General features: G+C 37.9%; 1 protein-coding gene and 1 pseudogene across 2 annotated transcripts; both read left to right on the top strand.

The window, feature by feature from the left end:
- The first annotated feature begins 36,009 nt into the window (after window positions 1–36,009).
- On the top strand, window positions 36,010–40,120 carry LOC143533361 (cellulose synthase-like protein H1). The gene is made up of 8 exons (XM_077028180.1): window positions 36,010–36,410; window positions 36,574–36,904; window positions 36,980–37,105; window positions 37,963–38,064; window positions 38,209–38,418; window positions 38,598–38,709; window positions 38,807–38,994; window positions 39,195–40,120. The coding sequence occupies exons 1-8, from the start codon at window positions 36,136–36,138 to the stop codon at window positions 40,113–40,115; spliced, it is 2,265 nt and encodes a 754-aa protein (XP_076884295.1). The 5' UTR covers window positions 36,010–36,135; the 3' UTR covers window positions 40,116–40,120.
- A 2,324-nt stretch (window positions 40,121–42,444) lies between these two features.
- On the top strand, window positions 42,445–69,587 carry LOC143533363 (cellulose synthase-like protein H1; annotated as a pseudogene). Its single transcript, XR_013135337.1, has 8 exons — window positions 42,445–42,774; window positions 42,961–43,291; window positions 43,375–43,500; window positions 45,040–45,144; window positions 67,446–67,655; window positions 67,767–67,878; window positions 67,977–68,164; window positions 68,762–69,587. The product of XR_013135337.1 is annotated as a cellulose synthase-like protein H1 (transcript).
- Window positions 69,588–72,089: the final 2,502 nt, after the last annotated feature.

Genomic DNA, 72,089 nt, shown 5'->3' with positions numbered 1-72,089 from the left:
TTTACTTAATTGTTTCAATAATTATTTGCACATATGGTACATATAGTTTACTTAAATGCTTGAATCATAAGTATTACATATAGAACATACGTATATTGTATATTGTATTGTGATTGTATATCAATAATAATATGCAGTACAATAGTTTATATACTGGAATAAGATACATTGAGATCCCTCTAATATGAATAGTTGTAAACCTAGCATAATATGTCTAATATTCCCCCGCAAGCTGAGGACGGGAAACGACTTGCAGCTTGGACCGTAAAAATAAGAAACGATCTGTTGGTAACGGCTTGGTAAAAATGTCTGCAATCTGATCATGTGTAGATATAAACTGTACTCGTAATCGCCCCTGAGCAACCTTTTCATGGACAAAGTGAAAATCAACTTCAACATGCTTGGTCCGGGCATGAAATACTGGGTTGGCAGAGAGATAGGTCACTCCTAAATTGTCACACCAAAGTGTAGGAGCAGTTTTCTTGACAATGCCGAGTTCATATAATAAAGTTTCAAGCCACTTGAGTACAACAACCGTGTCAGCCAAAGCTTTGTATTCAGATTCTGTAGAGGATCGTGAGACCGTGCGTTGTTTGCGAGCTGTCCACGAAACAAGATTACAACCCAGGTAAATGGCAAACCCCCCTGTCGAACGACGATCATCAGGACATCCCGCCCAATCGGCGTCAGAAAAGTCCTTAAGATTGTTCCAGTGAGCATCAGTAAAAGCATGAAGAGTGGATCCAGATGCTTGTTTAATTAATAACCCGTAACCTGAGGTACCAAGTAAATAACGCAAGATGCGTTTGACTGCTGACCAATGTGGTTCGGTGGGAGCATGCATGAATTGACAGACCCGATTAACTGCAAATGTGATGTCTGGGCGAGACTAGGTAACATACTGCAATGCACCAACGAGCTGTCTGTATTTGACAGGATCAGAAAATAGTGGACCATCCTGTAATGACAAAGGGGTAGTGGTACTCATAGGAGATTGAACAGGTTTGGCATTGGAGAGACCAGCACGTTGGAGAAGTTCCAGAATGTACTTCTGTTGAGAAAGGATAATGTCATTTCCTTGTCGCACGATTTCGACACCCAAGAAATAATCAAGATCGCCTAGATCTTTAAGTGCAAATTCAACACTAAGTTGAGCCACGACTTTGTTGATGGCGGCTGAGTTGTTTCCTGTGACAATGATGTCATCTACATACACTAAAAAATAAAGTAAGATACCACGAGAGTTGTAGATAAATAGAGACGGATCTGTTTTTGAGCCTTTGAACCCAAGTCGTTGTAGAGCGTTAGACAAGCGAGTGAACCATGCCCGAGGGGCTTGTTTGAGACCATACAACGACTTACGTAGTTTGCAAACATAATGTGACTTGGTGGGGTCAACAAAGCCTTGTGATTGACAAAGACAAATTGTTTCTTTGAGATCCCCAGAAAAGCATTTTTAACGTCCAGCTGGCGGAGGGACCACTTGTGTGTAACAACAAGAGATAATACAACCCGAATAGTTGTATACTTTATAACAGGGCTGAAAGTTTCGTGAAAGTCAATACCTGGTTGTTGAGTAAAGCCTTTTGCAACAAGTTTGGCTTTGTAACGACTTGGAGCCCCTGTTTTGTCACGTTTGATCCTGTAAATCCACTTGCAATCAATAACATTAGTACCAGAAACATGAGGAACAAGAGACCATGTACCATTCTGAACTAGTGCAGAGTATTCCTCAGCCATGGCATGACGCCATTCAGCAAATCTGTTAGCAACGGTAAAAGATGTGGGTTCGGTGTTAGGAGGGGTTGTGACGGGTGTGGTTGGTGTCGGTTTATTGGGTTTGCTTACGGTCTTAGGTAGGCATTGATTGTGTGTGGTGTGAAAAGCAGATGGATCAAAAGGGACACGTTGTTTCGGGTTAGGACGAAGATTGGCTGGACGAGGACGGTAGGTAGGAGGAGGCGGAGGTGGCAGGTTTGTTGGAGCAGGTGTAGATGTAGGTGTGGTTGTTGGAGCAGGAGTTGTGGCCGAGCTGGGAGTGATGGGGGTATCGGTCGGCTGGGTGGGTGTGGGTGTGGTTGTGTTGGCATTAGGAACGGGTGAGGGTTGGTCTGGTTGTGTCAGGTTTGGTGGTAGGAATGGCATAAAGGTGGCGTATGGTTCTGGCTGGGGTGGGCTTGGTGTGGTAGGTTTAGGTTGGAATGGAAACACATGTTCAATAAATCGCACATGACGAGCAATGTAGAGGCGCTCATGTGTCGGGTCAAAACAGCGGCAACCATGATGCACGGGACTATACCCGAGAAAGATGCAAGGTGTGGATCGGAAATCCATTTTGTGTGGATTATAGGGTCGGAGGTAGGGAAAACATTGACACCCGAAGACTCGTAAGAAGGAGTAATCTGGTTGATGTTTGTGAATGATTTCAAATGGTGAGACTGTGGAGTTGGAACGAGAAGGCATGCGATTAATTAGATATACCGCTGTGTCAAATGCAAAATGCCAGAATCGTTGTGGGACAGATCTATAAAGGGTCAGCCTCGAAAATTTAAATACCTTAGTCGAGTTAAAATAAAAACGACATGTTCTTTTTAATCTTGTTGCTCTCACCATGTCACAAATTTTCTTTGAAACCATCTTTCAGCCCAAATAATCAAATATTGATTACCTTGGGCCTGCCCAAAGATCAAAATATAATTCAGCCCTCGTTATTTTCTTTTTATTCCAACCGAGCTTTTTCACCAAATGGTGAGTTAAATTAAGCCTACCTTTAATAAGCCCAATTGCTTTCAACTTTTGTTTCTCACACACAGCCCACTAACGAGCAATTTTATCCCAAGACTTAATATTTGTATATTCATCCCAATACTTTCCGTATATGTTCTTAACATGTTTTCAATTTTACGTAAAAAATTCACACTCCTATTAGGGGTGCTCATTGTTTGGATTCAAACCGGTTATACCAAAGAACCAAACTTAAATTATTAAAAAATGAACCGTGCTATATATTAAGCTCTCTATTCAGTTTTAAACTGATAAGGAATTTAGTTTTCAGTTCAGTATTTTGTTTAAAAAACCGTTTCAAACCGGATAATTATATGGTCATTTAAGTTTTGTCATTTGAATTCACTTCAAACCACAATTTAGAAGTAGAAGTAGTTTGAAGTAGTTTAATTTTCCTTTAAAAAATAAGAAAAATGAAAACCCCTAACAACAAAGTTTATATTGTTCATTTTTATATTAAATTAAAAAAAATCATTAAATAGAACTAGGATCCATACATGTTTTATTTAAGTAACTTATAAAATTATTAAAACCATAGAATAGTTTAACAATATTTGAAAACATAACTGTTTGTTATAAGATAATGGAATGAGCTATAGAACGGAATAAGCGAATGAATAGAATGAACGGGGTAATAGAATGATTCATTACCATTCCGTTGACATGTTTGATTACCATGTAGGAATGAAATGAATTATTAGTCTTTGATTTTTTGGTAAGCTATAAAAAACTGGAATACAATAAAAATGGTAGTGAGCGGCGGTGGGATGGTGGTGGTGGCCGCCAAGCAGTAACGGTGGTGGTGGGTGGTGGCGGTAAGCGACGGGTGGCAGGCGGTGATGGTCGGTTGGTGGCGGTAGTAGTGGGCGGCGCATGTAACATCCCCAAAATTTCGAATCCAAATTTGAAAATTTAGGAAAGTTGAGGGACCAAAAATAATATATAGACAAGTCATGAGAAAATATTAAATAAGGAAATATAAGAAAAATAAGGAAATAAAAATATTTCCTAAGTTAAGTTTTCTCACACAAAGAAAATAATAAAAGGAAACTCCATCGCACATGGAAGCGCTTTACTTAGGTATAAATAAGAAATATGAAATCTATCCCACATGAAAGGTGGTAAAGAAATTGAAGCTCTTTATAAGAGATAGAATTTTCATAGTTACATTCTTTTATGCTAAGCATGCACCAAGTGGTCCTAGCGGAGGGTGCGAAGCACCCGACGCGCACGGGCTTGGGCGAGGACGAGGATGAGGGCGAAGGCGACGGTTAGGCCTGTAAACGAACCGAACGTTCGGTGAACTGTTCGTGAACCGTTCGGCGGGAAGTTCGTTTATTTAATAAATGAACAAACATGAACACAAAATTTGTGTTCATTTAATTAAATGAACGAACATGAACAAATGTTCCGTTCGTTCATTTATGTTCATGAACGTTTGTTTATGTATTAATAGAAAATAATTAAATATTATCTGGATATGTCATTTGCTTAAAGGTTTTATATATGTTAATTTGTGTTCCTTTATGTGTTTTCAGATTTAAGTTTGTTTATGTTTGTTTGTGTTCATTCACATTGGTTCATATATGTTTATTTATGTTCGTTTATCTTTGTTTAGTTATGTTTGTTTAGATTTTAAACAAACGAACATAAACGAACACAAATGTCCATTTTTAAATAAACACACATGAAAATAAATATTTGTTCAATTAATTATAAAGTTAAATGAACGAACACGAATATGCCCTTGTTCGTGTTCATTCGATTCATTTACGGGCTTTCAATATTCACATTGATGAATACATCGGTCTTATTCTCTAGCCTCTATCGATTTTATTTGTGTACGTTTGTGTTCGTGAACCGTTCGTGAACACATTAATTTTCTTAATGAACGAACACGGACATAAAATCTCGTTCGGTAAGTGTTCGTGAACACAATATTTTCTTAACGAACGAACATGAACAAAGCCTTGTTCGTGTTCGATCGGTTCGTTTACAGCCCTAGCGACGGCGAAGGGCGTTGGGCGCAATGTGGCGCACTTCGCACGCTCGCATCGCCGCGAGCCGCTTTGAGAGCCGCCTTAGTATTTTTGGACAACAAGAGTTAGACCCAGACATGACAAGCTACTAAAGTTAAGGGACTAAAAAATGAAAAATGATATTCAGGGACCAATCGCGATACGCGATGAGTCCAAGAACACGGCCATCGCGTATCGCGATGGTCCGTGATGACTCAGGGACACGTGGCAGACGTGTCAGTGTAAGGCCCCATTACCGGTGCCTCACATTTAGACGTTGGATTTACTCATAAACACAGTTCTAAATATCAGAGTTAATTAAAACTGTGCGTGGAATATAAAACTTTCAATAACATAACAATAATAAACCATAACTTGTCTTAAAACATTCTTGTCTTTCAAATTTAAACGATAAGTATAAAACATCATCAGTCTTCAGATGCCAGACTCTTATTCTTCTGCCATGTGTCACCGCTCAAGCCAGCTGTCTCATTCTACTTACCTGCGTACATACTAAAAGTCAGCTACGCTGAGTGAATTCTAGTTAATCATATATCATATAATACATACTCTTACCTTCAATCATGCATCCGAAGATATATAATGATTACTTTACTAACTTGCTTTCATTACATAATTTGATACATACGTTCATACTTTATTACTTTCATACTATATAATTACTGTTCATTCTATCTCAGATATTATTAGGGTCTGATCCCTCTTTCCTTTGTCTATCTCAGATATACTATCGTTAATCATTATTACATACATATACTATCGTTAATCATTATTACATATTCATATGTTGTACATATATATATATATATCATAGACATTCATCTTTCACATACATACCTCCCTGTCAATACGTGCAATATCCGAAGATCGTTCACGTACCGACAAGCTTTTTGTTCACATACATAACATAATACCTATCACATAAATCATACATGGCATACACTTACCATTTAAGGTAAGTGTATTAACTATCACATCGAATATGCACACAGCCCTGAAAACATAACAAGGAAATGGGGCTAGAAACTCACCTGGATCCTGTTACGCTCGCCGTTAATGATTATCCCCTTCTTTAACTGAGCCCAGCCTTACCGTTAAATATATATTTGTTAATTAACTGTATAATTTAGTTAACCATCGCATTTTCTAAGTTGGGCTCGTTTGTTTAACTTATATAGATGGACCAACTAGTTAGTTCAGACCACTTTTCATTTTGACTTCTGGGCCTAGTTGAGCCAGGCCCACAGACCACAATGTACCATTAACTGGCTGAGAACTCTGAGGCAGAGAACCCAGCCGAGATCTCGTGACCGAAAACACTTGGGACCGAAATCCCTCCGTTGACCGAGAACCATTGTCTGACCGAGAACCCATTGTGACCGAGAGCTCATGTCACCGAGAACTCTTACTGACCGAATACCATCAAGTTTGACCGAGAACTCAACAGAGAGCATTAGGACCAAGAACTCTTAACAGAGAACCCAAGTCTGATGCTTTCGACCTGTTTGTCCATCTTTTCATTTCTATCTTATATCAAAAGGGTATTTCATTAATTATACATATATTATGGTATTCTTTTTAACCCTTAATGTTTCCTTAACCACGTTCGGCCAAATCATGACCCGTGTAACCATAAAGCTTGGACCTTTATGGTTTAAAACGTTCTAAGGCTAGATCTAGGTTTTATTTCATGAATCGTTCATAACCATAAGTTCGTTAAGTCCATTTTTTAGTCATCAAGTTTGCAACTTTATGTTATAGCTATACTCGATTTACTATCCTACTAAGTTTCATGCAAAAACCGACTTCGTTTACCCGTCCTTTTTACAAACCGAACACTAATCGTTTTACCCGAAACGAACCAACTAACCCGTTTATTATCAAGTTCATTACTTTATCAATAATCATGACCTGATCTATCATCCTACAAATTTTCATGTAAATCCATTCATGAAAAGTAAGCCTTTTTAACAAAAACATACCTTTGAGGTTTTTGTATGAAATCACTCGAGATGCTCAAAACCATATCAAACGAACTCCGATTTGAGTGATTCAAGAGGCCACGGAACCGTCTCATCCCGATCTACAAACCCATCAGCTCAACTTCGCCGGAAACAGCCGCTACAATCGCCGGAATAGCGGAACAGGGCCGAAAATCTTCATTTTGAGCTGCTACGGTTTTGCTAATAAAAACCGTACTTCCCGACCTCTGATCGAAGATCTAATCGGTGGGAATCTTCATTTTTATACTGTGAACACTCATTAAAATTTGAGACCGATCCGACGGCTAGATCTCCGGGAATATTTGTGTCTTTGTGGGTGGTTTTCTCAAAAACGGGAATTGGGTTAAGTGTGTGTTTTGATGGTGTAGGCTATGGTGTAGAGATGTATGAAAATGGAAATGATTAGGGTTTTAAGGGGTATTTATATTCTCTTAAGCCCTTGGACCTTAGGCCCATCTTTCCTTTTTGGTCCATAATTAATTACATCTATTTAGCCTACTTATCCTTCCATATTTATTATTTTTTTATTTTTATATTAACTCAAGTAAACTTTTTCCATCTTAAATAAATAATAAATTAATTATTTATTCTTAGAGATTTCGGGATGTTACAGTCAGGCCACGTGGCAACACGTGGCAGATGTGTCAGGCCACGTGGCGACACATGGCATGATCTCAGGAAAGGGGGCGTCGCGATACGCGACGCAGGTAAAGAAAAGGCCCATTGCGTATCGTGATGGGACTAGAAATCAGCTATAAAAGGGTGAGGATCACGGCTCATTTCTCACACACACAACCACTCTCTCTCTCTAAGTTATTTTCTCTCTCTCTCTACATCGTTTTGCATGCCACCAACCCGACAATCATCACCTCATAATTCGTGCCGAATACTCGACATTTCCTCGAAGTGCGTGCCACCCAGAAGTAACCCGACATTCCTCCTCGAAGTACGTGAACGACCCGGAAACACGTGAACATCGCCTCGATTTGCGTGCCAAGGAAGGTTGATCAAGAACGCCTCGATAAACGTGCATAGAATAGAAGTGCTGCCCGTATAAACTTAGGAATATCTAACTCCGAATACCCGTGCAAGGTAGGGGTTCTGCCTAAGTTATTATTTTATTATTATAAATGGCTTAAGACCATAGTCGGGGGTATAGCCCGAACCTTGATTATAATTAAGAATAGTATAACTTTTCTTAAACAAATGTTATAGTCAAAATATAGTTTCTTTTTTATTAAGAAACGTAAGCATATACATATAAAGGGTATAATTAAAGTAGTATTTCTTTATTATTAAGAAATATAATATTAATATAAAAAGAATATAGTTAAACTAATGTTTCTTCTTGAAGAAGAAACATAGCATATAATTGGTAAATAAAGAAATGGACTAAAGGTACAAATGTTTTATATAAACATATAATTTTATCAAGGTTAAAGCTATACAAAACGGACTAAAGGTCTGTAGCTAGATCGGTGATATAGTTATTTATACAAAAGGTTATTCTCGTACTATAGGTCCGAGGTAACAAAACAAGAAGCAGAATCAGAAAACATGAATCAGTATCAGAAACTGATTATAAACAGAAAAGGTGAATACGCCCTAAACTTTTACAAATTCTTTTTGAGTCAGATTGTTTGCATAGATTTACGAATCTTTAAAACTTTGTGTTATAATAATAAGAAACAGACACTCTGATTAAGAGTATACATGTGTCTGGACCCATTCATACATAGTGACTCAGAGTTCCCCGAGGCCATGCATATCATCAACATGCCTCTAAAAGTCTACGGAACTGTTCAGAGAAATGATATTGTGTATATAATTAATTGTACAAGGTACTTAGGGTAATTTGATTCCAATGTAGTTGAGTGCCTAATGAGTAGTCACAAAGGTATTATTGTTGATTTCACAAAGTTATTGAAAAGATTTTTACAAAGAGTCAGCATCATTCACCAGCTGTGTGCTGACGTATTTTCTAATCATTTTACAGGAAAATAGAAAGGTTAGGACAGACAAGCAAGACAGGATAGAAGATTGGAGAATTAGTCATTAGATGTTATCTGATGGCTCAGACATTTTATATTAAAATATTGTAAAGAATTATCTTTTCTAAAGAAAGGTATTTGAAATATCAAACGGTATTTAAACCGAGTTTTCAATTATAATAATATTTTATTCAAGACTTTCCCTGAAAAGAACTTGTTTTCTCTAACATGCTCTGTAAATATTAAAAAGATATTTTAATCCAACATTTTACAAATGAATATTTTATATTAAAAGACTTCCGCAACTCTGATATATTTACAAAACATGTACCAACTATTGGTCACACGTCTAGGCCCTAAGTCGAGGTGTGACATGTAGGTAGTGGAGGGTGGTTGGTACTGGTGGCGGCAGAGGTGGGTGATGGTGGTGGCGGGCGGAGGAGGCGGGATGGTGGTGGTTGGATACGGACGCGAGGGGTGGTGGTGGCGGGCGGCAGAAGCGATGGTGGTGATAGGGCAATGGGTAGTGGTGGTGGGAGGGTGGTGGAGGTGATATAGTGTGAAAGATGAATGAAATGAAAAAAAAAACATGGGGGTGGATGAAATGAATTTGGGGTGTTTTAGGGGGAATGTAATGAACATGGTAATGGTAATTGGTGATTCCATTCTATTGGCCAACAAAGCACATCTTTTTTCATTCCATTGTAATGGTCCATTTCATTCGGCCTCTCATTCATGTATACCAAACACTATCTAAATGTCAAGTAACTTTAGAAGAAAAATTTTATGAGTGATTTTAATAAGAACTTGATTATTGTTTCAAGTATTTTAAAAGAAATTAAATCATGTGTATGAATTACCTAGATCTAGCAATTAGAAATAACATGGCGGTATGACTAATTAGAGGTCAATTTAATCAAGAACAACACCACATATTATAATTACCATAAATCCTCTATTTATATACGAAATAATTAACCAAAATCTAATCCTATTATAACTAAAATGAAAATTGAACACAAATTGTAGGGATGAGCGTGGGACATGTGTTGTATCCGTACCTGTGCCCGATTGTACTCGTACAAATAATCAATAAAAACACGTATGAATACTCGTACCAAATTTTTCAGTATGATATTGAATATTTCGGTACAATGCCCGTTTTTTGTACCACTTTCCTTTTTTATTTCCAAATTTTCGACGATCTTGAAACCAGTACTGGTACGAATAACAAACAACCTGAATTAATCAGTGTATCGGTACTTTCACAAGTACGCGACGGGTACCAAATTAGTACATGTACCAAATTGGTCGTCGATTTAATGATAAGATAGTATTGAATGAACCCTAATTCGGTCGCCGACTTTAAATGATTTGTTTGTTGGTTCGAGTCGTGAATGTTATATTATTTAATTTTGAAGAAACATGTGATACTTGTTCAATAATAACATGGTTGGAGAATATATTTTACATATTAAATATGAAGAACCCAATCAAACCTTTATATACTCCAAACAGGTATAGAATATCAAATGTACATGTACCGTTTACTACCTGTATCCGATTGTACATGTACAAAAATTCAATAAAAATGAGTACCGATACTTGTACCGAATAAGCTAAATCGATACGGGTACATGTACATGTACGAGTACGAGACGGGTATTTGGGACAAAATGCTTATCCCTAACAAATTGTACAACAAAAAAACTAGCGGAAAACTAACAAAACCTCCCAAAACAAACAACCAATGAAACAAAAATGAGATAGACTAAACGCCATAATAAACCACTATGAAACTAAACTAGGAATACCCGAAAAAACCATCAAAACAAAGTGACATTGTTAACCAAAACTCAATATAGGGATCTAAACCCCTTCATCTTCTATAACCTTACAAATAATAAACCAATTCTAATTCAAACTCAGATAAACTATTTAAATAAAGTAAAGTTTCCACTTTAACCCCCTTCAAATTTGTTTTAAGTATGTTTCAGGATTAACTTCCAATCATGTATATTAAAATATAAAGTTTGAAGTTCAAGTTAAAATATATATCAGGTTTATTATATTTGTTAGGTTCACAAATTACTTAATTTTATACAAAATAATCCAAGTTACTAGTTTATATAAGTTCTTCTAGGAACTAATAAATTAAAATTTTAAATAAAATAACCTTTTTTTAACAACAAAATAAGAGTTACTATAGTAATAGGATATACATGTGTTTGACATGATTGGACTTTGATGGGCCGTCAAACCGTCGGTACCTCGCTTTCGTCCAAACTCGCGACCAAACAATCAAACCTGACCAGAAGTAGGCCATGATTTTTTTTATCTTCACCTTAATTAAATTTAATTGTGTGGCCATAAAAAAAACCGTGATTATGATTCATCACGAGATTTGCTACTTCTATAGTTCTATACGATTCGTTTGTCGTGTTGTGGAGATATTATTTTGGATTTAATAAAATAATATGGCTTCTAGAATGATGCTCTTCCTAGTTTGTGTTCAACACTTCAACGTACTGTTTTTTAATATGATCTAGGTTTTTTTTTTTGGTCTTAAGATACTAATATTTTGAGGTATTTGACTGAATCATCTCCGGAGCTTATCGAACTAGTGATATAGATGCCTGGCAACATCTTATAATTAATTGTGTCACAAGTATATGTTGAATATACTTGTTAATGCGTACAACGAGTAAATGATTGTCAAAGAATTATGGAAGTTACTGAATTAAGTGTAAAATGAAAGATGTCGAGATCAAGTAATCTATGACTGCTCGTTTCTTAGACAATAAGATGATTGATACAAAGATCGTGATCAGCTATCTTAAATGCTCAACGATATTAAAAATATTTTAATGTTGATATAACTAGCTAATAGTATGTTTGCCAATTGCTCAAATGCAAATGAACCAATGTGCATGCTCAATTCTTTCAAAATCTTGTATGTGATTAACGACGACTCCATGAAGACGGAAATAATTAAAAAAAAAAAAAACTTTATGGTCAATACGTGGATTGACTAGAAATCGTCCATCATATCTGCTTCAGTTATATGCAAATGAGAAAAGAAGAACCACGACCGCGATATCGACCCTTGCAATTCAAAATTGTGAGATCTGCAACACAACAAATCCACAATCAATATTACGGTTAATCAGTAGGGACAGTGGCGGACCCAAGATTTTTTGCCAATGGGGTTCCAATTTTTCCGGTTTAAAAATTTTTGGGTCGGTGGTTATTCGAGTCAGGTCGAGACGAGGAACATAATAAAACACGAAAATATGGTGTCATTGGAAACGAGTAAGTATAAAGAATATAGATTAGAAACTAGATAGAAAATACACTTTTAATTCATTTGTATTCATACCAGAAAACATAAGCGTAAGCTATATATATATGGTCTTACATGAATAACCAAGACATGAAAAACTAACTCTTACACAGGTAAATGATTAATTATAATACACATACACACGATAAATAATTTAAGTATATCTAAAACTCATGTTGTCATTATATATGTTGCATGGTGATAATGGTTACATGGGATAAACTAAAGTGATAATGGTTATATGGGATAAACTAAAGAAAAAACACAAATACCCTAACTAAATAACTAATATTGACTAGAATATTAAAAAAACAACAAAAACTGGGTATGGTGAGGCTTGAACCTGCAACCTCTCAAAGAAAAAACATGGGACTTTCCACTAGACTAGTTCAGCCGTAATAGTACGGGTTCCAAGTATTAATTTTTATGGGGTCCTTACAAATTTAATATATCGTATCTAAGTAATTTTTAAAAAATATTGGTGTCCTGGGACCCTGATGGAAACTATGTGAGTCCGCCCCTGAGTAGGGAAATTTGAACTTTTAAATAGGAGGAACCAAAAATATTAGAAATTAATACTAGGTTTCTTGCACATACAAAAATCAATATTTTTGAAATTTGAACTTTTAAATTGGAGGAACCAAAAACATTAGAAATTAATGCTAGGTTTCTTGCACATAAAAAAATCAATATTTTTTACCAAATAAATATCATAAATCCTAAAACATAAACTAGTTCTTTTAATTGGTTTGGTTTGAGCTATCAAAAATCATATTTTACCACTTCTAAGCCAAAAATATTATTGAAAAATACATGAACTATATTTATCGAAAAAATTGGGCTACAATTAAAAGTATTGGCTGAAAAACACGGGGGCTGAAAACTCTCCTCGCCCTTGTTAAGTTCCGCACTTGACAAAATTTTTAAAGAACTTAATAAGTAAAAGAAATGGGTTTTAATTTGTATATAAAAATGAATATAAAGTTGAGAAAATATATATAACACCTTACTAAAAGTAAAACGTGTTTGGATGCATATATTGAGCAATTATTTTTTAACATGACAGAGTGTCTCTTTATTGACCAACTTGAGCATAGAGGTGCATAAAAAACCCGAATTTGGGACTCGACTCAAAAAAAATACCCGAAACAGGTTTTTTTATATTCGGGTTTTTAATATCCGAATTCGTACCCGACCCTACCCGTAGGGTACAAATAGAGTATGCATTTTAGTACCAAAACCCGTACTCGAACCAAACCCTATTTGTACCCGGTAATACACGAAAACCCGAACCGGTTCAATACCCAGAACCGGGTTTTCCCAATACCCGAAATTACCTTAAATAACTGGAAAATACCTGAAAAATACCCTAAAAAGTGCAACCCCTAAAAATTCCAATCTATACCCGAAAAATACCAGAAAGAAGCCCGAAAATATTGTTTTTTCAATACCCAGAAATAAGGCATTCAAATACCCGGTATTAGAATACCTGGTTCTATACCCGACCCGAAACCGATACATAGGGTACGGTTTTTAGAGGTAATACTCAGACCCGAACCCGACCCGGGTATTGAATACCCGATCATACCCGAACCTGGATTTTTCTAATACCCGATTTGTTCACCTCTACTTAAGCATGCCAATTTGGTTGTTAAGAGTACGTGTAATGGGGCGATAAATGGGTATTTTTTTTGCGATTTCCGGTTACAACAATGACACCCCCACCCCCGATAAGTGGGTGGTTTGGGGTGGGTGGGGGCATACATTTGTCGCCGGAGTTTGTTTGGAAATATTATTGTTTTATTATTATGTGTGATATATATATATATATATATACATATGAAAATTGAGAATTTTGATAACCATTTTGGAGCATAAAAAAAAAACTTTCAAGACAACATAATATATATATATATATAGGGGATGTTTCAAGAGAGAAATGATATTATTGCAAGAAATGTAAGAAATGAATATGGACCACTAGTTTTGTTTTAAGTTTAAAATGCTTACAACTAAATAAAGAAACTATTAATTATTCTATTTCTTCAATTAATATAACTAATAAACCATAATACTTATTTATTTAATTAACATAATTAATTAAATTATTATAATTAGAAAATATTAAGAACTCATTTATTTTTATAACTTACTTTTTGTTTCTTGAATTTTTATCGTACACAAGTATAATTTATTCATACATTAAAATTTCTTTCTATTCAAAACTAATTTCTTTCAACTCAATATATTAATATTCATCAACACATACTTACATTATGATGAATAATACCAAAAAAACAATTTTACATGTGTTTGCATTAGATATCAACAAAAAACATACAACCTACACAAAAGCGTATAATCTACACTTGTTCCAAGAATACGACAACATATAACCTACACACGAAAAACATTTAACCTACACACAAAATTCATCATCAATAAAATACACACGCACACAAAAACATATAACTTACACACAAAAAATATATAACCTACACACGAAAATTTTATCTTACACAAATACAATTTATTCATACATTAATTTCTTTTAAAAACCAATTTCTTCAAATTCAACATATCAATATCCATCAACACGTAGTTACACTGTGATGAATAATACAAAAAACTATCTTACATATGGTTGCATTAAATTTCAATAAAAAATATACAACCTACACAAAAACATATAACCTACACTTGTTCTAAGAATAAGAAAACATATAGCTTACATACGAAAAACATATGACCTACGCATGTGTAGGGTATGTGTATCTTTGTGTAGTTTGTATAATTGTTGATGTCGAATTACATATGTAAGTTATATGCTTTTTGTATGTTGTACGTTTTATATTGCTCAAAACAAGTGTATGTTATATAACTTTGTGTAGGGTGTATATTTATTGAATTTAAACACGTTGATATATGCTAATATATTGAGTGAAAATTATTTTTTTAATAATTAAAAATATAGTATTATATGAATAAATTGTATTTATGTTGAATAAAATGAAGAATGTGCAAATAAAAAATAAAACTAAAGTAGTGTTTTTATCTTTTTAATTATTATAGTTAAATTAGTTAGATATATTAATTAGAGATATTTATTATGGTTATATTAGTTGTATTAATTGGAAAGAGAGAGAGTGCATTTATTGTTGAATTTACATCTTTTTTATTTATTTTAAATAATTAAAACTTAAAATAATACTAGTGGCTCATATTAATTTCTCTCATTTCTTACAATAATTTGATTTCTTTCTTGAACTTATACCAAAACAAATGTGAATATAAAAAAGGTAAAAAAAACAAATGTTTATATAGCATCTCGGTTTCATTAAACTAAATTCTCGGTTTTGCTAAATTATACATATGTATAATATTTATAAACATGTATATACATATATGTATATATACATTATTTTTATACACATATGTACAATTAAGATAACTGATTTAATGTACATATGTGTATATCATGTAACTGTAGATTAAATGATATACATATATGTATAATTCAGCAAAACCGATTTTTTAATGAATTCGGGATGCTAGATAAACATTTTGGTTTTTTACTTTTCAAAAACTTTTGTCTTATATATATTTTTTGAAATTTTTTTGAGGGGTCTTTTCTGTGATCCAAAATAGTTCTCAAAGTTCTTAACTTTAAAAAGTGTTCTTAGGATCCTCACCACACACACACACACATAGGGGAAAAAAGTATAAATAAAATTAACGTGCCAATTATGAAATCAAGTAGAATAATTATATATACAAGTAGGTTATTGCGTAATTACATTATAGAGTAATTTGTAATTACTCTATGGTGTAATTACATAAGTACTCTATTTATTATATAATTACTTTTCTTGATTATCACAATTAGCACGTTAATTTCATTTGTTTTTTATCCAAACCCTATATGGATCTTGCGAGAAGTGATATTACAGCGAGAAGTGAATGTGTAACTCCATTAATCACTATTTTTTCACTCCCTTGCTTATGATGTTACCTACATGTATGTAGGTTGGTTGTATTTATGTCTTAATACACATTCAAACCTACCTATACACATATAAATGTACCGAGCCACATTGAAACCTACGTACCTACACACATACAAACATACACATATACAAACATACGTACCTACACACGTATATACATATACACGTACATACACACCTACACAACACACCTATACATAAGAAACAGAGTTAAATTATGGATTAATGGAGTTACACCTTCACTTCTCGCTGTAAAAAAATTTCTGAAATGATCCAATACCTATATATATATATAGGGGAGGGTTATTTTGAGAACCATTGTGAGTTTTAAGAACTTTAAGAACTCAATTTTGAACCACACATTTAATTAAATGATATGAAATATGTAATTGAGATTAAATTTAATTAAAAAACGAAGCAGGAGGGAGAATAAATATTTTTGATAATTACACAAGTTTAAACGTTAGTTACACATGTGTAAAAAGTTGATTCGGTGTGTAAAAAATACCGTAATTTTTTGTACATCACTTACACTTACGTATTACACATGTGTAAAAAAAAATTCGAATTTTTTTTTGTTACGTTGAGTTCTTTCGAGTTCTTAAAACTCAAAGTGGTTCTCAAAAGAAATCAATCCTATATATATATATATAGGGGATGGATCTTGTGAGAAGTGATATTACAACGAGAAGTGAATGTGTAACTCCATTAATCCCTAATTTCACCCCCTTTCTTATGATGTTACCTACATGTATGTAGGTTGGTTGTATTTATGTCTTAGCTACACACATTCAAACCTACTTACACACATACAAACGTACAAAGCCACATTCAAACCTACACACATACAAACATATACAAAAATACGTACATACACACCTACACAATAAGAAAGAGAGTGAAATTAGGGATTAACGGAGTTACACCTTCACTTCTTGCACTTCTCGCTGTAAAAAAACTTCTGAAATGATCCATTGCCTATATATATATATATAATCAATTCTCCATTGGTATCAAATGGTTATCCATTAAGAGGATGAAATCTTAGTTAACATAGACCCCTCTTGCAAGAACGGACTAACAGGGTCAGCTACCCAGCCAACCTTCATAATTATATACTATTACTGTATAAGTAGAGCTTGTTGTGAAAGACTTTTTACTGAATAATTCATGGGTAGAGTCGAAGAATGTGAATTATATAAGTTAGCAATAACATTGTTTATATATATATATATATAGGGTGAGGTTATAATAAGAAGTGTAAGAAATAATATGGTACGTTAAATATGTTAATCTGATGGTGCATATGGAAAGTGTGTTTATTGTGTGGTGTGTTTTATTTTAGTTGCAGTGTGTTTATTGTGCGGTGTGTTTTATTAGATCTAATCACTACTAGAAAAAAGGCTTTTAATGACTCGCATTGCGAGTCATAAATGGGTACAGATGACTTGCAAATGCGAGTCATTGATAGCCCAGTCATAAATCAATTATGACTCACACTCGCAAGTCATAACTTATGACTCACATTTTATGACTCGCCTTTATGACTCACATTTTATGACTCTTATTTATGACTGTAATTTATGACATGCAAAGTTGCGAGTCATGGTATTATTATTTTTTTTTAAAAAAATATCTACTATTATATTATTATTATTATTATGCATTCTAGTATTTTAACTAATGACACAATTATACAAAATAAACATTTCATTTCATTTCTTAATTAAGCATCCTACATCAAAATATTACAAAAAATATTTTTTTAGTTAATACAAGAAATCATTCTTGAAAAACAAACTGAACCGCATAGCTTGCCCATTCTTCACGAACCGCGTCAAGATCCGCATCCGTTTATACCACTTTGCCTCCACCAACCTAAGAAGAAAAAAAAGACGTTACAAACTTGGTCGGGTCAAAACATATTCGATCAAAACAAACCAATAAAAGAGTAAATTACACTTACATTGTTATTGACGAGTACGTCAAGTCCGTCACGAACTATCTCCTTCATGAAGTTTAAGATATAATATCCGCACTCTATACTTCCCGGTTGAATTGGACACTACAAAATAACATATTCAAAGTTACAAATTATGATTGAATGATAATACAAGATCAGAACAGCCCGTAGATCATAATAACGCTCAGATCAGAACAGCACGCGAGCCCGGATCAGATCAACACGTGCGCAGTCAGTTCAAATATGCGCGCGCGTGCAGATTAGTATGCGTGCAGTTCAGATAAGATATGATAATAACGCGTGCAGTTCAATTTCCATTTAAAGAAATTAAGTACTCACCTTGTTGTTGACCCAGATGACTTTGATACACATTGTTGTAGCTTATCCTGTAATTGGGAATCATGTTTCCAAACTATACTTATTAGAAATCAATAGATAAAAATATACAATCAATAAAAAAACTTACAATTCTATCAACAATCACTTGGACATTAGAGTTGAAACCTCCTATTTTTAGTTCTCTTGATTTCTTCCACAACAATGACCTATCAATCTCCTCTTTATCCATTCTGGTTTCTTGCATCTACACAACGGTGAATCGAGTCAGCGCGCGCGTGCAGTTCGGGCCAACGCGCGCGCGCAGAGTCTGGGTCAGCGCGCGCGCGCAGTCTGGGTCAGCTAGAAAAACTGGTAAAACTGTTAGTAGTGAATAACTGAATACTGTTGGTGTGTAAAGTTTTGTATGTAACAATGCATTGTAATTTGTATGGTAGAAACAAAATGTAATATTGATGGTTGATGCTTTTTAATAGTAATGCATGAAGTTACATAAATATGTTTTGGAATATAAATATGTTTGTGGTTAATAACTATTAACTAGGGTGGTTGTGGCTCATCATGTGTTTTTTCTCACTAATCAATTTAAGTCAATTAGTGGCATAGATGAATAAAAGATTGGTTAATGAATCGAAAACTGGTTTCTAAACTGAACCAAAATCGTTAAAAAAATGGTTTGTAAGAAATAGTTTGTAAAGAAATCGAACAGTGGGTTTTATAATAGTTTAAGAGCCTCACTTGTTGAAACCGGTTTGGAAACGCTAAAATCGAACCAATTAAAAATTGGTTTTAAACCGTAACCAGCTTCAAACTGAACCGATCTATAGCAACAATGCGGGATTGGGTCTTGATAAGTTTGATGTACTCTAGCATCAATGTTTTGAAATCCGGACCTGATGGTCCGACCAGTCATACCGGGAACAACTAGACATTCAGTGTATAAAAATTTGCAGAACTCGCTTACAAATTACAATGTTTTTCAGTTGATTTTGTGGAACTCTATTTTATTTCTGTAATGTTTTATAAAAAATTGAAAATTTGTTAAATCACATATACTGTATATATTTGTTATTCCGAGTCTTGTACCAAATTTATGAATTATATTACAAATATTCATGTGCCCCTAAATCTACACTTACTATTTAGCATGGAACTTGAATCCACGCCACTTAAAAAGTACGACTTTACCAGCTAATATAAAGACCTTAACAATCACAGTAAGCACATAGAAAAACATATAAAATTTACACTTTTGAGATGTTTACAAATACATGGAAGTTATTGTAAGTTGTAACAAGCTTGCTTATGCCATTCCTACAAGTGTCTAGATCTTCAATCAGAGTCCAAATCAGCGCCCACGCGCAGTCCGAGTCAGCGCGCGCGCGCGCGCAGAGTTTGAATCAGCGCCCGCGAGCAGTTCGAGTCAGTGCGCGCGCATAGTTTGAATCAGCGCGCGCGCAGTCTGGGTCAGCGCGCGCGCAGTCTGGGTCAGCGCGTGCAGTCCGAAAATGGTCAGCGCGCGCGCCGTTCGGTTCAGAGCGCGCGCAGTCCGGGTCAGCGTGCGTGCAGTCCGAATCAGCGCGCGTGTAAATTGGTCAGCACGTGCACATGCAAATCAGATCAAGTAAAAGATTTGATTATTTTAATACATACAATTTATCAGACGAGATCCATGATTTATCGATCTATCAGACGAGATCCATGATTTATCGATCTCCATTTGATAATCTATCAGACGAGATCCATGATTTATCAATCTCCATTTGTTTCTACTTTGACACCATGACAGAAAATAAAATCAAAATTTATACTTGAATGAAATTTTTTACACAATCACTATTGTGTCAATAGAGTTAATGTTAACAATATATCTATAATCACAACATTTAATGTATAGTTCGGGTTCGGCTCGTTTACACACATACAAACCTATAAACAATTAAATATACATTGTGTTTAAAAAACTAACATGTAAAATCCACCTAAAATCACAATAATTAGCACACATACAAACAAATCTGTTCATATTAAATGCAAATATACATACACACATACAAATAACTTTTAATTACCAGTTCATATTAAGCCGAAATCAGCACAAATGATGAAACAATAAACAAAAAGTATTAGAAATTTAGCATAGGAGGTGCGTAAACGAAATCAGTATTATACTTATACACTTGTATAATTACACAGTTCATATTAAGCATAGGCCAGTGTGTAAACAAATAGTATTAGAAGTTTATACCTGTTTAGCAATTCCCAAAAAGTTTGGTGGAGAGGAGGTACGGCGCCGGAGGAAGTGCAGTGCCGGAGGACGTGCAGCGGAGAGGAGGTGTGGCGCCGAGGAAGTGCAGCGGTGGAGATGGTCTGGTGGTGTCACACCCCCATCTTAGCCCAGGAGTATGATCCATAGTTGGTACCACATTTGTAAATAAATCAGAGTTGCGGGTTAATGCGGAAGACTTTAATAAACATGTGGATTTAAAGTTAAAATATTTACATTACAAAAGACGAGACAAAAAGTCTCGTTTAGATTTACTTGTTTATAAGTTTAACCAAAAGTATCATATTTTAATGTTTAAACAAAATATCCGAGCCATCGGATTCTTGAGCTCTTCGTCCTTCAAGCTCTAATATTGGTTACCTGCAAAATATTAGAAAATACGTCAGCAACGCATGCTGGTGAATATGCTGACGCAAAAATATTTTCTTTACTTAGTTACCTCTCGAGACCACGTAAGCCTCGGCCCATCTTGGTTTAGGAATAATTAAGTTAAAACAATATCATTATAAACTCGAGTCTCTACACTAGGTCACACCAGCAAAACACCGCAGCGTTTCGACGTACTTAGGTACCATAAATATACATAAGGTCACCTCACTCGAACATACTTTGGTTCGGCCCATCGTGGTTGGAGGTCGTGACCAGGCGTGGTGCGATGTGCCCACCGCATACCACATATGTAAGGATCCATACAAACGTATACTACAGCCTGAGGGCCAGGCTCATACTCTTATTTACAATGTTTTTAGAGACACGTAGCCTCATGTAAAGTTTTACACATAACACATTTGATTTGTTTAAAAACAAGTTTGTAAAAGTGGGGCGTATTCACCTTTAAAATGGGATCGGTTTCCAACACCGTCCTTGAGTCTTTCCTTTGCTATCTCGCACCTATAGTACGAGTATAACTTTTGTTAGTCGGATACACGATCCGGCTTAAGACCTTTAGTCTTATTTATCTCGATGAACCTCTAGTTCCAAAATCTCATTTTACTTAAAAACCTTTAGTTTTAATAGTAATTTATAAACCTTTAGTTTATTTTTAAAACCCTACGTTTCTTCTTTCTTAAGAAACGTATTCTTTTCTTTATTATTCAAGAATACTCATTATTCTTAAATAATATATTTTATAACAAAGATTAATCATATACATATATATACTCACATATATGTTTTCATTTTTCTTTTCTTTATTTTCTTTGTTATAGGTTTATTTATTTATCGAGAATAACTTCGACCTGGGGTATTAAGCCTTTATAATATTTTATTATTATTTAAGTCGGGCATTATGCCTACCTTCTTTGGCTTATAATAACCCTAGTCACTTGGGCAACACTTCGACGCCACTTGCTTTTCAACGCTCACTTTGATCAATCGATACACTCTTCTACGTCGGCACGCTTTACGAGGTAACTTGTTAGGACGTCACTCCAATACCATCTTCTTGCTTAACATCATCGGGAGGTGGCACGATTATCGAGGTATGGCATGAATTACGAGGTAGAGAGAAGAGAGAAACTAAGCTTGATTTGGTGTGATGGAAATGAAATCCCGTGGCCGCTATTTATAGGCCTGATTTTAGATCCCGTCGCGGTACGCGACGGGTCCCTTGGCAAGCCCATCGCGTACCGCGACGTAGGCTTGATGAGTCAGTGGTTAGACCTGCCACGTGGTGACATGTGGCAGGCGTCGCGCCACGTAGCGAACGTGTTGCTACGTGGTAACACGTGGCGGCAGACGATGCCACGTGGCACACGTGTCATAATGTGTCAGACACCCCATTGCGGTACGCGATGGGGCTCTCTTCTGATCCATCGCGTAGCGCGATGGGTCAGGAAATCAGAGTTTACAATTTAACCCCTTGGGTTTAGAAATTGACGGATTTGGTCCTTTGACTTTTGAAACTTGACATTTTTGACCCGAAATTTAGTGATGTTACAGGTGGTGACGCCGAGGAACGGTGGTGACGCCGGCAGATTCTCGGTGGTGGTGTGGTGTTTTAGATAGTCATGGTGGTGGGTGATTGAAAGGGTCTGGTGTTTTTGGGAAAAATGGGAGGGAGAATGCAGGGTGATTAAAACTTGAAACGGGTGAATGTTTTTAAACGGGTCGGGTTAGATTGGTTTAGGGTTTTGTTTGGTTGATTGATAATTTTCTTTTATTTAATTTTTATTTTATGACTAATATTTAATGACTCGCGAAAAAGAGAGTCATAAATCTTTGTTTTTTTTTCATTTTATGACTCTTGCTTAATGACTCGCAAAACAGTGAGTCATAAATCTTCTATTTTTTAGAAAAGATGACTCTTTTTCTATGACTCATGTCTTTGCGAGTCATAAATAGCCGCGAGTCAGAAATTGTTAGTCATTAAAAACTATTTTTCTAATAGTGAATAGTGAAAACACACTTCATACACTTCTTAGGAAAAATCTATTTCTTATTATAACCTTACTATATATATATAAACGAAAGCTTTAAAAGCTCTAATATTGATCCCTACATTATCTCAAGCAACCAGATTTCATTATTTGTACATGTAGGCTTCTCATGCATTTGACCCGAATTCACGGGTATGAGTCTCTCTAAACCCATATATTCTTTAAACGGGTTATAACATCTTATTAAATTCAAAATTAATCTCCCCAAGTTCTTGATGTGAAAATCCTATAAAATAGGTATATACCAAAAATTAATATATGATTTTTTTTTAAAAAAAAGATATTATTTATAATTAATAAAACAATTTTATAGTCTAAGAAATAAGTGGGTCTTGGGTCTCATCAAATCCTGATAACTTTTAAATCAAGTTATAACATCTCATTTATTTGTAAAACCCTTTTATCATTTGACCTTAAATACATTATTAACTCCCTATATACAAGGGAGGTTCAAAACAAAATTATAAAGTGATGAAAAAATAACTACCAAGCAATCAATTTTGTTTATTTCTTTTAATTGTAAGGATTAATATTGTATAAAGAAAATATATGACACACGATGGTTTAAATAAGAATTAACAGTATTCTTTCGCAGGGTTTTTGTCCTTTCAAGACCATTATATATAAGAAGAGTCCAACAAATGCCATTTAAAGTAACAAATTTATATATATATATACAATATCGGGAGAACTTATGCAGCCCGAGTTGTTCAGCATGCTTCAAAAGTTGTTTGTGCTTCTTAGTTTGCACATTGAGAATTTTAAGTTGTACTACAGTTCTGCTGGTTACACGTAAGTGTGTTTATCAACGTGTAGACCCACCAATATGGGTTTGTTGCCACCTACACATTCATCTAATCTAATCTAATCTAATCTAATCTTCATCTTCATCTTCATCTTCATCTTCATCTTCATCTTCTCCCGATTTGATCGACGTTACTTTTGTCCAAATCCGCTGGAGCCTCCAGCGATCGACTCATCCCTTGCCGATCATCGGTCATTACCTACTGTTGCCGGGTTCGATTCCAGAACCCTAGGTGGTGTCGTAGTGGTATGGATTATCGCCTCTCAGGAGGTTGGTTTTCGCATCGCCTGCGATGCTTGCCGCCGATTGACCATTGTTAACAATCAAAACCGCTCTGCTCAGTGGGTTCGTTCACCGGAACACACCACAACGCATCTCCCTTCTTTGTCATCGGATCGGTATATGGTTAGTTTTTACGTGGTAGATTCACTTGATTTTGTGTGTTTATATTAGCTCGATTTTGCTTATTTTGCGTTATACATGTTTACACTTCAATTAGTTGTTTCAATTGGTTTCAGAAATCTCCACCAAACACTGATACACCAGTTAAAGCCGACGTCTTTTTCCACGGGGACATGAATCGTTGCGTCAAGAACTCTATCCCTTCGCTTTGTCGGAATTGCCCTGACCTATAGGAAGAGTTGCACTATTTGGAGTCATAATTAAACTTCTGGTGAGTGATTTAACATGGCTAGGGGCTTTGCTATTGTGGTTTAATTTGTTTTTTTTACATGCTATCCGAATTGTTTTGCTGTTACTAACCTTAGGTGGCATTGTTCCGGTAGGCGGTGTGCCAGTTGTTATGCCACAATTACGGCTAGAAAACCTTGATCAGTAAGACGATTTGGTAAGTTAAAGTTTCTTTGTTCTTTCGATTATTGATTTTTTATTTGTATGTCGTTGAATCTATAACCGATAACATGGTTTAGGCCTGAAATTGAGCAAATTGCATGGACTTAGATTTGCGACTTTTTTTTTGCCTTGATTTAATTTGGCTGGCCATGCTTTCTGATATAAAAATCCTATCTCAGTTGTGGTGCCTACCAATCATTTGCCATCTCGGTTTTGATTTAAAAATCCTAGGTGGCAGAAACTTATGGGAACAATTCAAGTAATGTCATTATTTTGGGTTATTTTTTAGAGCATGAATTGATTAAACACTGCAATTGGTTAAAACGGGTCGATTTGTGAACCCGTCTTTTTTTAAAGTTGTGATCCTTTACGGAGCTTTATAGGCGATGATGTTGTCAGAGCCTCTTTGGTCCCTATTTTCGTTAGCTTGATACAGTTAAAATACCATAATTGGTTAAACGGGTATATTTGTGAACCGATGGTTATTTAAAGTTGTGATGCTGTTTTCTGAGCTTTATAGCGATGATGTAGTCTGAGCCTATTTGGTTTACAATTTTGACAACTTGGGTTAAACGGGCTAATGTGTAAAAGCGTCAATTATTTGAAGTTGCGATGGTTTCTTGAAATATATTAATAGCTTGAACAACAAAAAATGCTAATTGTTATATATATATATAGAAAAGAGTTCAAATAAAAAACAAGTGTTTTGTGAGAAGTGTGAGAAGAACTTTAAAATAAAACAAACTACCTAAATATAACACTATACAATGTAAATATGAAGCAATACAATTATTTAGAAACTACCAATCTCAACCACTAGATCATTGATTCAAGGGCCTAGATTTATTCTTATTCTTCTCACAAAATATTGTTTTTTACATTAACCCTACCCTATATATATATATATATATATAATGGTTTAAAGACCAAATTGGTTTAACGGGTCAATGTGTCAACCCATATTGCTTTCGTGAGCTTTATAGGCAATGATGTTGGCTGAGCCTCTTTGATGACTTGAATTTGTTAAAGAACGTAATTGGGTTAAACGGGTGAGTGCGTGAACCGGTTATGTCACTTCTCTTTATTTAACTTTTCGTTTCACTTTTCATCACAGTGTTTCGTCATCTGTTTTTGTTCACGTTGTTATCGCCAGTAATGAAATACTTGCAGTCAAGGTTATGTTTCTTATGTGGTATGTATTTAATTTATTATTGTTGTTCCGAATTAGTTTATCAATGTGTTTAATTTTACATGTTGTGTTAGGTGTTAGGTCATGGTGAAATTGATTTGCTCATTTTGTTAATAGTTGCTATAACTTTTTACGTAGTCAAATGAATTTGTGTTAACCTTGCCTAACAGTACTTTGTGGGGATTTTCAAGTTATTTTGGTTAGTATGATTTAGTCTTCGTTAGGTCATATATATTCTTCAAATTAGCAACTCAATTTACTTGATATATGTTTTCTCAATTCTTGGTATTTGAAATATGTTAGATGATTAATCATTACACAATTTCCAAATTACAGGTGTGTTAGCATGTTGAAACAACACCATCTGGTTGTTAAAAATACATTACAAAAGAAACATGTATAGTTGTATACTATGAACAACACAATTTGATAAGTAAAGTTAAAGTCATAAATTACAATAGTAGTAGCATGTTAATTGTCAAAACTCAAAAACTGTTCAATTTGGTTCACCTTTATTTCGTCAGAGGGGCTTTATTTGCTAATTATTTTTTATTGCAAATTGTTGTTGTAGTCTTTTATGTACACGAATCAACTGGCTTGATGGCTGACTGAGGAATCAAACAAAGACTTAACACTTTATTATGTAGCTCTTGAAGGACAGTCTCACTCTGTGGACTCTTACATTCTAGAGGACGAAAGTAAATCATGTATTAACCTTTTAACCCTTTTTAGCCGCAAGTTTGTGTATTTAATTTGTTTTTTCTTTTCCTCTCTTGATGCAATTCTGATTTTATGCTTTATATTCGCTTTGTTAACATGATTATCTGAAACTTTGAAGTGGATTGTGGTGTTGGAGTTTCACTTTGCTTTGTGTATGTTCATTTGTTTACATGTAGGACATAACTAGGTTTGTTTTAGTATTTAGCACATGTTTGATATATGTATTATTTCTTAAAACCGTTTTACATTCAAATCGACCCCTAGCCCCAGCCCTCGGGTTCAAATATGCAACATATAACAGAAACTATAATATGGACTAGGCCTTAGATGTTTGCGCCCGAACATCCAGTTGGCAGCCCAGCAACGCAGTAACGGCGGGGTAAGCCCAACTAGTGTTATTTAAAGTGGAAAATTAATGATAAAGCACATGATAGCATGATCAACGGGTCTATTCAATAAAAAAAATAGAGAGAAAGCATGCAGGTATATAAGGTATATAAGGGAGCATAATTAATGTACAAACAATATTAATGTTTGGATACTATCGGAGAACTTCTTGTCTGGTGGGGTTGTAGCATCACTTATTTGTTAGACCATGTGTAGTCATAACTCTCCACATCCAGACATTATGCGTCACGTGTCGTCCAGTCAGAGTTATGGTTTTTTACAAAAACAGGCTGTAGTTATAACTCTCCACCCCCAGGCATTATGCGTCACGTGGCGCCCAGTCAGTTTTACATTTTTTGTTTTAATTTAAAACTACATTAAAATAAAAATATAATCAATTTAAAAATAAAAACTACATTAAAATAAAAAAATACATTAAATTAAAAAAAAATGCAATAATAATAAGTTGTCAATTTTTTTCTTTTAAGTTTAGGGACCAATTTTGATTAATAAGGTTAGAAGAGAGGCAATATAGCAAAATATTCAAATAAAAATCCACCAACCCCATCTTCTTCACTTCTTCTTCATCTTTGTTCTAGAGCACACCATGGCAGCCTTTGTTCTTGAGCACACTAAGGTATGCATTTAAATTATTTTTATTATTTAAACAATATATACATAATATTTTAAGACAAAAACTGAATACCACCATCAAATTTTGTTCCAAACCCACGTTATACTCAAAACGCTCAAAAAAAGAACTTCCCCAAAACGCCGAGGGGGCGGTGTGCCCCCGCCGTTATAGCCCAAAACGCCGTGGATAAAGCTCCACTACGCTTAGTCTTATATGGTGGTAATTTGACACCTTTAAACCGCTACATGCAATTTTAAGTTTCAATATTGTAATGAAAAGTAAAGTGTTATTTTCGTCCTTGTGATTTGACAAATAATGCGAATTTAGTCGAAAAAGTTTATTTTTTGCATATGAACCCTCCACGTTTCCCAATTCTTGCCAATTACATCCAAATCACTAACCTCGTTACATTTAATCGTTAAGTCAAGGGTAAACATGTCTTTTTGCTCTTTCTTTATTATAATACTTATATAAGTGAATTGCGGTTTTCGTCCATATGGTTTGTCCAAATCTGCGGTTTTAGTCCAGTGGTTTCAAATTTGCAATTTTCGTCTATATGGTTGCATTTCACTTCCAATTAAACCCGATTTCACTAATCTCGTAAGTTCTGGTAATTAAACCCATCAGTGTACCCTTCACGTGAGGGGCATTTTTGTCTTTTTTTCTGTTTATCCCAAATACACCCTAGCCTCTCACGTGAGGGGGCTTGCGAATTAGTTCTAAGGTTTATTTTGGGAGAAAAAAGACAAAATTGGTCATCACGTGAGGGGCACGCAGATGGGTTAACGCCCAAACTTAACGGGGTTAATAAGATCGGGTTTAATTGCAAGTGAAATGAAACTGCAAGGACAAAAATCGCAAATTTGATAGAGACGAAAATTGCAAACTTGAAACTATTGAACTAAAACTGTAGATTTGGATCCACAGAGACAAAAGACGCAGTTCATTGAAATAAATATTATAATAAAGAAAGAGTGAAAAGACATGTCTACCATCTGACTTAACGATTAAATTTAATGGGGTTAGTGATTTGAATGTAATTGGCAAGAATTGGGAAACGTGGAGGGTTCAAATGTAAAAAATAAACTTTTTGGACTAAATTCGCATTATTTGTCAAACCATAAGGACCAAAATGGCACTTTACTCTATAATGAATGAAGTACTTAGTTTATTCTCATGAAACAATGTTGCTTTAAGACGATCTTTCTTTGCACCGTGTTTTTTCGCTTTAAACATGGCGTGACATATACGAACTTGCTCAAAACAGACGAAGTCCAAAGATCACAATGTATTAAATCAAAAGGCACAAATATCATTACAATAGAATCATAAAAAGGCAAACGCTTATTTTTAGACAATTGACAAATAATCACATGAGGCAGAAACCGGTCATATTATAAAATAAAATTGAAAAACGTGAAAGAAGTAAACGCATAACAGTTCGCCTAGGCGTCCGTGTTGGTTGTGCCAATGGTCAGTTTTGTAGACAAAGTACCTAGAAGGACATGCCGGTGGAGTGAACTATTATGGTGGGAAAGGTGGACTCGGCTCGCTCGGTCCTTCACCATACCGAGCGGAAGCTTAAGGGCGTCGAAGAGGCTGCCGCAAAGGAAGTGTTACTTGCCAAACTTAGTAAAAGCGAAGCCGAACGCGCCTGCACCCAAGCTCAAGCCGCCCTTCAAGAAGCTCTGGTTGCCAAGGAATGGCTTCTTCGAGAAGCATTGTCTCAGGTATGTTTCTTTATCTTTACGCTTTTCTTTGTACATAGAAAAGGTGTTTGACACTTGTATTTTCTTTTGTAGGTTGTGCATCGGGTCTTCTCAGAGACATCCTATGACGATGCTATGAGCGCAGCCCTCAACGCTTCTCACGAGGATGGGGAACGGACCGGCTTCCTGCTTGGTCTAGGGTTCGTTGAGAAAGGCTTCCCGCCTTCCAACTTCCCTTTGTTCGATGTGGACACCGAAGCTGCATATGACCAAGCGGTGAACCAATATGCCGCCTTCCCGCATCCGGTGGTGGAGAAGGTGAAGGAAGTCGCTGCTGCTGATGATGGACTTGCTATCCTCAAGGCTTTCCTTGAACCGCCACGCTCTACTGATGGGGCGGGTCCAAGTGGAAGTGGTCCTGAAGCTTGATTCTGAAGATCCCTTCCCGCTGCTAGGATAGACTAGATTTTGTTTTGTAGGCGGGTAGTTACCCGGCCATTCTTGTAATAATTCGTTTGTGAAATATAAATCTTTTTGCGTATAAGATTGTTATTTCCTTCTTTGGGTTTCTTGCTTTATAAACTTATGACTTGCATACTTAGTTTAAATTAGCAATTTTCCAAGTGTTTAGAATAAGTTAACCTGTTGAACGTGGTTGATAATGGGTTAAAGTTTTGCTTCCTCTTTCGTGATTGTGCGGGTAGAACCGTCACTTGCACTTAGTAGGATGGCTAAAGTTTAACCTTCATCTGACCTGCGTGTAGGTTTTCCTCATCTTTTGAGGATAAGTTAACCTTTGAACGTGGTTGATAATAGGTGTGAAGTTTTGCTTCCTCTTTCGTGATTGTGCGGGTAGAACCGTCACTTGCACTTAGTAGGATGACAAAACTTTACCCATATCTGACCTGCGTGTAGGTTTTCCTCATCCTTTGAGGATAAGATAACCTTTGAACGTGGTTGATAATAGGTGTGAAGTTTTGCTTCCTCTTTCGTGATTGTGCGGGTAGAACCGTCACTTGCACTTAGTAGGATGGCAAAACTTTACCCATATCTGACCTGCGTGTAGGTTTACCTCATCCTTTGAGGATAAGTTAACCTTTGAACGTGGTTGATAATAGGTGTGAAGTTTTGCTTCCTCTTTCGTGATTGTGCGGGTAGAACCGTCACTTGCACTTAGTAGGATGGCAAAACTTTACCCATATCTGACCTGCATGTAGGTTTTCCTCATCCTTTGAGGATAAGTTAACCTTTGAACGTGGTTGATAATAGGTGTGAAGTTTTGCTTCCTCTTTCGTGATTGTGCGGGTAGAACCGTCACTTGCACTTAGTAGGATGGCAAAACTTTACCCATATCTGACCTGCATGTAGGTTTTCCTCATCCTTTGAGGATATGTTAACCTTTGAACGTGGTTGATAATAGGTGTGAAGTTTTGCTTCCTCTTTCGTGATTGTGCGGGTAGAACCGTCACTTGCACTTAGTAGGATGGCAAAACTTTACCCATATCTGACCTGCGTGTAGGTTTTCCTCATCCTTTTAAGAATTTTGTTTTGAACCGTTCGACGCGCGGTTGTCAATAGGTTAATGTTCAGTTTCCTTTCATGATTCATGCGGATAGACCGGCACTTTCATTTAATGGGATAATTGAACTCTTCCCCTTCAACTGACCTGCGTGAAGGTTTGTCATGTTATTGGGTTTGTGCGGGTAGGACCGCCTTCCCACGCAACGACTTCACGTAATGTGAATGCCGTCACCAGTGTTGCATAGTTTAACCGTTCGACGCGCGGTTGTTGATAGGTTATTGTTCAGTTTCCTCATTATGATTCGTGCGGATAGACCGGCACTTTCATTTTTGGGTGCTGAACTTTTCCCCTTCAACTGACCTGCGTGAAGGTTTTGTCCTTTTTGGGTTTATGCGGTCTTTTGCCGTCTTCCCCATGCCACGATTCTTCACGTAATTATGCGGTGAAAGCCGGCATATTAGTGTTCAGAAAAGTATAAATGTAAAATCATCAGCTTCGATGTTCTAAAGAGAATCATTTCCATTAGAAGTGGCTCTTGGCCTTTTCTTTACAAATTGGAATTGATTTACATGCAAACTGTGTAAATGAGCTCCCTTCCATGTTGGGATGGGAGTGCCATCGAGCCGATACGCACCTGGTTCGGGATCTCGTTCTTTACGCAGCATGTAGTCTCGACATTGAAGCTGGAATTTTTATTCGTGTTTTCCCCAGCTGGGGTTCTACACGCACCCGCCTGCTCAGCCTTTATTGCTCCACGAGGTGCGCGAGCGTCCCATCTCTGACAAATGCTTCGACCATGTCTTTTACGTCTATGCATTCTTCAGTGTTGTGGTCTTTTGTCTTGTGAAAGTCACAGTATTTGCTCCGATCAGCATCGTGACGATGTCGGATTATTGGAGGCTTTGGCCACGGGAGCTCTTCAGTGGCGAATATCTCAGTGACGCTTTTGGTGAGTGGCGTCCATCTGGAGTTCCGGTGCGGCTGTACATTATCCCTTCCGCCCAATCGATGTTGCAAGCCGGATGAGGTGTCAAAGTTTACCCTTGACTGCCAAATGCCTAGCTTCCGCTTTTTATTTAGTCGGGCGGTGAGGACGTTGTCTTCTCTCGTCTTCTGAGTGTAGAGGTTTGTGCTCTGTGGGAGATCTCTACCCAGTTGCTTCTCCGTTTCCGCATAGCGTTTTGCTGCTGTCATGATGGCATCCCATGTGGATGGCATGCCATCTTTACCCGTTAGGGTGCGGATGAGCTCTGGGTCATGCGCGCCCTGGATGAAGGCAGCGCGAACAAGATCTTCGCTGATATTGCCCAAACTTAGCTTCTTTGAGTTGAAGCGAGTGATGGAGTTTGGCAGAGATTCATCTTCTTCTCGTATGCATTTGAGGATTGTCCATTGCTCCTCGGTATACTTCCGTTGCTGGCTGAAGTGTTGGCTAAACTTCTGCTGGAAGTCTGCCCAGTCGTAGATGTGGTTGACCGGTAGACGATCAAACCAAGCTCTAGCAGCCCCAACAAGCGTCATTTGGAACATGTAACACCACGTGGGTTCCGTCCAATTGCTGACGGTTGCCCCCGCTATGAACCTGTTCAAATGATCGTCTGGATCAGATATACCGTCATATGTGCCTATGTTAGGCATTTGTTTGGCACTCTTTGGGGCGATTGCTTCCGCAATGTCCCTTGCAAATTTGGACGTTCCCGCATTTGCAACGTTTGGTATGAACGTTTTGGAGAAGTCTCGTGGACTTCCACCTGTGCTTTTTGGTTTGAAGGCTTGTCCAAAATGCCTTTTCGGTTGGGATTCCATTTCCTTACGCTTCCCTTTTGCCCTATGGCGAGGGTTCGCGTCAGATTCGGATTCCTCCGAGTCATCCTCCCAGTATTCGAATTCGTCGGCCTGTTGTACGGAACGCAAGCGTTCGTCCAACTCAGCCTGGAATTTCTTTTGTCGTGCCTCCGCCCATGCCTTAACTTCATCGAGAGTTTGGCGGGGGAATCTTCGTTTCTCAAACTGGGTATCAGTGGATCCCAGTAGGCGATCATTTACTGCACTTGCCCCAGCATGAGTAACTGGGGTAGTGTTTGTAAAATTTACTTCACTTGCCCCGGCTTGGGTAACCGGGGTAGTGTTTGTAAAAACTGTGTTACCGGTATTCCCCCCAGTAGTTGGGGTTGTGGTTACCGGAATTTCTCTAACCATCTTTGTAGAAGTTTGAAAAAACTGGAGAAAAATGTAGTTCTAGCTTTATGCACGGATGGCGCCAATGAAGAAACACTAACCTGACCCCGGACAGATTACTGGTAACCTGGGGGTTAGAGAGATGTTTCCCACGAGGGGTTAGACCCTTGGAAGATGGTTCTTCTGATAACCTGCAAAACAGACACCGTGAGCTCGTCACTGAGAAAGGGGGGGGGGGTTCCTCCTTGTGACCACCCTCCGGCGTGAGAATCAGACTAGATTGCTCTTTAAATATAAAAGTATATTAAGAGATTGCTAGAGCAGATATCAGGTATAATATGATGATATAAGATATGATATGATGATAATGTGATAAGATGGTCATACCATTTGTGGTATTTATAGCCGAAGGTAGGTTTCCAAGAAGGTATGGCCGGCTGCAACAGTGTTCCTGTTCCACCAACAGTAGCCTACGCACGTGCCCTGCTGGTAGTTGGTGGGTAGGTAGCGGTTGATAGCGACCAGGCCTGCTGTATACTATTCCTTTTCCACCAACTGCCGGCTACGCACGTGGTATGACAAGAGTTGGTGAGTAGGCAGCGGCTAATAGTGACATACAGTGTAGGAGCATGCTGCTCGCCATACTGTTGTCTATTAAGCTGTCGTATCTTTAGTCAGATCTTTTTCCCATACCTCGTCAGGTACAGTACAGAAGATCTTCCCGTATCGTACGGACTGGCTTATTTGGGCGGGAGTATTCCCCCTCCCGCCCTTGTGCGGGATTGTTCCCGGCTTCGCTCATTCCTTCAGGTGACACTGAATGATTGAGAGCTAAGTGCCTTGTGCGTGTAGCCTTGCTGCGCGGGTGGCCTTCCCTAATGGCTTGTATCCGAGGCTGCGGGGACAGGCGGAGTCCTTCACCATTGGGAGGCATTTCCTGCGGGACCAGCTTGCGTACTGCGCGTAAGGACGTCACGTCTCTGAGCATGGTTGGTCCTGCGGATCCAGTTGGTTTCTGCGCAGACGTCCCTGTTTAAGGTGAGTCTTGCGGGTCCAACTGGGATCTGCTGGGACCTACCTCTTCACTAACCGTAATGGTTAAGTTTAACCGAGGTTTGGTGATCAATATTGAATTTACTAATCGAAAGTAGCTTTTTAATACCTTAGGTAAAAAAAAGGATAATGTTAAGTTTACATGATAGGTTGGAAGTTGTAGGATGACTAACCGGACTTGTAAATTGGTAAAGAATTACTATTCCCAACGGACATATTTTTTATATTAGAAATTAACCAAAGGGTTTGTGAATATACCTTGATCTGATAAGATATGAGACGAGACCCAGAGTCCAGGTGCCAAAACTGATCATTTGTATTAAATGGACATGTTGTAAAGCATTGTAGGCCTCAAAACCGGGTGGTAGGAAATGACTAGACGTTGGGCTATGCAAAATCGTCTAGGCCTGATCGACATGATCAACTGTTGGAGTGAACTTTTGGGACACGAGAGCAAATAGTTGGGCCCGAACATTACCTATGCTGAACGCAGATGACCTGCTAAGGAGCGTTGTGTCGGAATTGGGCACGTGCCTTGCATTAACATCAGTGGGAGTGGTGGACTCCAATAATTTGCCTAGGTAGGGGCATTTGTACAAGGAGCTAAATTGTCTTGCGGCTGTGATCCTCAGACACTCCCACATGTGTTGCGGCCTCTTCCTCGGTATTGATTACACGGAGGCAAAAAGGAGCGAAGCCCTTGAATCAACAGTAGCAAATGGGAAGAAATGACGATAATGTCATTAATTTAGGGTTCATGTAGAAAAGGCTATCATCATCATCATCATCATCATCGTACTCAGTATATCCCACCAATAGCAATGCTATGGTAGGGTCTGAGGAGGGTAAGATGTAGACAGCCTTACCTCTATCCCATAGGGATAGAGAGGCTGCTTCCGGTGAGACCCCCGGCTTGATAGTAGTTTTGAATCAAGCCTTGGACATAAGACACATAACACTCAATCATCGGGACACCGGCTGATTGGTGCATGTGCCCTTGTCTTTCGGCTATCAACGCCACCACATGATGCCTGATTAACCTTCCACCACTTTTAACGTTATTTTCACGTGATTAGTAAAATAACGTCAAAATTAGTGCAATTTTACTTTTGCCCACCCAAGGGTTCACACATATATACATTATATGTGCGCACCGCAAGCAGGGCGTATGTAGAAAAGGCTATGATACCATATAAAAGTTTTTAGTATCAATACATTTCAAGATTTTATTTACAAATATATAATAGTCCGTTGTGAAGTCCAGAAATGCATACAATGGGTATGTTTGGCATGAAGCTTTTAGGAACTTTTTTAAGAAAAAGCTCATACTCAATTAAAAGTCTTGTTTGGTTCAAGGAGCTTGAAGCTTTTTGGTTAGGAGAAAAAGCTTAAAGCTTCTACTAGTACTTAAACAACCTTCCAAAATAAATACATTTACTATTATTGTTTTTAGTTATGCTCATTTTAGTAATTTTATACATTTTATTAAAAACTCCAGCTACTCTGTCAAACATAATCTAAAAAGCTATAGCTTCCATCCACCAGCTAGTTTTGCCAAACATACCCAATATACATAATTATTTTAACTTTTAATTTTGTGTGTGTTGGTGTGTGTGTGGGGGGGGGGGGGTGTACAAGTTTGTTGTAGGAAAAATGAGTGTTTTTGAAGAAGTTTTGGATTTTTACATGCAGTCGATGTGGCGGTTGGTAAAGAGTTATTATCGTGGGTGCTCTTAACACCAACTTTTTCTGCGATCGTTAAGAGTATAGTGTAAGTCCATAGGCGTTTTAGTCACATTTTGATTCTTGAAAATCCTCTATAAAAACATCATCTCAACACACCTTGGCACGCCAAAAACACTCTAAAACACCATCCTTCATTACTTCGATCAACTATGGATATAAACACTCAAGACTCAACTTTTCTCCCTCTACAAGAGAAAATAGTCCATAACAACAAGACGGCCAGGGCCATAGAGCTCATAATTCTTTCTCTTCTTCTCTCCATGCTTGTTTACCGGGTCATTTCTTTCAATGACCAAACCCACTATATCCTATGGTTGCTCGCTACTATATGTGAGTCATGCTTCACTTTCATATGGATTCTATGTATCTGCATCAAATGGAATCAATCCTCCATAAAAACGTATCCCGATCGACTCTTGAAAAGGTAAAGCATGTCTCAAAATTTATAATGTAGACGGTTCGCAGGTTTTAGGACGTTTAAAGATATATTTTAGCTCTTGAGTGCTTTATTGTGTGAAAAACAAAATTACTTGTATATTTAGCGTTTCTTAATTTTTCTCTCATGTATATGTTGCTAAATGTTTAAGGGTAAACGAATCTGAGTTTCCGGCAGTAGATATCTTTGTCACCACTGCGGATCCCATCCTAGAACCATGTATCATAACAATGAACACTGTTTTATCATTGTTGGTGGTGGAATACCCAGCAGACAAGTTAGCTCTTTATCTTTCTGATGACGCTTGCTCACCGCTTACGTTTTATTCACTTGTTGAGACCATAAAGTTTGCAAAACTTTGGGTACCGTTTTGCAAAAAGTATAATGTCCAAGTTAGAGCTCCATTTCGATACTTCACTCGAAACTCCACCCCTGTAGAACATGATTCTTTGGAGTTCCAACATGAATGGAAAAAGATGAAGGTAAACTAAAGATTTTTCTATGATTAATTAGCACTGCACAAATTCACATGCTCTTTTATCTACGTGTGATTACAGAACGAATACGCTGATCTATACAACAAGATAGAGGTTGCAGCTCAAAGGCCATTCAGATGTGATCGTGATTCCGATTTTGTTGTTTTCTGTGACGTTAACCAGTCGGAACACCCCACTATCATCAAGGTACCATGTCCAAGCATTACCTTTATCCCATTTGATAGCAAAATCCTGAACTTTTGATGTCATCCATGTGTTTAATAAAACTCCCCAATGAGACAAAAATGGCAGAAAAATTGTCACTTGCTAGCTTTTCGGTGGTTCACAATAAAATTGCCAATTTTGATGTGATAATGCAAGTTTGTTTGATAGCATAACCACATGATTTAATTCTGTCCCGTGAGTCCGTGACAGTGTAAAAGATAAGGAACAATATAGCCCTTTTATATTTTGGGATAGTTGGACGTACATACCTCAATTTTGTATAATCTTAGATAAATATCATATTAATGTGTTATTCGAGATGGTAGGCGCGCAAACTTAATATTGAGTCCCTAGGTAAATCCCACTTTATGACCTTAAACACCAACACACTAATTTCAGGCATTTTGGTTGTCACACTTTGGCTATCTTGTGCTGAGCCATTAAGAGGTCTAGCCAATTATAAAGCTCCATAAATCATTCAGATGTATCTTTTAAATTTACCAAACGCACTCTACGTACCTAGCTCTAAGGTAATAGCCATTTAATGAAATCCTTAAGAAATTACCAGACAACCCCTTAACCATGCTTAGGTAAGAGTACTATTAGTTAGTACGAGAAGTTTGGTGTTATATGGTTGTAAAGCTAAATGTTAGAAATAACAAAAATAATGAAACACTGTTACTAAAAGATATTGAAGAGAGCAGCTAGCTTTGCTATCATTTTTTTTACATATGACATATCATTAGCATTAAGAAAACAATTTCAGTTATCCAAATTACCCGTTTATTAAATTATAGGATAACTTTTTTTCTATTTTAAAAAATTGTGAACTGCTGTAGGTTATATCAGAGAACACAGACCTACCCCATGTAATATACATCTCAAGAGAAAAAAACACCAAGCATCATCATCATTACAAAGCTGGAGCTATGAATGTTTTGGTTAGTACATTTATATCTTTATTTACTAAAATCTCTTCCAGAATATGTGTGTGTATAAATTATAAAAAAAGCCGACTCGCAAAAAAGATATATATTATTAATATGCATCTTAATATGTCTATCCAACTTTCTTTAAGTGAGCAGACTAGAGTATCGGGAATAATGACGAATGCACCTCTGATGTTGAATTTAGATTGTGATATGTATGCAAACAATCCACAAGTTTTTCTTCATGCCATGTGTGTGGTATTTCATTACAAGAATGATCCAGATTTTGGTTTTCTTCAATTCCCTCAAGCTTTTTATGACGGATTGAAGGACGACCCGTTTGGGAATCAGCTTGCTAATCTTTATGTGAGTATATTTAACTTCTTTAATCTTTTGTTCTTAATATCCTGGTCTTCAAATTCTAGTACAAATATCTCACATGAATATAAATAATCTCATTCACAACACAAATCCAAACACCTTTTAAATTCTTAAATAGTCATCAGAATTTATTAATTCTAACCTTTCTGTTACATTTATAACAGTATTTATTGAATGGAATGGCATCTATTCAAGGGATGATATATGGAGGAACAAATTGTTTTCATAGACGAAAGGTTATCTATGGTTTATCTCCAAATGATCAAATGAAAGCCGGTATGCTCATTTAAACTTGTTTATAAGTTTTACTCTTTTATTTCATGGGGTTGTATGCTCATGGCTAACTATTCACAACATTTTTTTTGTTAAATAGAAAATATAAGAAATGAAGATCTACATAAAGTCTTTGGAAAGTCATTTGAATTTAGAGAATCAGCTGCTCGGATATTATTAGGATCACAAGCAAAAAAAGAAAATCGAACGAGTCCCTCTAGTTTAATTCAGGCCGCAATCGATGCAGCAGGCAGCAACTACGAGTATGGTACACGTTGGGGAAAAAAGGTAAAAGGTTTATGTTGTGTCATTTCAATTAACAATTTGCTAGCAAATATTTTACGCAAATTGGTATAAGCAAAGAATATTACAAAACTTAAGTGTCCTCCATATACATCATCCCTTCTTAAATGACTTAAATAGACTTTAAACATAGTAAAATATTCTAACTGTGATATTATTAAATAATCCTATAAATATATTTTCAGGTTGGTTGGCTTTATGGGTCAGCAGCAGAAGATTTTCTAACAGGAATAAACATACATGCTAGAGGATGGAAATCCGTCTTTTGCTCACCAGAGCCGCTTGCCTTTCTTGGTTGTGCACCGTCAACATATCAGAGTTCATTGACCCAACAAAAAAGATGGGCCATCGGGCTTCTTGAGGTCTTTTTCTCTAATAAAAACCCGTTACTTCTTACTATAAAAGAAAACCTTTGGTTCCGACAAGCCCTTGCTTACTTATGGGTATGTATATGGGGAGTCCGATCCATTCCGGAGATATGTTACGCATCTCTTCCTGCATACTGTTTGATCACAGACTCACATTTCTTGCCCAAAGTCAACGAACGGGCTTTTATTATCCCTGTGGGTATTGTTGTCATATACTATGTTTATAATTTGTGTGAGTGTAAACTTCTAGGCGTGTCACTACGTATGTGGTGGAATTTACAGAGAATGGGGAGAGTGACTGCTTTGACAACATGGTTATTTGGGTTTTTAACTATGATGTTAAAGCTTATGGGTTTATCAAAAACTGTCTTTGAAGTGACCCAAAAGGAACACAAGTCGACTAATTGTGGTGGTGATGTTGATGGTGTTGGTGATAATGATGAAAAATACGCTGGTAGGTTTACTTATGACAAGTCACCCGTGATCGTGCCAGGTGTTGTCATTCTATTAATCAACATAGTTGCGTTGGTTAGTGGCATGTTAAGATTATTAAAGGTGGACTATAGTGAAATAGGGTTAGGAGAAATGTTTTGTAGTATTTGGTTGTTTCTTTGTTTTTGGGAGTTCTTCAAAGGGTTGTTTGGAAACGGGAAATATGGGATTCCATCATCGACGATTTGGAAATCGGTAGCGTTGGCTTTATTCTTTGTGCACTTGTGTAGAAAATCTTCTCAATAGTTGTAGATTATTCAATAATTTATGATGGATGCTTTAGTTTTTTTTATCGAACTGTAACATTGCTACTATAAATAAAAATCTAGATTCTTGGAGTTCCATCTATATGAAGCCAAATTACATACTATATAATTAGTAAACTTTGATGAATAGTGAATGTTTTTGATTGGTGCATGGATGCGGTGGCTAAATGCGATTGGCGGAGGGGGTGGCTGTTCAATCAGTGGATGTCACCCGGCCACTTAGACACTGACGGTCTAACCTGCAATTTTGTTTTGTTTTACAACGTGTTATATATATATATAGACGGAAACAGTTATAAATGCAAAAAAGAAAGTTGGTGTGGTGTAGGGATAGCAACGGGTCGGGTATTGGTAATCCCATATCCATACCCGTTTGTAAAAACCGTGTCCTATACCCGGCCCATTACCCGTCGGATTTCGGGCATACCTACGGGTATCGCGTATACCTGTTGGAACTTTCAAGTACATTTTTTTAAACATTATATTTATTTTATACATTTTATTTATACAAAAATTATTACAAATTTAAATATAAGGCACTCCATATACAAAAGTGTGACAATAAATAAATAATATCATTATAACTTTTATATATATTTTTATATATGTGCTTCACAACCTATGAAATACAAAGAATTTTTCGAGTATACAACTCGGGTATATAGTGCGGGTAAACGGGTATGTGTTTTCGGGTAATCGGGTCGGGTATCATCTAATCTCATACCCGGACCGTACCCGCAAAATTTTTTAAAACATAATCCATACCCCGCCCATATCCATCGGGTTTCGAGTATACTCGTCCCATTTGTTTCGGGTTTCGGGTATACCCGTCGAGCTCGGGCTTTTTTCTCATCCCTAGGGTGGTGGAAAGTTTTTGTTTGGACCATTAATTAAAATTGAAGGGACAATTACTATACTATGCTTCAGTCTATATACATCATAAGATTGAGTTTGGTTATAAGATATATACTTTAGCATGTTTTGAATTTTTAATTTTGATGGCCCGCTTTTGTCCAAACTCGCGACCATTTGACCTGCATGATCAGAAGTAGGCCACGGCTCTTTATCTTCACCTTAAATTTAATTGTGTGGTCATAATAAATTCGTAACGAGGGTTATAGCTTCTAGTACAACGTGTTTGCCCTGTTGCGAAGATATTATTTTTGAATTTTATAATATAATATTGCCCCGACTAGACTAGATGATCACCATCACTCAGAACAACCTGCTACAGCCGGTATAACCCATCGGTCGATCATTTCCCCAACTTTCTACGCTCTCTCTTTGTCGCTAGATTGGCCGTCGTCCAAAATGAGGATGCAGGGATCGAGACGGAGTAAATACCCAAAAACTTATATATTTATGATTTATGAAAAATGAATACCTCCAAATCATCATTAATGTTATAACCTCTCCCCTGAACTGAACGTACTCCAAGTGTATCAATCAACTAGCTAGAGACTGAGTAAATATCGAAATCGATCCAAAATCTTATAATAAGAGAAAAGGATATAAGAAATTTTATTATACGTTTACACGTGCATACCAGTCTTAATACATATGTTTCTTTGTTCATTAACTGCACGTCACAAACAACCAGGTACGTGAACCAACCAACCTTTTGGTTTTCTATCGTGTTTTAGGACAAGGAATATACCTTTGCTAATGCTTGAATATATAATAATAATATCTGAAAGATATTCTTCTGTCGTCATGCCTTCATTCCCAAGTACTTCCAACATATTAGGATCTAAGAACAAATCATAATTAGTTAAGAAACCTGAAATCTTGACTTGGAGTTGATAGATATGTATTCACCTAGTCCAAAGGTAAGAAGCCTTATATTAATTTAGTACTGGCATTTAATTTTATTACCTGACCAACAAATCATCTTCAATAAAACTCGATAACGTGAATAAAGAAATACCTTTAAAAGCTCATACAGATTAAAATCAAATAAAACCCGTATAATTACACTAAACAACCCAAAATATGACAGAAGAATTCATCTGAGACAAAAAAAAAAAAAAAGATAATTGGTAACCAGACAAAATAACGCATACCCCTCTTGATAGACATGAAACGAAGACTGAAAAGTTGTGACTCTGGTGAAAAGACTATTGTGTCCGCAACTCATAGTCATGACCCAAAAGTAACCACAAATATAATAACTATTTTATGTGATCGTCATGCATTACGTGGAAGTCCTTTGGTATTTTGGTCACATTTTAATACTCCCCCGACCCATTATAAGTGTCTTAGTTTGATTTTTCAAATCTTTCTTGTTTAACTTTGTTCAACAGAAATTGACATGAACACACATAGATTCATCTAAAACATCTTTGTTTATAGCTTTGATGTACTATGGCTATAAAAACTCAGGACTCAGGTTGTCTTCCTCTACAAGAAAAGATAGACCATAGTAACAAGACGGCTCGGGCCATAGAGCTCATAATTCTTTCTCTGCTCATCTCCATGCTTGTTTATCGGGTCGTTTCTTTCAAAGACCAAATTAACTCTCTCCCATGGTTGCTCGCTTTTCTATGCGAGTCGTGCTTCACTTTCATATGGATTCTTTGTGTCACCATCAAATGGACTCCATGCACCACGAAAACATACCCTGATCGACTCTTAGAAAGGTAAAACATATCCCAAAGTTTTTAATCCTTACGGTTCTTAGGTTTTAGTACGTTTAAACGTTTATTTTATTATCGAGTGTACAATTAATAGCTTAAAAAAATAAAGTTACAATTATAGTTACGGTTTATTTAAATAAAATGTTTTTTTATCTTTCTCTCGTCTTTATCTGGCTAAACGTGTTTCAGGGTAAACGAATTTGAGTTTCCAGCAGTAGACATCTTTGTCACCACTGCGGATCCCATCCTGGAACCATGTATCATAACAATGAACACTGTATTATCCTTGTTGGCGGTGGATTACCCGGCAAACAAGTTAGCTCTTTATCTTTCTGATGACGGGTGCTCACCACTTACGTTTTATTCGCTTGTTGAGACCACAAGATTTGCAAAACGTTGGGTACCTTTTTGCAAAAAGTATAATATCCAAGTTAGAGCCCCGTTTCGGTACTTCACTCCCGATTCCACCCCTTTAGAAGATGAATCTTTGGAGTTCCAACATGAATGGAAAACTATGAAGGTACGTAAAAAATTTATTTGATTTGCACTGTATATAACTGTACAAATTCATATGTTTTTTTGTCTGCGTGTGTATGATTACAGAATGAATATGGTGATCTTTACAAGAAGATTGAGGTTGCAGCTCAGACGCCAATCACATGTGAACCTGATTCGGGTTTTGCTGATTTCGGTGATGTTAGCCGGTCAGACCATCCAGCTATTATCAAGGTACATATATCCAGGGTCGTCAGGAGGGGATACAAGGCTCAGCCGCTGTCTAGGGCCCCTAGTCGGCGGGGCTATATATTTAAAAGAAGAAACTTTTTTTTAAAAACAATAAGAGAACATGCTTTTTTAAGTATAATATATTAACATATAAGCCCCATTTATATATCTATCTATCCATCTATCTATTTATATAAATGCCTGCTATAAAATCCTGTGTGTCACTCCTCAAACACTCTCAATCCACCAGATTGCTTGATTTGTGATTTGAGGCTTCTCACGTGTTGAACCCAAATTTGCGGGCATGGGTTTCACCAAACCCTGATATTCCTTAAATGAGTTATGACATCTCATTTATTTGTGAAACTCTTTCATAATCAAACAATAATTTTCGTTGGTCATGTCTCACCATCGTCAACCTCCTCTTTATCTCATGCATCAACCACCATTGTCAGCTACATCAACCATCCCTTTTTCATAAGACAAGTATGTTCGTTTAGAAAAATCAACATGTTCGTGTTCATTTATGATCGTTCGTTAAAAATCTAAAAAAACCAACGCATCTCAATTGAAAGAGCCCAAATGTTAAAAAATATAATGAACACAACAAAGTAATATATATCTGATAAATCAAAACAAAACTACACTAAAAAAAATAAAGCAAATCATTACAAAATATAAAATTTCAAAACGATTAAAAACAAAAATCTAAATAAACATCCGTAACCCGGGGGACACAATATAAAATATCAAAACGATTAAAAACAAAATTCTAAATAAACACACGTTTTTTGGTGTTTCTAGTGGGCATCCAAAATCTCTTACACACCCAATCCTATTGATAGCAAAAATCTGAAATTTTGATGTCATCCATGTGTTTTGATAATTAAGATAAAAATGTCAGGAAAGTCTCACCTGCAACCTTTTTGGTGGTTCACATTAAAATGAAAACTTTGATGTGATAATGTTGGTTTTGGTTGATTCGTAGCATACAACACTCAATACCGTGGCATGTCTTAATCAAAGATAAGTTACAATATTGATCAAACACTTTAGAATGTATAGGCGAATATTCGTAAAGGATTATACGCTAACCTTGTTGAAGACGATGGGTTACTTTAATTAGGATGGGAAGTTTACATCTGAAGAAAAAGCAAACGAACTTGTGAACTCCTGCGGCAAAGACAATAATATTAGTTAGTATGAGAAGTCCGGTGTTGTATGTTTGTATAGCTAAATGGAAGAAAGAACGAAAATAATAATACCATCATCAATCCCTTAAAGATTGAAAATACCTTGCTTTGCTAGCAATTTAAATTTGATATACTGTTACGAGTAAGATTATAATACAAATTAGCAGTTAAATTCATGGTTTTTTCATCTGCGGAAGTCCCCTTATGTCACACTAATTCAAATTCAATTGAAATTTCCAGTGTTTGGTAAACACACCCTGGCTTAAATTGTTCTGCCTAGGATTTATATTAAAGGATTAATTTTATTATTATTTTTTTTCCATTTTACTAGAGTTGTTAACCTTTGTAGGTTATATCAGAGAACACAGACGACCTACCACATGTAATATACATCTCAAGAGAGAAAAACCCCAAACATCCTCATCATTACAAAGCTGGAGCTATGAATGTTTTGGTTAGTACACCTTAATTTATTTTTATTTACTTAAAATCCCGTTCCAGAACATTAAGTCATGTATTAATGATAAGCGTTTAATGAGCAAACAAGATATTAGTAATGTGCATCTTGATATGTCTATCTATCTTTTTTAACTGAAGAGCAGGCTAGAGTGTCGGGTGTAATGACGAATGCACCCTTGATGCTGAATGTAGATTGTGATATGTATGCAAACAATCCACAAGGTTTTCTTCATGCCATGTGTGTGGTACTCCATTACAAGAATGATAAAGATTTTGGTTTTGTTCAATTCCCTCAAGCTTTTCATGATGGATTGAAGGACGATCCGTTTGGAACTCAGCTCGCTAATTTTTATGTGCGTATTTTTAACTTTAATAAACTTTTGTTCTATATATATTCTGTTTTTCCAGTTCTAGTCTAAAGAGATCTCACATGGATCTTACTTAAATTTCAAGTAATTAGTTCATTCGGACCATCAATTTCGTATAAGCTCCAAGAAAACTAATTCTTGAGAGTTGTACACATGTAGGCAATGTCTTTAACCATCACTTCTTATTTGTTTCTGATGATTAAATACACATCCAAACACCCTAGCTCTAATCTTTTTTGTTACACTTGTACCAGTATATTATAAATGGAGTAGCAGGAATTCAAGGGACATTTTATATGGGATCAAACTGTTTTCATAGACGAAAGGTTATCTATGGTCTTTCTATAAATGATAACATAACATCTGGTAAGCTAACTAAAACTTGTTAATTTTCTTCTTTTATTAAGTGGGATTTCGTATTCACGTTCTCTCTTAATATATATATTTTTTCTTTTGTTAAACAGAAAATATAAGAAAGGAAGATCTACATAAAGTCTTTGGGAAGTCATTCGAATTGAGAGAATCAGCTGCTGAGATATTATCAGGAGCAGATGCAAAAGTTGAATATCGAATGAGCTCGTCTAGTTTTATTGATGCAGTAATCGATGTTGCGGGCAGTAATTACGAGTATGGTACACATTGGGGCAAAAAGGTAAATGGATATTAGTGAAGTCAAACCGGTCATGTTGAACCGGTCCGGATCCTGGTCTGGTTGTTCGGGTTGGGCGGGGCATTTGACATGGGCTTACAAACACTTATATTTTTTTCATTGAAACCGCTAAGTATATATATATTTTTTGTTTATACAAGGCGCCTACATGTCGTCCTCGTTTAAAAGACAAGAGAAGGGCTTTAAATGTAACATCCTAAAATTTATAATGTTAAATAAAGAAAGTAACGTTTAGTGATTTCGCGTTATTAATTAATTAATGTCGAGTAAAGAACGGATCATGGACTTAGATTAATTAAGATGGGTTAAATGAGAATGGGTCTTAGGTCCATGGGCTTTAAGGGATATAAATATCCCCTAAACCAACCTAAAACCCTAAACCCTCATTTCATTTCCATCATAATCTCTACACACTCAAAAACACACACATACACTACACCATATTCGGCCGAGAGAGAGAGAGAGACATCCGAGACCAAGAATCAAGCCGACCATTATTAGATCTTCAATATACGAGACAACCAAGCAAACCGCGACCACCTCGAACGTATAAAAGATATGTTCTTGATCTTTAAAGTTTACGTAGTATTGAACGTTTTTACCTTAAAGGTCCAAGCTTTATAGTATATACGGGATATATATACGAACGAAAACGGTTAGGGAACGTAGGGGGTGATGTCGAACCATAACAAGGGTATTAAAATCGCCAAAATGCTTGATAAAAACCAAACCCGTAGCTGACCTGAACAACTTCGCCTGCAAAAGCTTAACTTCGCCTTCAAAGCATAACTTCGCCTTCAAAGCTTAACTTCGCCTACGACCAAGTTCGCATAACTGGTAACTTCGCCTAAGGCCAAGTTCGCCTAATTGATAACTTCGCCTGTGACATCTGCCCTGATCCGACCCGACCCAGGTACCCGTTTCTCTTATCCGATCTCTTTCTTTTATGATTTAATATTTATTTATACTTATATTTTACTTTTAATAATAATATATATATATTTTCCTTCCCGCCTCTCTCTCTCTCTTTCTTTCCGCCGTCCCATCCCTCTTCTCTCTTTCCGCCTTCTGTTCCCTCTTGTCGCTGTCCCGCCCTTAAGCCTTGTTTCCTCTTTTTCTTCTAACTCTTTGCTTGTCCTTTGGTTCTTCCCGCCTAAGGATGTCTGCAGCTCCACGCGCCAGACTCCTTACATAGGAAGCCTGCGTGAAGACATCTTGTTCCTGCGATGCGTGAAGAGAACTCTTCTCGCAGTGCGCTAAGAATGTATGTTCTTCCCGCGATGCGCTTAGAATTCTTGTTCTTCACGCAGCACGCGAAGGATGTGATTCTTCCCGCAGTGCGCTAAGGATTGTTGTGCCAGCCTTCGCGCTCGCGCACTCAGCCTTCCCGCGCTTAACCCTTTGAGTTTTCTTCTGTTTAATCTAGCCGTTTGCTTTTGTGTTGTCTTATCTTTTGTGCTGTTGACCTAATCTGCTTTATGTCTGAAAAGTTACTTTCGGCGCAGCATGCGCACCAACCCCATTGGTTGACAGATAAAGTGACTGACATTATCTTTTGAGATCTGCTTTTGCCATGCTTGACCAGTACCTTTATCTGACCTGCCCATGCCTTTTTACTGTTCCCTGTCAGCTTTATCTTGCCTCTGCAGCTGCCATATCTTTTGATATCTTTACTTTTCAGAACTTTTTTACCGTTGATATCTTTTCTTTTACTTTTTGAAATCTTTTCCCCTTTTTCTAGGGATTGTGTTCCCTAGGGTTTCTCTATAAATAATAATAATATTTTCATAACACATCACACACAAACACTTAATCTCTCCTGTTCTCTTGCTCCTTGCTCTCTCTGCCGTCTTCCTCTCTGCCTCCGTCTTCCTCCCTGTTCTGCCCTGCTTTTCCGGTAATATATATATATTATATAATAATTTACTTATTAATTATGCTAACTTATTATCTAGACTTAAAACAGATCATTAAAACAACAATCTTATTTATAGGTTAACTTGTGCTTGTTTAAAGTTGGTTCTTGCTTTATCTTACATCGCATCGTTTATCAAGTGAGTTATCTCGTATCTAATCCCTTTTTATTTTAAATGCTTTGGGATGTTCATGTGTTCATACAAAACTTGAGTCTTAAACTGTTTATGAACTTTAGTCGCGCAGTATCCCATGTGTTGAGGACGTAGACTTGGCTGTTTATTTGTATGTGTGGATCATTAACCGTATGGACGGTCTATTCCGCAGTTTTCATGGTACCATTAGATGAACACGGGAGAACATTCGTTTATGATTTTCTCTTTTGTTTACACATGCACAGTTAGTCTTGTTTGTGAGCTCAATTGTGAGCACTGGCAGTCTTGTCTCCTAGAGTTGGTCCCGATCAGATTACACCCTTGTTGAAAACCAGACATACACATGTTGCGCGCAGATTTATTGTTATCTATGTATTGTATTAAACTTGATTTCTCACCAACACGCAAGTGTTTGACGTTTATTTTAACACATGTTCAGGTTTGCAGTAGCTGTTTTGGAGCTTGTGGACACATAGGACGTTTTTACTTTTGGACCTAGATTAAAATGTATCAAGACAAGTTAATGTTGTTTGAATGTTATAATTTAAAATATATTGATTTATGTTTGATTTATGTATTTTATTTTCCCCGCTGCGCGTGTGCGATAAAATGTGTATTAATAAATATTGACACCAATAGTGTCGCGAGTAATGAAGCAATATGTGGCGCCCCGATGTATAATCCGCCTTTGGTCGGGGTGTTACAGATTGGTATCAGAGCTCGTTGACTTTAGGATAGGTGGTTAGACGTAACGGCCTAGAATACCTAAGAGTCCCTTCTCGCGCATGAGAGAAATCTCATGTTTGCGCGCTTATTGTTAATTACTCGTTATTTATGAATATGCTCGCACTTGCGCAGTATATGATTTTATGTTCTATTTCGCGATATTTCGATTTTTGTTGAATTTCGATTTTACTGATTTTACTTACATATTCGTTTGTAGGATTTGAAAATCCGAAAAGTCATGGTGATACATGAATAGCTGATTTTCAATTTCCATTTACGATTATGTTCTGAGGTTGGAGACTTGAAAAGTCATGGTGATACATGAATTGTCAACCTCCAATACTCATTTTCTTGTATGTTTTATATTGAAGATTGAAAAGTCATGGTGATACATGAATCGTCAATCTCCAATACTCGTTTACTCGTATATTTTAAATTGGGAATTCGGAAAGTCATGGTGATACATGAATTGTCGATTTCTGATTCGAATTTGTTACCTTTATTAAGTCTGCATTTAGGATCATTTATTTTACTTTAACTTTTGATAGCATCTAACTCCGTGAAACCAAGCTTTATAAGATTAAAACTTTGCGATAAAACCAAGATATTAACTAAAATTAAAACTTTTATAGAATGCCTCCGCTATCTCGCCGATTTCAGAGAAGAGAAGCCTCGCGCGTGCGTAGACAGCAACGTTCCCAGGAAATGGCCGCCGCAATAGCCCAAGCTTTGAGCCAAAACAATACCAACACCTCGAGTTATAACATTAAATCCTTTAACGCGGGTAACCCTCCAAAGTTCACAGGTCTCGAAGGAGCCACCGTGATGCTCCAGTGGCTCGAGAAGATAGAAAACACTTTCCTTCACACCCAATGCCCCTCAGACAGACGAACCCTATATGCTTCCAGCGTCCTGGAATCCAGAGCACTTACATGGTGGAATGGAGTAGCTCATGCGCGTGGCGCAGAAGCTGCTTCTAGCATGACATGGGAGGAATTCAAGGAAATTCTTACGCGAGAATTCTGCCCTCCCAACGAAGTTAAGCGCCTGGAGGAAGAATTCTGGAACTTGAAGCAATACAGTGGCGAAGCGCGCGAGTACGCGACGCGCTTCCACGAGCTAAGCTTACTGGTCCCTCACCTTGTTACCCCTTCACGCCGAGCAATCGAGAAATTCCTTGGGGGTCTCCCCATGGAAATTCAAGATTCTGTATGGGCCAGAAACCCAGTTACCCTCTCTGACGCCATCGAGTTGGCCGCTGTGCTCAGCGACAACCATGTCAGAGCAGGAACCCTGTTCCTGCGGGGAACTGAGAAGACCAAAACCACCAAAACTGTCCCTGAACCAACAGAAACCAAACCTGAACCCTCAAACCGTAACAACCTCAAGCGCAGGCGCAAGGCCTATGCGCTTACCAACCCGCCCATTGTCCAGCAACCCGCATACCAACCCCCAGTTTACGCGCCTAACCCTCTGTCAGCCTACCCAACTCCCCCTGTAGTTCACAACTATGCCCTAACCAATCCAGCACTCCCTGCCCCGCCTCCTAAGAAACCTTACACAGGAAACCATCCCTTTTGCCCAACCTGTAGATTTCACCACCCAACCCAAACCCCGTGTCGACTTTGTACCCGATGTGGCCGTACTGGTCACACTGCTGAAAACTGTAGAGTCCTTCCCGCAAATCCAATTGCGCCAACACCACCAGTCTACCCGCAGAACCCACAACCAACCTACCAAAACCCACGACCCAGATCGTGCTTTAACTGCGGTGATCCCAGTCATTTCCGGAACGCGTGCCCGAGACTGCAAGTGCAAATCACACAAGCGAAACCGGTGAACCAGATTTCGAACCAAGTGACGCGTGGACGAGCTTTTAACATAACCGCGCACCAAGCGCAAGCGAATAATGACGTAGTTAATGGTACATTTTTACTTAACGGATTTTATGCTTCTATACTTTTTGATACTGGCGCCGATCGAAGCTTTATCTCTCGCGCCTTCGAGCAGAAGCTTGCGCGACCGCGCGATAACTTAAAAGAAAATTTTTCAGTTGAAATGGCTAATGGCGAAACTGTTTTAATTAACTCGGTGATTAAAGATTGTACGCTTAATCTTAACGAAAACGATTTTCTGATCGACCTCATCCCTATGCCTCTTGGAAGCTTTGATGTTATTATTGGTATGGACTGGCTCTCGAATAATCGCGCCGAAGTTAATTGCGCCAAGAAGTTGATTCGCATTCCTCGAGAAAATGGTGACCTTCACATCTACGGCGAAAAACCCTCCAGTGGTCTTAAACTTATGTCTTGCGCCGAAGCCCAAAGACTCTTGCGGAAGAAGTGTATTGCATTTCTAGCCCATGTGGTTAATCCTGCTGAAGAAAGGAAGCTTCGCGATATCCCTGTTGTGCGTGATTTCCCTGAAGTTTTTCCTGATGATCTTCCTGGTATCCCTCCCGCTCGTGAAGTCGAGTTCCGTATTGATCTTGTCCCTGGTGCTTCCCCCGTGGCTAAATCTCCTTACCGTCTTGCACCCGCTGAGATGCAAGAATTGGCCAGCCAACTTCAAGAGTTGACTGCTAAAGGATTCATTCGCCCTAGCTCTTCGCCCTGGGGTGCTCCGGTGTTGTTCGTTAAAAAGAAAGATGGATCGTTTCGCATGTGTATTGATTACCGCGAGTTGAACAAACTCACCATTAAAAACCGGTATCCCTTACCGCGTATTGACGACCTCTTTGATCAACTCCAAGGTGCCTCTTGTTTCTCGAAGATTGATCTCCGCTCTGGCTATCACCAGTTGCGCATCCGCGATGAAGATGTTCCGAAGACTGCTTTTCGAACTCGTTATGGCCATTTTGAATTCTTGGTCATGTCCTTCGGTCTAACCAACGCACCCGCCGTTTTCATGGATCTAATGAATCGGGTGTGTAGGCCTTTCTTGGACCGTTTTGTGATTGTGTTTATCGATGATGTTCTGGTGTATTCTAAGACCAAGGCCGAGCACGAGCAACATCTTCGGTTGGTGTTGCAAAAGCTCCGAACCGAGCAGCTCTATGCTAAGCTTTCCAAGTGTGAATTTTGGTCGGATGAAGTACAGTTTCTTGGCCATGTTGTTAACAAGATGGGTATTCATGTTGACCCATCCAAAATTGAAGCAATCAAGAACTGGATTACGCCATCCTCTCCTTCTGAGATCCGTTCCTTTCTAGGCTTAGCTGGTTATTACCGGCGCTTTATTTCGAACTTCTCGAAGATCGCTTTGCCTTTAACAGCTCTGACGCACAAAGGTAAACCGTATATTTGGGGCTCGAAGCAAGAAGAAGCCTTTCTGACGCTCAAGCGTTTGTTGTGTGAAGCTCCTGTTCTTGCGCTACCTGAGGGTAATGATGATTTTGTCGTGTATTGCGATGCCTCCAACCAAGGTCTCGGTTGTGTTCTTATGCAACGAGGCAAGGTTATCGCTTACGCATCGAGGCAACTCAAGGTTCACGAGAAGAATTATACAACTCACGACCTCGAACTTGGTGCAGTTGTTTTTGCCTTGAAGATCTGGAGACACTACCTTTATGGTACTAAGTGTATCCTTTACACTGACCATAAAAGCCTTCAGCATATCTTTGATCAAAAGGAACTTAACATGAGGCAACGCCGATGGAACGAACTCATCAGCGATTACGATTGTGAGATCCGGTATCATCCTGGTAAGGCTAATGTGGTAGCCGATGCGCTCAGCCGAAAACCCTGCCAGCTTAACTGTATTTTGCCGCGCACAGCATCTTCACTTCGCGCCGATTCAAAGCAACCTTGAATCGCGTATTCGTGACGCGCAGCGCGCATCCATCAGTAATGGTAACCTTCGCGCCGAGTTAGCGTGTGGCGCGGAAGCACTCTTTGTCCCTAATCTGAGTGGAATTCTCTGCTATCTTAATCGCATCTGGATCCCCTTTGATGAGAATCTTCGCGCTGATATCCTGTGTGAAGCGCACAAATCTCGGTATTCTATTCATCCCGGCGCTGATAAGATGTACAAGGATTTGCGCATAACTTATTGGTGGCCCGGTATGAAAAAGGATATTGCTGTGTTCGTAGCTAAGTGCCTGACTTGTTCTAAAGTTAAAGCTGAACACCAACGCCCATCTGGTTTGCTCGAACAACCAGAAATTCCTACGTGGAAATGGGAATGTGTAGCGATGGACTTTATTACCAAGTTACCTTTGACAGCAAGCAAACATGATAGCATTTGGGTAATAGTGGATCGATTGACTAAGTCTGCTCACTTCCTGCCCATTCGTGAAAACTACCGTGTTGAGCAACTCGCGCAGCTTTATGTCAAGGATATTGTCTGCCGCCATGGTACTCCTTTGAGCATCATATCCGATCGCGATGGCCGTTTTATATCTCGCTTTTGGAAATCTCTCCAATCTGCGCTAGGAACTCGCTTGGACATGAGTACGGCATATCATCCCCAGACTGACGGTCAGTCTGAGCGAACTATTCAAACTCTTGAGGATATGCTCCGATCTAGTGTTCTTGATTTTGGAGGTAATTGGGATTCGCACCTGCCTTTGATTGAGTTCTCTTATAATAACAGCTATCATTCCAGTATTGGTATGGCCCCATTTGAAGCACTTTACGGTCGTAAGTGCCGCTCCCCGATTTGTTGGAGCGAAGTGGGAGAAGCTCAAATCACAGGACCCGAACTTGTTCAAGAGACAACCGATAAAATCGCCAAGATCCGTGATCATCTGCTGACTGCCAGAAGCCGACAGAAGAGTTACGCAGATCGTAGGCGAAAGCCTCTCGAATTTCAAGTTGGTGATCTTGTTCTCCTCAAAGTGTCGCCTTGGAAAGGTGTTGTCCGCTTTGGGAAGAAAGGTAAGCTTGCTCCTCGATATGTTGGACCATTTAAGATTCTCGCGCGTGTAGGGAAAGTTGCCTACAGACTTGACCTGCCGCCCGCGCTCAGTAATGTGCATCCAACGTTCCATGTATCCAATCTCAAGAAGTGTTTAGCTGACGAGAACCTTCACATTTCACTCGATGAAGTTCAAGTTGATGAATCTATGCATTTCGTTGAGAAGCCTGTTGAGATTATGGATCGCGAGGTTAAGCAAACCAAGCGCAGTCGTATCCCTATCGTGAAAGTTCGTTGGGAGTCCAAGCGCGGAGCCGAGTTTACATGGGAAAGGGAAGATCAAATGAAGATCAAGTACCCGCACCTGTTCTCTGCGCAACCTACTTCGAGATAAATTTCGGGACGAAATTTCTTAAAGTAGGGGAGACTGTGACATCTGCCCTGATCCGACCCGACCCAGGTACCCGTTTCTCTTATCCGATCTCTTTCTTTTATGATTTAATATTTATTTATACTTATATTTTACTTTTAATAATAATATATATATATTTTCCTTCCCGCCTCTCTCTCTCTCTTTCTTTCCGCCGTCCCATCCCTCTTCTCTCTTTCCGCCTTCTGTTCCCTCTTGTCGCTGTCCCGCCCTTAAGCCTTGTTTCCTCTTTTTCTTCTAACTCTTTGCTTGTCCTTTGGTTCTTCCCGCCTAAGGATGTCTGCAGCTCCACGCGCCAGACTCCTTACATAGGAAGCCTGCGTGAAGACATCTTGTTCCTGCGATGCGTGAAGAGAACTCTTCTCGCAGTGCGCTAAGAATGTATGTTCTTCCCGCGATGCGCTTAGAATTCTTGTTCTTCACGCAGCACGCGAAGGATTTGTGATTCTTCCCGCAGTGCGCTAAGGATTGTTGTGCCAGCCTTCGCGCTCGCGCACTCAGCCTTCCCGCGCTTAACCCTTTGAGTTTTCTTCTGTTTAATCTAGCCGTTTGCTTTTGTGTTGTCTTATCTTTTGTGCTGTTGACCTAATCTGCTTTATGTCTGAAAAGTTACTTTCGGCGCAGCATGCGCACCAACCCCATTGGTTGACAGATAAAGTGACTGACATTATCTTTTGAGATCTGCTTTTGCCATGCTTGACCAGTACCTTTATCTGACCTGCCCATGCCTTTTTACTGTTCCCTGTCAGCTTTATCTTGCCTCTGCAGCTGCCATATCTTTTGATATCTTTACTTTTCAGAACTTTTTTACCGTTGATATCTTTTCTTTTACTTTTTGAAATCTTTTCCCCTTTTTCTAGGGATTGTGTTCCCTAGGGTTTCTCTATAAATAATAATAATATTTTCATAACACATCACACACAAACACTTAATCTCTCCTGTTCTCTTGCTCCTTGCTCTCTCTGCCGTCTTCCTCTCTGCCTCCGTCTTCCTCCCTGTTCTGCCCTGCTTTTCCGGTAATATATATATATTATATAATAATTTACTTATTAATTATGCTAACTTATTATCTAGACTTAAAACAGATCATTAAAACAACAATCTTATTTATAGGTTAACTTGTGCTTGTTTAAAGTTGGTTCTTGCTTTATCTTACATCGCATCGTTTATCAAGTGAGTTATCTCGTATCTAATCCCTTTTTATTTTAAATGCTTTGGGATGTTCATGTGTTCATACAAAACTTGAGTCTTAAACTGTTTATGAACTTTAGTCGCGCAGTATCCCATGTGTTGAGGACGTAGACTTGGCTGTTTATTTGTATGTGTGGATCATTAACCGTATGGACGGTCTATTCCGCAGTTTTCATGGTACCATTAGATGAACACGGGAGAACATTCGTTTATGATTTTCTCTTTTGTTTACACATGCACAGTTAGTCTTGTTTGTGAGCTCAATTGTGAGCACTGGCAGTCTTGTCTCCTAGAGTTGGTCCCGATCAGATTACACCCTTGTTGAAAACCAGACATACACATGTTGCGCGCAGATTTATTGTTATCTATGTATTGTATTAAACTTGATTTCTCACCAACACGCAAGTGTTTGACGTTTATTTTAACACATGTTCAGGTTTGCAGTAGCTGTTTTGGAGCTTGTGGACACATAGGACGTTTTTACTTTTGGACCTAGATTAAAATGTATCAAGACAAGTTAATGTTGTTTGAATGTTATAATTTAAAATATATTGATTTATGTTTGATTTATGTATTTTATTTTCCCCGCTGCGCGTGTGCGATAAAATGTGTATTAATAAATATTGACACCAATAGTGTCGCGAGTAATGAAGCAATATGTGGCGCCCCGATGTATAATCCGCCTTTGGTCGGGGTGTTACATCGCCTACGGCCAAGTTCGCCTAACTGATAACTTCGCCTAAGGCCAAGTTCGCCTAACTGATAACTTCGCCTAAAGCTAAGTTCGCTTAAGGTTTAACTTCGCCTAAAGTTAAGTTCGCTTAGAAAATAAATTAAAAACCTAATGGAAAATGTGTTAAGACAGTTAATGTAAATAAAATTTTTCCAAGCTGACCTGGCAGCTCGACCCCAGCCAGGGGCTCTGCCCCTTGGACCCTGCTAGGGGCTGCCGCCCCTAGACCCCGCTGCCAGGGGCACTGCCCCCGGACCCCCGTTCGTTGTGGGTAGTAGTTAAGACTAGAAAGATGATATGAGTAGTGATAGTTAATTGATACGTATACTTGTTATACAGTCAGCCGTGCACAACTGAAGAAAGGGATTACGATTAACGGTGAACATAACCGTGTTCAGGTGAGTTTCTAGCCCCAATTATGTGTTATGTTTTTGGGGCTGTGTGCATACTCGATATGTTTGTTAATACGCTTATCCTAAGAGATAAGTGTATGCCTTATGTGAATGATGTGATATGTATGAATGATGGCTTGACGGTACGTGAACGATCTTCGGATATTGCACGTACTGTCAGGTTGTAACGCTAAGTATAAGGTAAGTATGATATGTATGCTTATGTGTATGAATGTGATAAAGTTAATAAAAGAAGGAAAGGATGGTTGTATGGTTACGAAGAGGGTACCGGGCCCTAATAATACTCGAGGTATGATGTATGGTTGTATGGTAACGAAGAGGGAATCGAACCCTACTAATATTCGAGAACTAGGGAACCGAACCCTACTAATATTCGAGGAAAGAGGGTACCGAGCCCTAATAATACTCGAGGAAAGAGGGTACCGAGCCCTAATAATACTCGAGGAAGGAGGGTACCGAGCCCTAATAATACTTGAGGAAGAAGGGTACCGAGCCCTAATAATACTCGAGGAAGGAGGGTACCGAGCCCTAATAATACTCGAGGAATGTAGGGCGTAATGCTCTTTATAACGTAAGATATGAAAGTAAGTTAATACAAAAGAAAGTATGAAAGTATGAATGAAAGAATATAAGTTTATGTGTATTGTATAGTGTATGATTAACTGGAACTCACTCAGCGTAGCTGACTTTTAGTATGTACGCAGGTGAGTAGGATGAGGCAGCTCGCTTGAGGAGACACGTGGCACTGAATAAGAGGCTGGCATCGGAAGACTTAAGACGTTTAAGTTTAATGTTTCGTTTATTTTGAAAGACAAAATGATGTTTTAAGACAAGACGTGTTTTGTTATGAAATGTTTTATGAAAGCTTTTATATTCCGCGAATGTTTTAATTAACTCTGATATTTAGAATTGCGTTTATGAGTAAATCCAACACGAAACTAGGGCTACCGGTAACGGGGCCTTACATTAAACATAGTAAAGTATTCCAATTGTGATATTACGAAAGCAGTTTCATATATTTATTTTCAGGTTGGTTGGCTTTATGGATCTACAGCAGAAGATATGCTCACGGGAATTGGTATTCATGGTAGAGGATGGAGATCCGTTCTTTATTTACCAGACCCACTTCCTTTTCTTAGTTGTGCACCATTAACATAACCGAGTTCGTTGACACAACAAAAAAGGTGGGCCATGGGGCTTCTTGAGATCTTATTCACCGATAAAAACCCGTTACTTCTTACTATAAAAGGAACACAAAAGGAACACAAGTCAAATTACGATGATGGTATTGGTGCTAATGATGATGAAAATGATGGCAGGTTTACATATGACAAGTCACCTGTGATTGTGCCAGGTGTTGTCATTATATTGGACAACATGACCATGTTGGTCAGTTGTGTGTTAAGATTATCAAAGGTAGAGTATAATGAGATTTGGATGGAGATAATGGGATTGGGGTTAGGAGAGGTGTTTTGTAGTGTCTGGTTGTTACTATGCTTTTGGGAGTTCTTGAAGGGGTTGTTTGGGAACGGAAAATATGGGATTCCATCATCGACGATTTGGAAATCAGTAGTTTTGGCTTTGTTCTTTGTGCACTTATGTAGAAGATATTCCTAATCTTTTTAGGTTACTTGATACTTGATTTATTTGTAATGAAGCGTAGTTCTTGGATCAAAATGTATTGGTGTTTCTATTAATAAAAATATTGATTCCATGAGTGTTATATCTAATAAAGCCAAAATTATAAGTTGCATTCGTGGCCTAGTAGTAGGAGGTTTGGATTCTCTAGTGAAGACCTAAGTAATTTGAATATCTTGTGTCATTTTTGAGTGGATATTGGCAATGGAGGATTTGAGCTAGGCCTTATACAAAGGTTGTCAGTTCGAACCCTAACCCCAACTCGGTTTTCGTCTCACCGTGTGTTACGCAAGAGAGTTATGCTCTTGTAGTTGCACGACTGTCAAGTGGCGGCCGGCAGTATGGTTTCCTAGGGGAACACCCAAGCCAAACTCTGAAGTAAGCGTAGACCCAATTAAGACAACATAGTCTGATCAGAGTGGGGCATCAAAGATCTCCAAATTTGAAGAGTGCAGTAGTCAGTAGTCGGGAATTATATGTATCGGTCTCAAGCTAACAAAACATCACTGTGCTTAATTATTTTGTTATAGGGAAAATTCTCATAATAGCCCATTTAAAGAATGTGTTTTCAAAATTATCCTTAATAATTCAAGTTTCCAACTTTGTCCCTTTGTTATCTCGTCGCTGACAACATGATAGCGAACACCGACGATGCGTTACTGAAACAAATAGGATAACAACACGTGACCGGAATTTCTCCGGAATAGGTCGTCGACGATGCGTTAGTGGATAACGCATCGCTGCTACCCTACGTTAGCAACATAACGCATCGCTGCTACCCTAGTGGTTGACGATGCGTTATGTTGCTAACGTAGGGTAGCGGCAATGCGTTATCCGCTAACGCATCGTCGACGACCTATTCCGGCCACGTGTCGTTATCCTACTTGTTTCAATAACGCATCGTCGGTGTTCGCTATCATGTCGTCGGCGATGAGATAACAAAGGGACAAAGTTAGAAACTTGAATTATTAAGGATTATTTTAGAAACACATTTTTTAAATGGGCTATTCTGAGAATGATATGTATCGGTCTCAGGCTAACAAAACATCACTGTGCTTAATTATTTTGTTATAACTTTACTATTAATCCTTTTATTTTATTTCTACAACTGAACAAAAACACCTTGAGTTCTATATGGGTTTCAAAAAAAGCGCATCTTTTACGAGAAATCCCAAGAAATATTAGATCTGTATTGGTTTAGAAAGTCCAATGACGTGAATTGACCAATCTCGTTACTCAAGAATTTAATAATTAATACAATTAGTTGTATTTGTAGAGGTAGGGTATAAAACCCACCATTTGGCTAAGTTTTACACTAATTGCATACGCCGGGCGGAACACTAGGCGCCAGGAAGCCACTAACGCAAGGCGTAGTGCATGGCGCGAATAGTGGAGTCCAATATAGCTTTTCCTGACACCTCGGGAGTGGTTATGCAAAGGTCCCACCAGCATGGGACAAAAAGATGGTAACCCACATAGAGATAAACACCAAACCAATGGGGATTGGATAACACATAAAGGATGATACAAACAGTACAATCAAATCCTTGTCAGAAGGCCATGATGCCCACCAACTTCCACCAACCACCATAACCGCACGAGTGGGGAATATTATTGGTGGAAAACCTGACAACGTGGTTGGTCACACTCTCTCTCTTCCGGCTATAAATACCAGTAAACCTTCAAATGGTAAAGGATATACTCACTCTCACTATCACTATCAAATTATACCCTCTCATATTATCAAATACTGATTCTCACGCCGGAGGGTGGTTACGAGAGATCCCCCCCATTCCTCGTAACGAGCTCACGGTGTTCTATTTTGCAGGATATACTTGTCTGCGCTAAGAAGGTTTTATAACCCATAGTGTAGAATACTTAACCATTACCCTCGGACTAACGTGTTAGACCTTGAGGGGTGGATTTGTGTTTCTTCAGTATTATATTACAATACTAGGTTAGCTATCCGTGTATAACACGGGTTTAACAAATTTAATTTTATAAGTTCAAAATATTTGAAATATCAATTTTAAAAAGTCATGATAAGAAAATTTGAGAATTATATATAAAAAATAGAAACATACATTATAGTGAAATAATATGTTTTTTTTACTAATACATTGATAGCAAGACATATTAAATATATTATGACCGAGTACAATATATATGATACAATTTAATAATGTCATGATCGAGTTAAATTAATAAAAAAATATACGTAAACTTATAATTATATTTTATTGAAACAATTCATTTTTAATAGTAATTAGAAGTTTTTTTATAGTAACCATATTACTTAACAGTAAAATATTTGGCAATTAGAAGTTTAGTGTTGCATAACATACATGTAGCAAATAATTAATTTATAAACAATTAGAAAATGATGTTTAAATTTCATAATCAGATTATGATAAAATAATTTTACTATATGTTTTTTCGTGTATAAATATATGGTGCTTTCTAATAGTATTTATAACAACGATAGTAAGTGCATAAAGTTGATGCTGTTATATTTTAAAAATTCAAAGGATGTCTTAGTACCAAAAAATATGAAACATAGCGTTTCATTTCATATAACATCAAATGTTTAGATAATATAAAATTGTAAAGAGATAAAATTTTATAAGATAATCATGCCATTTCAGTAATAAAAAACAATCTCCATAAAGTCAGATATATGATAAAAGAAACAGAATATGAACAAACAATGAAAAAGGATAATAAAAAAGAAAACTGTTTGTAACAATAAAAAACATCTACTTCTATGTTTTTGGAATCAACAGTTTGTTATTCCAAGTTGCATCGGACACATCCTTTGAGTGAACCTTCGGCAGTTTAGTTGACGATAGAGCAAATGAATCATCAATGTTGTACACTTAAAATCAACATTGATGCGTCTAACAACATTGTATGTTTAAATAAGTAAGATACATTGTATGTTTAAATTAGTTGACTATTACTAAGGTGTAGAATGATAAGATACTAAAAATAAAATTTATATTTGCAGATGTTATATATTGTATTTGAAATTCGAAAACGATTATTATCAATTGTTGATAGATGTGTTAGTGAAATAAAGATTGATTTACAGTTTCTTGAAGAAACATTACCAAACTCTAGAAAAATGATTTAGGATTTCTCATATATATTAGAGAAATCAAAGAAAGTCATTAGTTCTGGTCGCAGTGATTTTGAAGATGAAATTCGAAGTTTCTTATTTTGGTTTTCTAGATATAAATTTGAAGTATTGTCGCAGGTAATTTTGAAATTTGGGGAACGAATTGTCGGATCAATGAGAAGAGAGATTGGATTTTGTGCGATTGATGGTGGAATCGGCATCGGTTGGATTGAATTGATTAGTTTGATTGATTGAAAGAGGGGTTCATGGGTTTGATTATATGAGGGTTTTGAGCAAATTTAAATTTTGATTTTGGTGTGGGTTTCAGGTTTTGCCTTTTGGGGTTAAAATGATTCAGTTTGGTGAAAACCGAAAACGGCTAAAGGTGGTTGTAAAATATTTTAGAAAGTTTTATAATTGGTAATGATATTAATTTGAAAGATTTTCATACAAGGAAAAGGGAGAAATATGGTTTCTAGAAAATCACCAATGTGTTTGTTCGGGTTATAAGTAGTTAATTGGGTCGGGTAAGGATATGAACCATGTTTGTAAAAGGAGTGTGGTGGGAGGCGGGAATTTGAGAGGAATGATGAGCTAAAAGGATGACACGTGACATAAGAAAACTTTTATTTATTAATTAGTATAGATTATTAAAAAATGCTACATTTGTAATTGGTGTGTGGATATAGAGAATCACACAAGAACCGAAAAGAGATTGGAGATACAAGGAGCGAGCTATGGTTATTCACGTATATCATCATAATAATATTAATACTATTTTTTTAATCATATTTTGTAATCAATTTGGTTACTCAAAAACTGGCATAAATGTATGGATTCTTTTAGCAGCAAAATCTTCCATCTATAATTCTTGTAATCTTACACTTAGTAAGGATTTGAACTCACCATTTTATTTATCAATAGACATACATCTCACCTAGGGCCGTGTGGTCGACGGACCCCGGCCCAATACTCCGATAGGTTCGGATTTTTTTATAAATAAATTATATATATATATATATATATATATATAAAACAATATGTATATATAATGTTAAACTTAATTATACAACCACTAGCTTGGTTTAGTGTCCAAAGGGTATGACTTTCAACAAAAAGTTTGTGGGTTCTAACCTCACTAATTTACACATTTTAACCTTATTTTTATAGTAAAATGTTTTTTACACAACCGGATCATAAGGCCCAAAAAATTAAGACTTATTTAAAAATTAAATTGTTTGAACCCAACAAGATACCCCTTTCTATTAAGGCACAGAAAACAATTCCGCCTTCGACCCAAAAACTTTTAACCGTTTTCGGAGTTGGGCCTGATCTTACCATTTGATCGCTAGCTCATGGGGTATGTATATATTATTCACTCCATATTTTCATTCTACAATGTAACCGGCGCAAGCATTAAAGTTCTTTCACGAATTAAGTCCGAGCTAGCCACCGTAACTCACGAGGTGTCTAACTTGCTCACCATAAAATGTATTGATTAATGTGAAGTTGATATATTAATGACTTAAAGACGTATAAATTAAAAATCAACTTTAAATGTATTATTTTAGTTACGATCTTATTCATATTATATTTTAGAATAATCATATATTCATTTAAGTCATTTATATTGTGTGTGTTTTCTTAATATGCTAATTATGTGTAATGTTTAAATGTTTTTTTTTATTATTTTTTATTTTATAGAGAACATCATAAGAAAAATAAAAAGTGATGGGAAATAAGACGATGATGTAACATTTCAACACGTATTCTAAGATATATAAAATGCACCATGGAAGAAAATAAGTCTTTTTTGTGTGTGTGTGGTGGGGGGGATATGGTCGCATTATGCTTCCTTTTGACTCTTGGAAATCCTCTATGTCGAAGCACGAGATGAATCTGACCTGATCCATGACGATGTTTCCACGGATTTCAAGATGAACGAACCACGTCTTGATCTTCTTCTCCGGCTGGTTGGGATCTGCAATGACTTTTTGGGGGTGTGGAGGTGACCGCTAAGAAATCTCCAGGATCTCTTGTTCATAGACACAAAAATATGGTGGTGGCTCTTATTGAGAATGACCAACCCCTAATAAGGAGGTGGAGACCTCCTTATATAGGGAGCCTCATGGCCACCATCATGGTACCCTGATGGGCCTAGCCCAGTTAGGGTTACCTCCACAAAACCCCCTCAGCCCAATAACATTGTATTAGTCCATATAATAAAATAAGCCAAACATAATAAATTTAGGGTCGTAAAACCGGGTTTAGTACCATACCCCTACAAGCCCCCCCAAGTCCAGCGTTGCTCCTGGGCGCGCAAGAGTTTAGGTGGAGCGCTGGACTTTATGAGGTGTGTTAGGGCGTGAGGCGGTTTTTTCCCTTTTCTTCGGCCTTATCTTTATTGTCTTTGAGTTTTGGGAGGTTTTCTTCATGATGGTGACGTGTTGTGGTTTTTATGATAATGATGGTGCACTAGCATGAATAAGATATAGCACGCCGAATAATAAAAGCCTGCGCGCGAGGCGACTTACGAGCTATGAGAATAATAAAGCTTGCGCGCGAGGCGACTTATGAGCTATGAGAATAATAAAAGCTTGCGCGCGAGGCGACTTACGAGCTATAAGAATAATAAAGCTTGCGCGCGTGAGGCGACTTACGAGCTGTAAAAATAATGAAGCCTGCGCGCAAGGCGACTTATGGATCTATGAGAATAATGAAGCCTGCGCGCGTGGCGTCTTACGAGCTATAAGAATAATAAAAGCTTGCACGCGAGGCGTCTTACGAGCTATAAGAATAATACAAGCTTGCGCGCGAGGCGTCTTACGAGCTATATGAATAATAAAGCTTGCGCGCGTGAGGCGACTTACGAGCTGTAAAAATAATGAAGCCTGCGCGCGAGGCGACTTACGGATCTATGAGAATAATGAAGCCTGCGCGCGTGGCGTCTTACGAGCTATAAGAATAATAAAAGCTTGCGCGCGAGGCGTCTTACGAGCTATAAGAATAATAAAAGCTTGCGCGCGAGGCGTCTTACGAGCTATATGAATAATAAAGCTTGCGCGCGTGAGGCGACTTACGAGCTGTAAAAATAATGAAGCCTGCGCGCGAGGCGACTTACGGATCTATGAGAATAATGAAGCCTGCGCGCGTGGCGTCTTACGAGATATAAGAATAATAAAAGATTGCGCGCGAGGCGTCTTACGAGCTATAAGAATAATAAAAGCTTGCGCGCGAGGCGACTTACGAGCTATAAAATGATGATAATGACTGGCCCACAAGGGCCTCCTCCGCGCAGGATGAATATCCTGGCCTGTTTTCAAAATAATAATGGAGGCACAAATGGCCAGATAATAATAATGATGTCATAGGTGTTTGTGCGGCTCGTAGCCGAACCTGCAAAAACATGTCAACTAAAAGTGGATGTATTGCATGGTTCCCATCCTCGGCCAAATTATGAGGTGTGCCCAACCTTTAAGCTTGGCGCGTGGCCTATGGGTTTATGAGGATTCCCAACCTTTAAGTTTGGCGCGTAGCCATATGGGATATTATGAGGATTCCCAACCTTTAAGTATGGCGCGTAGCTATATGGGATATTATGAGGATTCCCAACCTTTAAGTATGGCGCGTAGCCATATGGGATATTATGAGGATTCCCAACCTTTAAGTATGGCGCGTAGCCATATGGGATATTATGAGGATTCCCAACCTTTAAGTATGGCGCGTAGCCATATGGGATATTATGAGGATTCCCAACCTTTAAGTATGGCGCGTAGCCATATGGGATATTATGAGGATTCCCAACCTTTAAGTATGGCGCGTAGCCATATGGGATATTATGAGGATTCCCAACCTTTAAGTATGGCGCGTAGCCATATGGGATATTATGAGGATTCCCAACCTTTAAGTATGGCGCGTAGCCATATGGGATATTATGAGGATTCCCAACCTTTAAGTATGGCGCGTAGCCATATGAGTACAATCATGGTTGTTCTTATCCTGATTTGGATTAGACTGTTCATTTGTTATGTCGCTTACGCGCGGCCTGCGCAATGTCGCCTTTATTCTCACGCGCAGATGTGGTGCGTGAGCGTGCATGATGCGTGAGCATCTAATATGCATGAGCGTACGTGAAGCCCAATAACATATGTGATGCGTGAGCATATGAGATGCGTGAGCATGTGATATGCGTGAGCATACGTGATGCGTGAGCATACGTGATGCGTGAGCATATGTGGTATGCGTGAGCATACGTGATACGCGTGAGCATGCGTGATGCGTGAGCATGTGATATGCGCCACGAGCATAGGTTTTGGCTGTCTTCATGAGCATGTGATATGCGTGAGCTGTGGCGTAGAGTAATCGCCGGGAGCGCGCATGCGATCCGCTGTGGCGTAGAGTAATCGCCGGAAGCGCGCATGCGACCCGCTGTGGCGTAGAGTGATCGCCGGGAGCGCGCATGCAACCCGCTGTGACGTAGAGTGATCGCCGGGAGCGCGCATGCAATTCGCTGTGGCGTAGAGTGATCGCCGGGGGCGCGCATGCGACCCGCTGTGGCGTAGAGTGATCGCCGGGAGCGCGCATGCGACCCGCTGTGGCGTAGAGTGATCGCCGGGGGCGCGCATGCGACCCGCTGTGGCGTAGAGTGATCGCCGGGGGCGCGCATGCGACCCGCTGTGGCGTAGAGTGATCGCCGGGGGCGCGCATGCGACCCGCTGTGGCGTAGAGTGATCGCCGGGAGCGCGCATGCGGCCCGTTGTGGCGTGTAGTGATCGCCGGGAGCGCGCATGCGACCCGCTGTGGCGTAGAGTGATCGCCGGGAGCGCGCATGCGACCCGCTGTGGCGTAGAGTGATCGCCGGGAGCGCGCATGCAATTCGCTGTGGCTTAGAGTGATCGCCGGGTGCGCGCATGCGACCCGCTGTGGCGTAGAGTGATCGTCGGGAGCGCGGATGCGACCCGCTGTGGCGTAGAGTGATCTCCGGGAGCGCGCATGCGGCCCGCTGTGGCGTAGAGTGATCGCCGGGAGCGCGCATGCGACCCGCTGTGGCGTAGAGTGATCGCCGGGAGCGCGCATGCGGAATCCGAAGTTGATCCACAGGGAGAGATTTTGATCCGCGGTGGCGCGCACGATCTAGAGATTTTGAATATCCACATCAGGTAGGTTTTATGTAAAACCAACAGATCTAATAGGATTTATAGATCTATGAATATGAAGTGTGACTGTTGCTCAAACGAACCCAGATCTGAAAAAATCATAACTAGATTTGGTATATTTCACTTAGAGAAAACACAGATCTAAGGGTTTTCCCCAAAAGTTCGGTGGTATTTCTTCCTGTGTATTTCCAGATCTAGAAGTATTTTTTAGATCTACGGATTTTTGGATTTCCATAGAACATATCTGAAAGAAGAAACCGTAGACCCGAGATATTGATGAACAGATCGGAGGGCCGAGACGAGAAGCGAAGCGTGGTTCATTGCCGTCCCACGGATGGCGCCAATGTCGAAGCACGAGATGAATCTGACCTGATCCATGACGATGTTTCCACGGATTTCAAGATGAACGAACCACGTCTTGATCTTCTTCTCCGGCTGGTTGGGATCTGCAATGACTTTTTGGGGGTGTGGAGGTGACCGCTAAGAAATCTCCAGGATCTCTTGTTCACAGACACAAAAATATGGTGGTGGCTCTTATTGAGAATGACCAACCCCTAATAAGGAGGTGGAGACCTCCTTATATAGGGAGCCTCATGGCCACCATCATGGTACTCTAATGGGCCTAGCCCAGTTAGGGTTACCTCCACAAAACCCCCTCAGCCCAATAACATTGTATTAGTCCATATAATAAAATAAGCCAAACATAATAAATTTAGGGTCGTAAAACCGGGTTTAGTACCATACCCCTACACTCTATAAAATATACAAAGAGAAAAACCCCAAACATCCTCATCATTACAAAGCTGGAGCTTTGAATGTTTTGGTTAGTACATTCTGTTTATAGCTGTTCCAAAATATATAAGCCTGTCATAATTCAAAAACGTTTAACGAGCAAAATCATATATATGTTTATTAAACAATGAGCAGGCTAGAGTGTCAGGAGTAATGACAAACGCGCCCCTGATGCTGAATGTAGATTGTGATATGTATGCGAACAATCCACAAGTTTTTCTTCATGCAATGTGTATGGTATTTGATAACAAGAATGATCAAGATTATGCATTTGTTCAATTCCCTCAAGCTTTTTATGATGGATTGAAGGACGACCCATTTGGGAATCAGTTTGCTAATGCTTACGTGCGCTTATTTAATTCCTTTAAGCTTTTGTTCTTCTAATTCATCTACCATGGTCTCACAGTATAGCTGCAGAGGTACTAATTATTAACCTTTTTGTCACATTTATATCAGTATCTTGCATGTGGAATAGAAGCACTTCAAGGGGCTTTCTATGTGGGATCAAATTGTTTTCATAGACGAAAGGTTATCTATGGTGCATCTCCCAACGATAAGATAAAATCTGGTATATATGCTAGCTAAAACTTATTTAATTTTCCGGCGTCTTTTGTTTTGCGTGATTGTATATTCATTTTATCACTTAATACATTCTTTTGTAAATAGGAAATATAAGAAATGAAGATCTACATAAAGCCTTTGGAAAATCATTTAAATTGGGAGAATCGGCTGCTGAGATATTAGCAGGATCAAACGCAACTATAGAAATTCGGACGAATCCCTCTAGTTTAATTGAGTCAGCCATCGATGTTGCAGGCTGTAGCTACGAGTATGGTACACATTGGGGCAAAAAGGTAAATGGATATTAGTGAATAATAATAATAATAATAATAATAATAATAATAATAAAATAGGAAAAAAAAGGGTAGTTCTCATCTGCAGGTATTGGTTCAAATTGGTCGGGTTGAGTTGCATCGGGCCGGGTTGACCTGCAAACACCTTTTGTCTGTTCTTTTCTTATATTTTACAAACAAATAATGATTTAAGTCAGGTTGATCGATCGGCAGAGCAGGGCATCTGATATGGGCTTACAATTTTACAAACCACCTAAGTATGCATATTGTTTTGTTAATTATACCAGGCCAACCAAATGTTTGCCAAACAACTATAAAATGAAAATAAAAATACCGTAACTTGAAAATTTTAAAACAATACCGGTTATGCCTTTCTAAACCTCTTTCAATAAGCATCTAATGAAGTATATGACTGATTTGTATGCATTCATATTCAAATTATTTATCTATCCATAAATAACGCCTCACTTAAAAAAATTAACAATACTAGAGTGTCTCCACATACGTTATCCCTGCATTAAATCACCTAAATAGGCATTAAACATAGCATAATATTATAGTTCTATTATTAATTGAATTCCTTAAACCCATATTCAGGTTGGTTGGCTTTATGGGTCCGCGTCTGAAGATATGCTCACATCAATCAACATCCATGGCAAAGGATGGAAATCCGTCATGTGCTCACCAGACCCACTTGCTTTTCTTGGTTGTGCGCCATTAACATACCCGATTTCTTTGACCCAACAAAAAAGATGGTCCACCGGACTTCTTGAGCTCTTATTCACCAATAAAAACCCGTTCCTTCTAACTATAAAAGGAAACCTTTGGCTTCGACAAGCCCTTGCTTACTACTGGCTATTTTTACGGGCAGTCCAGTCCATTCCTGAGATATGTTATGCATCTCTTCCTGCATATTGTATCATCACGGACTCGCATTTCTTGCCCCAAGTCAACGAATGGGCTTTTATTATTATTGTGGGTATTTTCTCAATTTACAATCTTTATGTTTTGTGGGAGTGTAAACGTCTAGGTGTGTCACTACGTATGTGGTGGAATTTACAGACAATGGGAAGGGTGACTGCAATGACAGCGTGGTTACTCGGGTTTTTAAGTGTCATGCTAAAGCTCATGGGTTTCTCAACAACTGGTTTTGAAGTAACACAAAAGGAACACAAATCAAATGGTGGCATTGGCCATTGGGGCCTTAAGACTATTTAAGGTTGAATATAGTGAAATTTGGATGGAGTTGCTAGGATTAGGGCTAGCAGAGATGTTTTGTAGTATCTGGGTGATACTATGCTTTTGGGAGTTCTTGAAAGGGTTGTTTGCGAACGGGAAATATGGGATTCCATTCTCAACGATTTGGAAATCAGGAATTTTGGCTTTGCTCTTTGTTTGCTTATGTAGAAGATCGCCTCAATAGTTCTAAATGGTTGGATACCTGATCATTTATGATGAATATTGTAGTTCTTCAGTTGAAATATAATGATGTAACCATAAATAGAAAGCTAGATTCTTGGGATATCCCAACTATGTGAAGTTAAAAAAATTAAACAACCAATTCTTATTTAAACAAAAACACACTTTTCAGAAAGAATATGCATAAGATAACAATATCACAATTAATCGGAACCTTAAATATTGGAAATTTTATATGTTTTTGTTAAACGGCCAACAAACATATAATGCCTAGTTACTCTATACATGGTGACCCAATGGCAAACGATCACCGCCAACTGGCCCAATCCAGCCGTACGGAGCCATTAAGTGTCTCCAAGTTATCTCCAGCTTCGGGGAAAACCCACCCGTCATAAGACCCACTGGTGGTAAAATCCGGACGCCATCAGGATCGAACTGGGATCATGAAGATCTCAGTCTTCCTTCATTGAGTCACGTTCAACCTTCACAAAAAACACTTTGAAGGGGATATGTGTGACTCAATGAAGGAAGGCTGAGATCTTTATGATAACCAGTTCGATCATGAGAGCATCCGGGTTTTACAATAAATGGGTTGGGCAAGCTAGCTGCGACCTTTTGCCATTGGGTCACCCCGTACGAAGTACATATGCAATTCTTTGTTTGTTGTCCGATAAAAAAGTTAAATAAAAATGCTTAAAATTGAATAGTGTTGATGAATTTAAGTCTAACATTAAGAAAATTGAAAATAAGACTTAAACACTTACATATAAAATGAATAGTAAAATACTAGTAGTTGTGCCCGCGCGTTGCAGTTGTGACGTAATGAGGATTTGGTCGGTGTGAGTTTAGCTTGCGACGCAGACGCTATAGAACTTTGATGGCATTGGTGTTGGTTTGTGACGGCACCTTAGTTTGCTATGGGTTAATGCAAGATATGATGGTGGAGCTTGAGTTAGAACAAGCTTAATGAGACAACTCAGGTGAGGACTGGGGAGTCTTTAAGGTCAACACAAGCAAAAATTGCAAGACGGTACTCGTTTATGTTAATTTTTTAATTGTCTCACGAAATATGAATAGTTTATTATATATATAATATTTATTAAAGTTTCTGAGTTAGTAGCATAGTGTGGTCTATCTATAATTCTATAGCATAGAACAAGGTAATAATGTACCACTAATTCGGTTGGTAGCGTTTCGATTCGTTATGGTGTCAACATTACGTGTGTGTTACATCAGGACTTTTGTCTTCATACAGTGAATGTCTAGTGTTTTTCTTAGTCATGTTTTGGTCATTATGTGCAGCCAAAATGTTAAAAGATGCTTTATATACACACACAAAAGTCATGATGCGTCGTTTTTAATCACAATATGTTATTTTGTCCTGTTTGGACTATCATTATGTGGACTTGTTTTGAAAATTTTGATAAAATTTCAGCCATTAATAAATACCGTACAAGGCTATAAGAACCCAAGCAAGGGAACAATACATCTTTTATTGACTCGTATGTATAAAGAAAAGTATAATGAGTGAAGTATAAACAAGATTTAAAGAAAAAAGGTATAGTAACAGATTAATCATAACAAAGAAAATATAGCATCCTTTTGCTTTTTTACTTCAATCTATGAATTCATGTCTTTCATATACAATGTCATCACATTTGTATCTAACCGCATAATAGAAACATGTTTACCTGGATGATAAAGACTCAAGATTTCAGATACCAAAATCATATTCTAGTGGGTAAGCTTGTGCTTCGCTACGGGTAGTTTTTCCAAAACTACTGAGAATCAATAACCAAATTATTGAAAATTGATTAGCATTGGTTTGTAAGTAACCATCATGTTTAGCTGTAGTTCATTTTAAAATATTAACCGAACCATACCAACTCATGTGTACCCAAGTATAGAATGGCATTTTGTAGGTTTTTTTTAGCATTTAGAGAAAGTAATGCCATTATCCCAAGCTTAAGTGTTTACTATATAAGGTAACATTAGAGAACCAAAATATGAACAAAATTAAACATTACGAATTAGTAACTTTTTTTGTTGCATTTAATTATTTTTGTCAATTATACATAACGAATGTAAATGAAGGAACACAAAATAAGTTAAAACAAATGTTCAAGAACATACAAAAAAAACTCCACAACTGCCACTTCCACCATCACGCTCTCCAGAAAATTGGCAACTACTTCATCTTCAGTTTCAAGTAGTTGAACAACTTGATCAGTAAATATTATTGTCCATCACATGTACACTTTCAACCAATTCAAACGAAAAGACGGAGCATATAATAGCTTAGTTTCAAATTTCCAATGAAAAGTAAGTATAAAATACAGATGTATCTTCAGTTCTTAGCTCACCTTGCTCAAATTTTATGGAATCCTCAACATGCTCGATGTTTCCGTTATTATGAATGGTGTCTTCAATGTAACCTTCTGAGATGAACAAAGAATACAGGTCGGTAAATTAGCATAATGAACTTCACCAAATCATACATGTCTTC

This window comes from Bidens hawaiensis, unplaced genomic scaffold, assembly GCF_021521415.1.
Source record: "Bidens hawaiensis isolate Kalapana, Puna unplaced genomic scaffold, B.hawaiensis_p1.1 tig00009662_1, whole genome shotgun sequence".
NCBI classification, from domain to species: domain Eukaryota; kingdom Viridiplantae; phylum Streptophyta; class Magnoliopsida; order Asterales; family Asteraceae; genus Bidens; species Bidens hawaiensis.
The sequence above is the reverse complement of the archived record's forward strand: the minus strand, read 5'-3'. Positions and strand labels throughout refer to the sequence as shown.

Coding starts and splice junctions, on each gene's coding strand:
- LOC143533361 (XM_077028180.1), top strand. CDS start 36,136: ATGGATATAAACACTCAAGACTCAACTTTTCTCCCTCTACAAGAGAAA. Junction 36,411..36,573: donor CCCGATCGACTCTTGAAAAG/GTAAAGCATGTC, acceptor TAAATGTTTAAG/GGTAAACGAATCTGAGTTTC. Junction 38,419..38,597: donor ATCAGCTTGCTAATCTTTAT/GTGAGTATATTT, acceptor CATTTATAACAG/TATTTATTGAATGGAATGGC.